At 48.2% G+C, this 71,522-nt stretch overlaps 1 protein-coding gene and 1 non-coding gene across 2 annotated transcripts; both read right to left on the bottom strand.

Annotated features, from left to right (window-relative positions):
• Window positions 1-38,681: 38,681 nt before the first annotated feature.
• On the bottom strand, window positions 38,682-38,809 carry LOC116855115. Its single transcript, XR_004380288.1, has one exon. It is a non-coding gene; the product is annotated as a small nucleolar RNA SNORA17 (small nucleolar RNA).
• An 18,439-nt stretch (window positions 38,810-57,248) lies between these two features.
• Window positions 57,249-60,687, bottom strand: FOS (Fos proto-oncogene, AP-1 transcription factor subunit). The gene is made up of 4 exons (XM_032837342.1): window positions 60,383-60,687; window positions 59,356-59,607; window positions 58,820-58,927; window positions 57,249-58,696 (listed from the first exon to the last, which is right to left on the bottom strand). Exons 1-4 carry the CDS (start codon window positions 60,521-60,523, stop codon window positions 58,055-58,057), a joined length of 1,143 nt encoding a protein of 380 aa, XP_032693233.1. The 5' UTR covers window positions 60,524-60,687; the 3' UTR covers window positions 57,249-58,054.
• Window positions 60,688-71,522: the final 10,835 nt, after the last annotated feature.

Raw genomic sequence — 71,522 nt, 5'->3', positions numbered from 1 at the left:
CAAATGTGGGCAGGCACCCTCATCATCCTCCTGAAAAGCCCTGCTTTTTATAGCTGGACCTACTCCATTCCTACCCATCTTAGGTGAAGTGGGAATAAATTCACATTAAACTTTAATACATTGAATTTAATTAATTAATTAAGTCCACCTTAAAATAAAATGTTAATTTTGTTGATCGACAAGATGCAATCTAGGCAACTATAATGGCTTATCTTGCAAACCCAGCTGTAGGGTGAGCCCTCACAGTGCATCCTGGGAAGAGAAAGAGAGAGAGATCGCAATTTGAAGAATGAAGATGTTTCCTGAGGCCCTGTTCCCGTCAGTGAAGGTGGGCTCCACAGGGGGAGAACAGGATGGGAGAGATTTCCTCTATGACCGGTTTCAGCTTTCACCGAGCTTAGCACCACTTGGCACCTTTTGTGGATTCTGGAGGACAAACACGTGCATCTTTTCACGCATCTTGGTCCCTAAAGGCAAGGTCATTAGTGTGTGATGCACAAAGCTATGTATATCCTGTCTTCGTAGGGGAGTTATCTTCTGCGGATATTTTCCTGGACATGACTCTCCTCTTTCTGTACTGACTTGAGAAGGTTCCCCCATTTAGCATCCAACCAGATCGTCACATCTATTGTAGGGAAATTGGACCTTAGATCCAAGCAAGAGAAAAACAACCCCCTGGAAACCCACTGCTGTGCATTTCAGATGGTCTTTTCTTTTTTCTTTTTGCTAAAGATTTATTTATTTGAAAGAGAGCATGCCTGTGCGTGGTAATGAGGAAAGGGACAGAGGGAGAGAATCTTTAAGCAGACTCCCCACTGAATGTGGAGCCCAACGGTGCGGGGCGGGGGGTGGTGCGCCATCTTGCAACCCTTGAAATCACTACCTGAGCTGAAACCAGGAGTCCAACACTCAACCAACTGAGCCACCCAGGAGCCCATTAGGGGGCTTTTCTTAAGGCAAGTGTGTACAAATGAGTATTTATTGTATCTACAGCTCATAAAGAAAAACTATAAAGAAGATGGTCTTTGGAAATTTACAAGTTGTGATTTTTTTCAAAGTCTTTTTTTCCCCTTAAGATTTTATTCATTTGAGAGAGAGAGCGAGCACAAGCAGGGGAGTAGGGGGAGGGGGAGAAGCAGGCTCCCTGCCAAGCGAGGAGCCCAGCGTAGGACTTGATCCCAAGACCCTGAAATTATGACCTGAGCCAAAGGCAGATGCTTAACAGACTGAGCCACCAGGCACCCTTTAAAGTCTTTTCTTTAAGAACACAGTGACCTCGATTCTTTCCTTTTCAAACGCCCCTCCATACTCAGTGCCAACTTTCTGCACTGTTAATATTTGTACCAGAAAAATCTCCTTGACACCTTCTATTCAAAGCAGGTGAGAGTCAGAATCACTCTCCATGGAAAAGAGGCCAAAAGAATGAGGACCAATCTTTTCCTTCTCCCCAGTTTGGCCTCTGGTAGGTCCTGTAGGGAAGCAAGCCCAAGAAGACTGAATCACTTCCCCAAATGACACCTGTGTTCTGCCCACTCCCAGAACGCTGTGCTGTACCCAATACTTGTACCACCTGTGAACACGTAGGCTCCTTACCATTATCTCCTGGGACCAGATGACACAGGGAGAAATGGAAGGGATACTTCAACTAAGAAAATACAGTTGGCCCTCAAACAACATGGGTATTCAGAGTGACCATTCCCTACACAGTGGAAAATCAATGTATAACTTTTGTATAAACTTTTTTTTTGTATAAACTTAATTACTGAGAGCCAACTGTTGATTGGACACCTTACTAGTAACATAAACAGCTGATCTGCACCTATTTTGTATGTTACACATATTATATACTGTATCCTTACGTTAAAGGAAGCTGGCAAAAGGAAAATGTTATTAGGAAAATCATAAGGGGGGATCCTGGGTTGCTCAGTTGTTAAGCATCTGCCTTTGGCTCAGATCATGATCCCAGGGTCCTGGGATTGAGCCCCACATCAGGCTCCTGCTCAGTGGGAAGCCTGCTTCTCCCTCTCCCACTCCCCCTGCTTGCATTCTCTCTCGCTGTGTCTCTCTCTATCAAATAAATAAAAATCTTTAAAAAAGAAAATCATAAGGAAGAGAAAACACATTTATAGTAATGTACTGTATTTATCTGAAAAAAAAAAAAACACCAAAACACACGTATGTGAGCCTGTGTTGTTCAAGGGTCAACTGTATTTAGAAGATAAACATTCTTCCTTTCCCCATTCAAACCATTTCTAGCTTCAGCTTAGTTCTTTTCCCAATTGACAGGAGAGATAACTTGAAGAGCAACAGGTTCAGTGTTGAGTGCTAACTAGGAAAAAAAAAATAGTTCAACACCCACTGTACTTTTTAAGGGTCTGGTCCCACTTGGCTTTGCTTTCCTCACTACTTGGTGGTTGCAAATCTAGTCCAAGATTGGCCGAGGATTTGCAAAATCAGTGGTTTTGATTAAGTATTTGGACTTTGATCTTTGAATGGAATTAACCTTAAAAAGAAAACAGCGCTGCGTAGATGAAAGCCATCACCAGTCTTTTGCTCCCCGAGTGCAGGGGCACTTCTATACTATGGCCAAATGACTACTAAGGAATTTGATAATTACCTTTCCAGTTAGAATGGCACATATTCACCGCTCAGATTCAAGAATTTGTTTAAAAATGCAACTATAAATAGTGCAGGTACTTCCAGAGTTTCTAACATCAGTCTTGCAAATTTCCTGTACTCATGAATAGCCTGTTGTTTGAGCCACCCAACCACAGTCAGCAAACGGACCGTGTGAGCTAGCGCCCCTTTGCCGCCTTTGTATTTAGTTAACCACCTTGTTCCCAAAATAGTTTAAGATGAGTTTTTAAAAATTCATGCACTATAATGAAAGCCAAACAATGGATAAACAAGGAAATTAAAGAAAAGAAGGAAACAAGGGAAAAAAGATGAAGATGGAGTGAGATTTTTAATTCCGCAGGTTGTGACTGTCTGTGTATTCACTCAAGATCACTTCAAATTTTAATACAAGCAATAAAAAAGGAGACAGGGTCCATTATATGATTTCGAGAATCCATAAAATAAAATCCGAGTATTTAGGAGAAAAACAACTCTTCCTAGAACAAAGACCTAAGGGAAATTTCTTCCTTATAAAGAATAGAGCATTCTTACCATAAATGCAACAAGGAGCTCCGCAATTTTGTCTCTTAAAACTTCCCTCCATGTAGGCCGATGGCTTCTTAAGAAACCTGAATTTGTTAAAAGCCTTTCCACTGGAGACCAAAAGCACTGGTTCAGATCCACAGCTGGTGTGACTTACGGGTAGATTTAAAGAACGTAAACCATCGACTGACTTTATGACCTGCAGGCCACCCCCATCAAACCTTACTTCTTTAACCCAAGCATTGGCAAACACGGTGAGTTTGTAGTTGCTTTATGCCCAACCAGCACTCGAGATGTCAGTTAAACATCATTCTATTTGCTCTAATTTGAGCCAAGCCAGGGGTAGGGACAATGTTGCTGGCGGAGAGCACGTGGAACAGATCACACCTCATCCCACCATCCCTTTTCTTCTCTTACTGGGAAGATCTGAAATGCCAGTTTCTCCCCCCTTTTCTTTCTGTGTCATTCAAAGTCTATTTGGGCCCTTCTCAGGAGAGCATCTCATAGTGTTGCCTTTAGACAAGTGCAGCTATCCCCCACTCGAAATCTTCTAAGTCCCCCTCTCTTGCCCCAGACCCTGTATCTTCCCTTTGGGATGCTCTCCAACCCCTCTATCCAGCCCCTCCCCTACCCTCTCCCCACTCCCCAAATGTATGGGGGTGATCAGATGTCCCAAAGGGCTCCAGCCTTCACGTCTACAGAGCTGTTCTGGGGTTCCGGGTGGGTTCCCATCTCAGGAAGGCATCAGAGAATGTAGATCCCTCCTACTGGCTAGCATGGTATTTCTTTCACAGGACTGCATGGGATTGGGCTGCCAGAGTGGGGCGGACATCCTGATTTGGGGTGACTCACATCAGACACCAGGAGAGTTCAGGGCTCTGGGCTACCCCTGACCCTTGGGCTTGAGCCATGCGAGTGGGTTGTGCAGTAGCTCTCTCCTGCTCCCCTTCCCCCCAGAAAAGTCAGTGCCAGGGGATCCACACACATGCGGTCTCCCCGCTCACATACATAGGCAGTTCATTTGCCTACTTTCTTCTAACTCTACCTAGTGATCTCAAGAGGGAAAATGTTTCCCTCTTTCTCTCTTCCTTTACTTTATTCCATTTGTCAGTAAAGCCCTAATCACATCTGATTAACTTAAACAGTGGGGATAACAATGCCTTAGAGAAGGAAGAGAAGGCCATAGTCTGGTAGTCAAATTAACCACACTAAGAAACCAGGACCTTCACACCCAAGGCCCTCAGAATATCTAAAATCCCATCTAGAATTCTCAAAGTCTTCATTTGCCTCCATGCCTAATAAAACTGCTCACCCCTACCACCAGCATTCATGATAATTGAAAAGGAATTCTTATTTGGTTTTATAGTTTTTCTATTTAAGCACTGATGGTGAAAAGGCAGTGTTTCAGACTTACATTAATTCCAAATGGGCAGCATTTCAACTATATATGAAGTTAAACAAGTTTCGAGGATTAACTAAACCACATAGCCATATATAATGTTGTTTTTAATGAGAAAATGTATTCCCAGTTCCCATAACCACTTTATAATTGAACTTCTGGTATAGAAAGTTGGGCACTTTCTACGCAGGATTGCCCGCATATGCAAAAAGCAAGACTTGGGAACAGTGACCACCACTGGCAATGAATAAAGCTTGAGCATCTAAAGATGGACAGATTATTCCAAAAATGGGCACTTCTAGAAGAAACGAGTTCTTCCAGAAATCCCCTCCAGATACCGATGCAACAAAAATTATTATGACAAAAAAATCCCTTTATAGGATGCACACATATGCCCAGACACATCCACACAGATGGACATGCATACCTCCTAAAGATTTCCAAGATGTGGGAGTTGAAACAGGTGTTAAAGCCCTGTTCAGTACACCAGGTTCAAGTTCTGTTGTACTGACGTTTCTATGGGGTTGTCATGTCCCTCCAGGGAAGTGATACAGGCAATGGGGAAAGTCGTATTCTTTTCTTTTTTCAGGCTCCGGGAAATATTTAAACCTCTTAGCCAAAAAATACTGCTTGTAATTTTGATCATGAAAATGTAGGCATGTATGACGTTAAATTACTATTGATGGGTTATGTATAAAATGGGGGTATAAGAGCAGTGAATTAAGCAACAGGCATTCCCAATTCCAGACCAGCTCTTTCACTGACCGTGACCAAGGTTAAGTGGGTCACACGTACCCTCTCTGAAACACAGTCTGCCTCTCTGGGAAAGGGCCAGGGGGAGGCCAGATTCAGATCAAAGGGTTCTCCATGCTGAACACCCAGGAGTTTGCCTCCGAACCAGCCCGGGGTCACTTTAGGCTGTCATCGTGTCCATGCGGGCCCCGGAGCACCATCCCAAAGCTGGGAACTTCTGACCAGTTTCTTAATCAAGAAGGGAACCCTTGCAGCTTAGGCAAAGGTCTGGACCCTCTCACCTCACCCCTTCTTCTCCAGACATCTGATGGCCTCCTGTGTACACAAACCCACAGGGTTTCATGCTGTCAGGGATGAACAGAGGGCTGCCCCTACCCTGGAACTATGAGGGAACAGCTGATGGTATCATAACAAAAGGCAGAAAACCGGGGAAGCTGGTCCCAACCGCACAGCAAATTCACGGCGTGGTGTCCACCCGGCGGCCAGAGAAGCTGAACGGGTTGATTCTTACTCTGCTCACCTGCCAGCTCTGTGCTCCTGGAGACCCAGACAGCGAGCCCCGGGGGGCGAGGGAGCAAGGCTGGGGATGGATTTTTCCTCCAGCTTTCCACCCTCTCAGAGCAGCTGGCACTGGGCAGCCTCTAAGAATGTTTGCCGGCTGCGGTGTTGGCCACACAGTCAGAAAAAGGCCCTCCTGAGGACTGGTGTTCGTGGAACCTAAATGCAGCCTCTGGGATTAAACAGGAAGAGAGGGGAGCTGTGTGAGGTGGTATGGATGGTGTTGGCGGGGTGGGGGGGTCCTCTGCATGACCAGTTACGTTTTCACAATGCTAATAAGTTATGGACGTGTGTCTGCCGCACACCAGGCCACGCCAGGCCACGCAAAGAATACAGAACTAGACCTGCCTTAGAGGCTGAAGAAAGGCCTCGGCCCAGGATTACAAAGCCCCAGAAGACTACGGTTTTGTCTGTCTTATCCACTGCTGTGGGCACAGCTTCACATCCAAGGAGTTTTCCACAAATATTTGTTGTATGTTCGTTAATTCACCAAAAAGCAAGTAGCCTTTGAGTGAGAGGAAGTTTATTTTAAAGAGTGAATGGAGAGGATCAGGCCACAGAAATGGAGACTACTACAGTCAGAATCGAGGAGGAAGGGGCGCCTGGGTGGCTCAGTGGGTTAAAGCCACTGCCTTCGGCTCAGGTCATGATCCCAGGGTCCTGGGATCGAGTCCCGCATCTCTGCTCAGCAGGGAGTCTGCTTCCTCCTCTCTCTCTCTGCCTGCTGCTCTGCCTGCTTGTGATCTCTGTCTGTCAAATAAATAAATAAAATCTTAAAAAAAAAAAAAAAGAATCGAGGAGGAAGTGGAAAGAGGACAACTTTGTGTGGCAGGTCAGCGTCGCCTTCCCAGAACCATTAACATTCATCCCGGAAATCTTGTGAGCCGCACTAGGCTGCCATTGGCCCCCCCAAAGTCCTAAACACATTCTATCATAGTGGGCTGGGGGTAAGCTATCAGCTCTCAGGGTATGACGTAAGGGAATTTCCCGTTTTCTGAAAAGGCCCAGCCTAGGAAAGGAGCCCTCATGAGCTGAGGGCTGGCCAGTTTACTCCAGTTCCCCTTGGGGTGACTTCTGGCCAGGCCAAAGCTCTCATTCCCCCTGAGCCTAAGGCAGTGGAGGGCAGCAGCAAGAATCCAGGAGAAGAAAAGGCCAAAAAACGTCCCTTTATCTGTCCCCAGCTCTCCACCCACACCCCAATGTCCTGAGATCACCCTCCCCGGGATCAATAGGGGGACAGGGACAGAAGTCTCTCCCCAACCCTCCAACCCCCCCATCCCCCGCCACCCCACTCATCCACGAATGGTTCTCTCCTCTTTGGTTTGTTGCTAATTTCTGGAAAGAAGGTTCTGGGAGCTGTGACTGTCCTGTGCCCTTCAAGACTTTCACACCAGGAGAGGCGTGAAGGTGCTGGGATCAGAGGTGCCGTTCACAGCGGCCGGGGAGGAATCCCACCAAACTCCCAGCCTTGTGAATTTCACAGCCTGTGATACCTGCTCGGTCCAGCCTTAGGGTTTCTTACACCTAGGTCCTGCTAGGAGGGTGCAGGGAGGGGTGTGAGGGGACATACCTACTTGACTATCTCCCGAAATTGGTTCTGGGGCCCAGTGTGGGCAAACCACAGGCCTTTGAGGATTCAGTGAGATAATGCACGGGCAGAACTTAGCACGGCGCTTGGGAAACAGGCATGCATTCAACAAATATTTATTAGCAGCTGCCGGGTGCCAAGTACTGCTCTAGGCACTAGGGATACAACGGATCAAAATAAAATCCTGTTCCTCTGGCACTTCTGTTCCATTAAGGGGGGCAGATAATACATAAAACAATATATAGCATGTACCATGGGAAAAAAATAAAGCAGGGTGAGGGGATGAGGGGCTTCCATGTAGGCTGGAGTATCAGGGAGGCCTCCGTGAAGGAGACCACCAAGCAATCACCAAAAGCACACCCAGAGGTAAGGGGGCTGAGTCTGGAGTGGGACCCTTTCCAGAACTGGTAGCTGTGCCATATCCCAGAGTGGGAGGAGATGGGGAGGAGAGGAGGTGGTGGGTTAACATTACCCGTCCCTCTCTGGAAAGAGGGTTCGGTAGAGTTTGAAGGAACTTTCCAGAAACTCTCCCCTCACCAGCTGCAAAGGTGTCATTGGTTGCCCCAAAGTGCTGCCCATTAAAGATTGTTTCCAGATGCCTTAAGCCAACATAGCAATCTCTTCTGTGTTGGGAGAGGAGGAGGTCCCTCCCCCAATAACCAATATCACCCAGGTGCTGTCTCAGTTTCCCCCAGGATGATCAGTCTTTAGAAGTCTCAAAGCCAAACCATTTAGATCAAGTTCTTGACCTGGCACTTACCTGACATGTGTCCTTGAATTACTTCATGGCTGTGAGCCTATGTTCTCTTCTGCAGTGTGGAGATTAGGAATGGTGCCTCCCCTGCAGAGTATCCGTGGAGATGATGAAATATGATGATCCAGGAAAGCCCTTGGCACAGAGCCTGGCACACATCATGGCCTCAAAATGTTTGCTACAGAGGCCAGGCCCTGCCCTGCCTCTAACTGTGGACTAGACCTTGATCTTTTGACCTCACTGGTGCCAAGGTGGCCACAGCTGTGAGGTGTGAGGTTTTCCAGCTCCTACACAAGAAGCTGAGATCCAAAGACCACTAATAGTATCTCCTAGTCCTAGAGGAACAGGAAAACAGATCAGGGAACCAGACAGAGACCCTTACCCTTCTGGAAAGGCACTGACCCTCAAGATTGGCTGGTTTGGCCACAAAGATTCTATTCATGCTATTTTCCAGAGGAGTTCCCCGATTTCCCCTGGAGAACCTGGAATCGTTTAAGCCTCATTTAATGGATGAAGAAACTGAGGCTTAGTGAGATCAAATGTGCCCAAACCCACACTGCTCACGCTCCGTGAAACAGCTTGCTTCGTGTTACATACATGACTGGAGGAGCTGAAACATGTAAGACATGGGGCCTCCAGGACCTGAGCAGATTCTGTGTACTCGAGGAGGTCACATTAGCAGTTGTACCCAATGTAGCTGAGTCCTGGCCCCTTTCTGCTCACAGGAACCTAACGCTACTCATCCTTTGTCCTTCTCTCGCCCCTACCTGAGACACAAAAAGCAATTCCCTGTTCCCTGTCTCTTGGCGCAAAGTTCTCCGAGGAATGCCTGGGGAATCTCCCCCAACCGGCTCAGCTGTCAGGCGAAGCGAGGTCACTCAGCTCCGTGGCTGGTTTCTCTTCTTAGCTCCTTCCTGCTTCCACTCCCACACCATGAGCTTCCTCGCAGTTCGTCTCCGTGCATGGAGAAGTAAGGCCCTTTCCGGTTCTCTTCAGCATATGAAGGATAATCTCATTAGAATCTTCTTCCAGGGGTGCCTGGGTGGCTCAGTGGGTTAAAGCTTCTGCCTTCGGCTCAGGTCATGATCTCAGGGTCCTGGGATCAAGCCCCACATCTGGCTCTCTGCTCAGCATGGAGCCTGCTTCCCCCTCTCTCTCTGCCTGCCTCTCTGCCTACTTGTGATCTCTGTCTAAAAAGATCTGTCTAGGGCGCCTGGGTGGCTCAGTGGGTTAAGCCGCTGCCTTCGGCTCAGGTCATGATCTCAGGGTCCTGGGATCGAGCCCCACATCGGGCTCTCTGCTCAGCGGGGAGCCTGCTTCCCTCTCTCTCTCTCTCTCTCTCTGCCTGCCTCTGTGTCTACTTGTGATCTCTCTCTGTCAAATAAATAAAATCTTAAAAAAAAAATAAAAAAATAAAAAATAAAAAGATCTGTCTAAAAAATAAAAAGAATCTTCTTCCACCCTTGGCTTGTGAGTCTCCACAGGCATCTCCTTCCCTTCTGACCACACCTTTACCAGCTCCCCTGCCATCTGCTGACTCTGGAAAGTCACAGCAATTCCATCCGGGACCCCATACTGCTCTCCCTTCGCAAGCTCTTCCTTGGGCCAATCTCTCCTCCCCTGATTCAGGGAGTGCTTCTGAGAGGAGAGATGCTAACCAAATCTCAGGCCTCTTCTCAACGTTCCCCTGAGCTTCCACTTGGATATATATCCCTGTCGTCACTGCAAAGCCTTCATGCTTCCAAGGGGTCCCAAAACCTCCCCGATGGACCAGCTCTCTCTCCCAACCCCCTGCGTCTGCGGGCATGTCTGTCTGCTTTCAATTCATGGGAGGAAAATCACAGCCAGGGCTCTTTCCTCACTGGTGATGCCAGCCTCCACTCTCTCCCTCCCCAGTTTCAAATGAGTTTGTGTTTTTTTGTTTGTTTGTTTGTTTTTTGTTTTTTTTTTTTAAGATTTTATTTATTTGACAGACAGAGATCACAAGTAGGCAGAGAGGCAGGCAGAGAGAGAGAGAGGAGGAAGCAGGCTCCCCGCCGAGCAGAGAGCCCGATGTGGGGCTCGATCCCAGGACCTGGAGATCATGACCCGAGCCGAAGGCAGAGACCCAACCCACTGAGCCACCCAGGCGCCCCGAGTTTGTTTTTTTTTTTTTAATGAGTTATTTCTGTACTAGGGCAACAAATGACTGCTCTGTAGCAATCCACAATCTTGGGGTTTCACACGGTATCGATATATTTCTCACTCTCGTTCTGGACCCGTGAGAAACCAAGGGTGATGAACTCCATTCCACACAGCAATCCGGGGCCCCAAGTCCTTTCACCCTAGTGGCTCCATCACGTTCTAGGTCCTCGCAGTCCCCCGCTGCCTCCTCAGCCTCCAGCGGGCAAATGAAAGACAAGAGGGAGAGTGATGGCTCATAGGAAACGCTGTAGGGGCCAAACCTCGAGGTGGTATATGGCGCTCTCATCCACATTCCATGGGTCAGAACTCACCCATGTCCCCACTTACTTGCAAAAGGGACTGGGAATGTAGTCTAGCTATGTGTCTGGGAGGAACGAAAGCGGGGTTGAGGAACACCCAGCGATAATCTGAAACTAAGGGCTCTCAGCCTACAGTGCTCAGTCTGCGGCCTAACTCCCCACTAAGTCCCATACCCTGAAGAATTTCGGCCTTCTGTCCCACCACACAGCCCAATCTTAACTGTTCCACTTGCTCCTGAGTATCTGCTTGATGACACTGACCCCTCCACAACCGCTAGCCTGCATTCATTCAACAAACAGTTATTGAGCTCCTAGTGTGTGCTAGTCACCGTGGTCTACGCAGAGACACTCACTACCTCAAGCCCAAACTACTGTGACTGGTACTGAACACATCTCCTGGGATTTCCTCCTTCTGATGTCCACTGCTCCACTTGATTTAATCTTAGTGGAAAAACAAAGTCATGCCAGTCATGGATTCAGGAAACTCTTTTATCATTGTTAATGGACTATAAAATTCAATTCGGTACAATAAACGTTTTAGCATCGGCTATGCACCAGATTCTGGGGCCACCCCAGTGAGCAAGCTGGGTCCTTTCTCTTGAGGACCTGGCTTCCCATCCCTAAGAGGCAGTAGACAAATTAGGGGCAAGGAAATGAAAGAGGCCCCATCTTTTGACCAAGGGAAGCTGACATCCATGGTTCCCGCCTACCCAGTGTCCATTCCCCTCTATTCTGGCAACAGCCGTCTGCTCTTCCATTGAGTGATCTCTCAGTGTGGGATCCTGTAAGAGCAGACTCTAGGGGAGCAGATTCCAGGGTAAGGGCTTTTCTTCAGAGGTGATCTCAGGGGACACCAGCAGGGAAGTAGGAAAAAGAGGTGGGAAAGGGAAAGAACTCAATAAAGAGTGCACTAGCATTCGAGTGACTGCTTTGGGCCACGGGAACATAATCCCACTGGGGAACTCTGAGAAACATCAGAGAAGAAGAACCTCAGAGTTTTCCCACCCAAGAGAAAAGAGGGCTGAAGTGTGTATGCGTCAACTCCCATCGGTCATTGATGGAGGACTGCTCGTAGGAACTGTTCATTCCCTGGCTCCACTGGCTGGTCTTGAATGTGTGGAGGTGGGCTCCGGTGGTCGCAGAAAGCCCTCAGGCAAAGAGAAGCAGATGTTAGCTGGAAATCAAGTCAATGTCCACTAAAAGGGGAAGGGCTGAGGGAATAAGGATGAGGTACCAACAGCAGCTGCTACAGCAACCATCCTTCCCTGGCGTCCTGGGCCCTCTCAGGTCACCTCACTGGTCACTGAGAGACCCTATATTCCCCTGGTCAGAGTTCTAGTTCAGATGGGCATAAGGAGTGGTTGCTCATGACCCAGGAGAGCCAATCAACAAGACTCAGCCCTGAGAATTCTGAGAATCCCACTAGAAATATTGAGCAAGAGATGGCTGAACCAAGATGATGTAAGCCTGGAGTTGCCAGGAATGGCCACATGGAGAATGCCTGCTGGAAAGTGAAACCAACAAGATGAACCCAGAGCTGAGTCCCGATGACAGCTGAGCACCTGAATCTAGCTGTGTCTCAAACTCATGCCTTGGGCTTTTTAAGGAGATGAAACAATAAACCACCTTTCTCTTAAGTTCACGGGTAGTGGATTTCTATCTCTGGAAATGAAAGTAGTCCTCATGAATACACAGGGCAATCAAGATTCTCCAAAGCATGATCCCAGTTCAAGTTTCTCTATCTCCCACAATTCTTCTCCCCACCTCTGTACTGCTTCTAGGCTCATAACTGACCATTTCCTCCAATGGGCTGTGTTGACATACATACACCACACTCACTCGGAGCAATGTTCCTCTCATCCCCACACCCTAGGACTGTTTGTCTAAATCCTACCCCGTTGTCCAAGGCACAGTTCCTGTCCTGCCCTCTCCAAAAAACCATCCTGACCACCCAAACCACAGCTCTCCTCTGAGCAACTTGACTGCCATTGCGGTTTTGTTTCATTTGGTGCTTTTCATCATCTGGCTACTTCCATAATGTTGACGTGAGTCTATGTTTGCCCGGCTCCCCATGAAGACCAGCAGCCATGTGTCTGACCCTTTGTGTCTTCCAGAATGCCCACAATGGACTACTATTGTAGTATGCAAAATAATGCCCTGGTGACTCAAATCTCTTTTTGGAAGGATCTTAAAAATAAATGAATGGTGATGACAGTTGGTTTTGTGAAGAATCTAGAACACAAGCTTTTCTTAATTCTCCATTTTGCCTAAGACCAACTGAGCATACTTCTACCAAGGGAGGCCCATGGGGGGCTCCATCGCTTCACCCACACCGTGGGGGACTTTCTTCACATTGTCTTTTCCTGAGTAGCCCAGGCCACAGCTCACAGACCCCTTGCAGCCAGTCTCCATCATTCCTTCCTTCTTGGAAGTCGTGGCATAATCTCTTCACGTTGTCGGGATACTCACATTGACTGTGTGTGTCTACCTGTGTGCACGCGGGTGTGCCTGTTTGTAGACATTTCCCAGCTTCCCTTGCTGCTGGGTACAGACATGTGGCTTTGAGTTTGGCACTTTGCTGTACACCCTTGAGACCTTGATTCGGAACAGGAGGGATGCAGGCACATATTTTGTGGGTCCAGCAGGTGGCAGGGAAAGCGGGTTTGCCAGGTCGGAGGCGGCAAGGACAGCAAGTCCGTACCAACCCAATCCAGCAGCATGACTCTGAGAGGTGTCTGTAGAGGCTCGGCCTGGAGCCTGCCCGCCTCCAGCTCTTGTTAGCATTCTGCCAGCTTCCCAACGTCCTCGGCTAAATCCCTTCCTGCTTAAGGGTAGCTGCAGTGAACTCTGTTGTCTGCAACTGTGCACTCGAACCAAGGCAGCCCCTCATGGCTCTCCCTACCAGCCGTGTATGATTTGAAGTTACGTGGCCTCATCTGGCTGGCAGCCAGCTTCGGTTCTTCCAGAGGTCAAAATCCCCGGAGCTTCTGGATTTATCTGCTATTTCACTCTTCGAAAGAAGGGAAGGGGGTGAGCAGCAAAACCAGATGGCCCTGGAAAGTCTGCCCAGGTTCCTGGCATTCCGGAGGTTTTTCCTAGTCTGATCGGGGATTCTCCCATTCACCCAAAAGGTGACTTCTAGCGGACTGGAAGGTTTAGCTAAAAAAATGTAAGATCACTTTGTGTCTCCTATAGAGTTTAGGAAAAAAAAAAGGGGGGGGGGACAAAACCCTGCCTCTCTCCCCCAGTGTGAGGCTGTCTCTGCCTCTATAGACCTAGTTCCTCTGGTTCAGGTTCCTCTTGTTGGCTTCTGACTCAGCTAATTTTCCCCTTCTTTGGGCCTCTTCAAGACCTTTCTCAGCTCTCTCACCCCTGCTCCTGCATGGCTGCCTAAATCATATTTTCCCCCTGGAGTGCCTGCTAACATCCTAATAAAACTCGACCATGTCTGTGAGGTTCAGGAGTCCGGGGCTGGGGTTGGGCTGGTCTTCATCCTTCCTAGATGCCTTTTCTCTCCCATCTGACCCGGAATCCTAAGGAAAACCTTTCCTCCCCCTGCTTCACACTCTCTACTCCAACTGGCTCCAGACTAGGCCAAGAATTCCCCAAATCAGCAAGATGGGCTGCTTGTCCGTTCTTTATGGCCCCTTTGAGGGGTGCTGCTTGGGGCGAGGGTAAGTGGCCATGGGGATTCCTTGATTCTTCTAGTGCAGAACCACGTGCAGACACGGGCCACCAAAGATGCTCCCCCGAAATTCTCGCCATCACCCTCCTAGACATTCATTCATTAACATGAATTCCTTGGACAAACTCTTCTGGACTGAAACCTGAGAAGAGGGCAAGCTGGGGATGGCTTGCCAGGGTCTGCCACAGACAGGCTTCTGTCGACAACTCCTGGCCAACAAGGGGAAACAAGGTCTCAGGAGGCCCCCCGCTGTCTGGTCATGTGACCTCCCTTGGCTTCATTACAAGGACACGCTGTTCCTCTTGGAGCGATGGTTCTATTGGGGAAGTGACTGTGTCATATCTGGGACAGGAAAAAAAGCTATTTCAAGTCCTGAAGTAATCACTCACTCAGGGCAGCCTTTTCAGGAACTGCCTGGACAGTAGAGAAAGACCAGTCCTGATGGAGGGTAAGCAGAAGCCAATGTTACTATGGCAAAGCCAGACCACCCGGAAGGGAGAAGAGAGGCCAAGATTGCCTTCACCACTTCTTCACTGAGGCACATTTCTGGACAGCCATGAAGTGATGATGGGAGGAGTCAGTACACGTGACCGCCAAAGCAAGATGCAGAGGCCTCTCCACCCTTGTGGGTACAGGGAGGAAAGGGAACTTCCTCACGTTTACAGTGTCTTTGGGTTTCAAAAGCACATGGAGCTACAGGATGGTACCTGAGGGCTGGGAAGGTCTCTCCTGGACTGCGTAGCATCCCCCATGGGCAAGGAGAGATTTAAGAAGCCTCACTGGTATATTTCCTTCAGAAATCCTGGGATTTAGACCCAAACCTTATCATTTCCTCACCACGAGGATAGAAGGAGGGAAACACGGGTTACCTTCAGGAAGCTCGTGGACCCATCCATAATGACCAGTCAGTGGACATGAGAAGAGGGAAAGGCTTTATTTCTGGAAAGATGATCTGTGTTTTCAGTATCATGCATTTGAGTGAACACTGTAGGTATTCAACACATATTTTTTGGATGAATGGGTTTGTGTTTATACGTGGAATTTTCATCATATCCCAAATTCTCAATTTTTCTCAAGAAGAGAGGCCACATATCTGTTTGAGTCTCAGGGTGGTAGAAAGATTCTGAATCTAAAATTTCACTTTTCAACCATCAATTAATCAGTTGTGTTAATTAAATTTCACTTCTCAATCATCAATTAATCAACCATGTTAATTTGCTTTATTTGCCTGATAAATAAAAAAGAGAAGCAATGAAAGAGAGAAGAGTGATTTACTACAAGTCTATAGAGCTCTGGGTTTACCTCCAGGAAGCTCTGGCCTCACCCAGGGCATGTCTACATTACCAGACAAAATCAAAGAAAAATAACATTTCTCTCAGGAATTCTAGGGCAGCTGCTATTTTGAGCATATCGGTTGGAGATGGTAGATATTTGGCACGCTTACTACAGTTTTGTATTTTGTGCCCATGACAGACATCACTAATCAATCATTATAATCCTACACCTAGAGTCCATCTCAACATTGCACTTCAGGCAGCCACTACCAATCAACCAGAATTCACACAGGGAAAGAAATCAACTTGTCATCCTTGCTTTGTGATACTTTTATCACATGATGGTTTGTGATAGTTTTGTATCTTAAATCTATCTGGAAATTCTCACAATACTCTTCATAATAACAGTGAGCACTAAAATTACAGAATTATAGATCTGAAAGGGACCTTAGAGATCATCTAGATTAATTCCAGATACAAGATGAGCCAGGATCATCTTAGAGTGTAAATTAGGACACTGATGTCCAGACAGGTTAAGCAACTTGCCCAAGCACAGAGCATTAGCTAATGCCATTAACAATCCCTTACATCTGTATAGGGCCTCAGAGATGAAACAGTCCTTTTACCTGAAACACCTCATGTGATCCTAATTCATTCATCCCATAAATTGTTATTGAATTCCTATGGTGTTCCATGTATGAGGCTGGAGACCAGGAAATCAGCGGTTGGTTAAAAAAAAAAAAAGAAAAAGAAAAAGAAAGAAAGAAAAAGAAAAAAAAAAGTTTGATTCTTTCTTTCCAATTAGGTAAGGGCCTTAAAATAACCTTCTGACCTGGGCAAGACAGACACCTATCTTAATTTTTTAGGTACTAGGGGGGATGGCAGTGAAGAAAGAACATGACACTGATTAAAAAAAAAAAAAAAAAGGTAGTTCTGGAATTCACTAGATCCCTCAGGTGGCAAATTTTGCATGAGATCACTACTGTGTGACATGTAGGGACCAATTCTGCATCAATCAATTCTTAATCCACTCGCTCCCCAGTTCAGAATGCATAGGTATGAAGAAATGTTCCCGGATCTACCTCTATTCAGGAAAGGGGGGTGAATTCTTCCACCCATCTAAACAAGTTCCAAGGGGCTTTTTTTCTGCAGACCTGTGACCTCTGGCCCTGTAGCCCACACAGAGTGGTGAGAGGAGCACAGACACAGGAATGCAGACTCCTGGCCTGGATCCTATGTCCCACCCCAACCCCTCCCCCACCCCAGCTTTATGGCTCTAACCAGCTGGTTAATCTGGAAAAAGTCCCGTTGCTTCTCTAGGCCTCAGTCTCCCCATCGATAAGGGAAATTGAGCCATGAGATCTCCAAGTCTCCTTCCTCCTGACATTTGATGATTCTGCCTACCCAAGGAAGAGATTTGTAGCCATACTTCACCTCCTCCTTTGACCAGACATTGTCACAACTGTCCCTGCAGCCCAGATCCACCAAGCGAACAGCAGCTCCAGGAAAGGTAGCATCATCCAGCAAAGCCCAAAGTCCCCAAGTATAATCTTGGGTCCAAATGATCATTTGAGGCAACCAGATCCTACTCGACATGTCATGGTTTCTTCTCCCTTCGCATGAAATAATGAGATGATCAAAGGTGAAGTGTCATGTGGAAATGCTCTGAAAATATTAAAATGTACCCATCAAGAAGAGGGGGAAAAGAGAGCTGACTTAAGTAACTTTGAAAAATAGTGTTTCGACAGGAATCTGAAAAGCTAAAGACAAAAAGAACTATTCAAAAACACTGTATTCTCATTAAAGATTTCTTTCATAGCAATATGGATTAGCAATTCTGGAACTATGTGGAGAGTAAGGTTGAACAAATAAGTGTACGTGTTGTACACAACGGGAGCTCGGTTTGACACTGTCAGAGAAAGGAGGGACAAGAAGGAGAGGCAGAAGGCCAGGACAAACCCAGTGGTGTTGGATTCGAGTTGGAGATACAGGTGTGAAATCATTTTATTTAAGGATGTCTAGAGGCAGGTGTAGAAATATAGATATGTGCACACACATAGGTCACTCTAAATACAGATGCTTCCAGCTGTGTCCACAGAGAGGGCAGAGAGCCAGGACACAGTAGCAAAGAGCACACCCAGCGCTCAGAACTTGGTTTCCAAAGACCATCTTCCAACAATGGAACCAGGGCTCCCTGGAGAAAGAACTGATTTTAAGGCAGGGAAAAGACAGGTGAGCCTGCAGCCCTGTAGAGTGTCAGAGAATAAGATAATGGGGAAAAAAAAAAAAAAAAGAGGGGGAGCCCATGAAAAAGACACAGGAGCCAACCTGAGAGAGACCCAATGACCAAAGCTGGAACGATTTGTGCAACAATTTGAAAAAGCACTGCATTATGATTCAAACAATGAAATAAATATCCCTGAGTCCATACTGACATATATAAAGAAATGAATAAATAAATAAATAAATTATGGAGATGAGACAAATCTTCTCTATAGAAGAATTCCCAATTATATACGTAGATTCTCCCTCCTTTGGGGAGCGGAGCTTCATTTCCCTCTCTTGCAGTAGGAGCTGGGCTTAGTGATTCACTTCCAACCAGAAGAGTCTAGAAAGGGGAAAATGGTCATTTTGCACTGGAGGAAACTGACAGAGCCACCTTACCCATGTGATCAAGGTTAACCTCACCACTTATTTAGTCATATTGATATCATGCACTTCCTGATACCGCGTGAAAAGCAAGGGCACTTCGCCCCTGTGGTATTCTTTCAGAAAATCCATAGCTCTGGTCTAACCAGCAGAAAATTCCAGGCAAGCCTAAAGTGAGGGACATCCGATAAAATACCTGAAAATGTCAAGGTCGTGAAAAAATAAGGAACAACAGAGAAACCTTCACAGATCACAGGAGACATGGTACAATACACTCTCCCGAAACAGAAAAAGGACATGAGTGCGAAAACTGGGGGAGTTGAAATAACATCTGTAGTTTGGTTAATGGTAGTACACCAATGTTAAGTTCTAGGTGAAGTGACCCAGGGGAATGCTCTCTGTAAGAAAGGATCATTACACCGGCATTTAGAGGTAGGGCTGGAATTCAAGACCGCTAGCTACAGTGGCCAGGGACCAAATATGTCACCGTGGGAAACGAATTCAAGGAGGTGACTAGAGTAAAGAGAGAGAGGCCTGGCTGAGGGCCGACGCCCATGAGGGTGGCCCGTGGAAAGCTCTCGGAGGCCTCCAGGGGCCAACTGATTTCTTAGGGACATTAACAGGCTTTCTGCAAGAAACCACTTCTGTTCCCTCACTCCGTTCTTACCTCTAGGCAAAGTCATTCTCCGGGAAGCTGTTTCTCTGAAAGGGGCCTGGTTTGTGATCAGAATCTATTGTCAGGGAGAGAGAAAGTTCCTTCTCCCACACGAATGCCAGGCAGGGGACAGTGCCAAATGGTCGGTCACAGGACCCTCATTTTCTGCAACAGTGACTGCTTTGTGTAAAGGGGGCAGGAAGCCAGGGCAACGGCTGGGGACACTGCCTGCCGCCCAGCCTTGCTGGGCCCCAAGCGTTTGGGGAATTTCAGACCGAGGCCAGGAGAAGAAAGAGAACTTCCCCCACGTGATCCCCACCATCTTCTGAGAGTCCTTGTCAGGGAAATAATGGTGAGACCCGGCGGGTTCCTGCTGGGCAGATGCCAAGGGACACCAGCGGCCTAAGAGCACCCGCGGCAGTGTTTAAAGTTAAGGGTCCTCTAGAAGGAGTTACCAGCTTTTCAGAGAGGGGTTAATGCATTAAACCGTTTAACTCAGGTAATTTGGTTTTGATGAGAGATCTTGTGAAAGCTTGTTCCCCCTGCCTTATTCAACAGAGCGGGCAAATCATAAATTAACCTCTCCTGGGTAGTTGAAGGTCATTATGACGAACATCAGTATGGCCGCGGGCTGAGACACAGAAGTACATTCAGTGTTTGGGACATTTGCTGAATGGGGGGTGATCTCAGCAATGGCCCCGAAATGGGCTTTTTGGGAAGAATCCCTGACATCAGCTTGTTCTTGCTTCCGAAGAGGGCAGTGCCGTGTTCCCCCTTCTTCACAAAGGCAAAACAGAACCTTGGCCCCAGAAGCTGTGTGACCATGGTTCAGTGGCTCAGAATCTTCATCTATAAAATCAGGAGCAACGTCGTGAAATCGGATTGTGCACGTTTGGAACATGCATGAGATGCATTAGAACAATGCTAAGGACGGTGCCCACCCAACACATAAGAAGAGCCCTCCCCGTTCTTTATCACTGTTCGCCGCTGAAGACGAGTCCTCAGATCTGGTTTACTCGGTCTATGTTCTTTTGCATTGTGCTCGCCGACATCCTGGAGCTGATGGGAAACCACACCCCTGAGATGGTCCCTGGGTTCATGTGGCCACCAGCCATTGCGCCAATTCTAATCAATGCGGCTCACCTCCAGCCCCTGCCTTGTCTAGTAAGAAAGGGTAGAAAGAGATTTCCCTGGGCCAGGGCCCTCACTGCACCACAGGCCTCTTGCACTCCATCCCAGAAGGAAGCACCCTCCCCGTGTGCGCTCAGGGCAGCCGCAACAGGCAGTCTGGCCATTAAGTAACAGGGCCTCTCTGGTAGGGGAACAGTGTTGCTGGTCTCCTCCGGGTGCTTCCACCCCAGATTGGAGGAGGAGCTCTTGGCTGAGAGGGAACTAGGAAGCTCCCCGTCTCCCCCGGGAGCGGGAACTGGGCCCAGGACTTCATCAGGATCTGGGGACTCTGTAAGGGGAGTGGGGGAGGTTTGGAGTCGCTGGGAGCAGTCGGGGTACCTGCTGCCCAGCCCCCATCGCCCATTCTGTCAAAGCCCTCGAGGAAGGCACTCTCGGCCCCGAAGATGGCCTTTCCACCGGTGATGTCACCCTCAGCGTTTCCAGCTGGGAGGAAGTCGGGCAGGACCGCACCCGCCACAGCCCCGCCCTGAGCCCTGGGCCAGCCCCTGCTTCGACCCCGGGGGCTCCACACTCTCCCCAAGATTCAATGATTTCCCGAAACCCCAAGACCCGCCACTTCCCCACAGTCATCCCCCTGCTGCTCCCGCCCCCTAGCCGGGGTTCAGGCGACCACAGCCAGGGAGGCGGCTCTCCACCGGCTGTGGGGCGCTGGGGAGCGGTTTCTAACCAGACCCTGGGTGCAGACCCAAGACTGGGGACACTGGTGCCCCGCAGTCCCCCTCCCACGCGAGGACCAGCACCTTTGTTTCTGCGGCCGGCCTTCTCCCTTGCTTTGGCGGATGCCGTCCCGCAGACGCCGCTGGCTCGGCACCTGCTCGGCTCTGCCACCTCGGGGCTGAACGCTGCCGGCCCTCCCTGTGGAACCACTCAGTCTCGGCCCCAACCCTCCTTCCTTATCAACACACACAAACCTGCATACCCGTCCCTACCCTCCCTCCACCGACAGTGACTCACTGAAGGGGGGGAGCAAAAGGCCAGGCAGGTTTGGAGGAGCCAAATGCCCCTGATGGACACCTGGCATGCTGTGGGTATTTTGATTATTTTTTACTCTCCTCTTTCTCTTTTTTCTTTTTTTTTCCCCCCCCCGGGTATTAGCCTCATTCCCCTCACATCCTGCTCTCTCTGGTCCCTGCCGCATCCCTTCTACTGCCACTTTCTCTCCTTTGAGTGGTTGCCTCCTGCTGGCCAGGGACACCCGGGAGGGCTGAGAGGGCTCCTTTGCTGCCCCCTCCCAACTTCTCCTGGCCTCAATTCCCTCGAGTTCCTTCTCCACCTGGCTCATCCAGTGTGATCCTGTTAAGGAATTCTGGAACACCCAGAATCGCTACCTGAAATGCACTTCTGCGTCGTCCTAGGATTTTCTGGCAAACACTGCCCCCAATGTTTCCAAAATGCCACCTTACAAATGAACGTTCGGTGTGGTCATGAGAAGGTGGTTACATTTTTAAGTCCTCATCTATGAGAAATTTGTTCTTTGAAGTATTCACAAAGGAAATGCAGCAGTGGGAGAGGAGAGGGCTGGCGAGAACATGGACTAGAGGGAAGGACCTCCAGCCAAAGTTTCCTGGGAGTCACTGATGGGCACATGGGGGGTTATTACACCCCACTGTCAACTTTCTCCATAACAGAAAGTTCAAAAGTAGTTCTCTGGCGATCAAAAGTGAAAGAAATGAGTAAATAAACAAAGATTGGCCCAATGTAAATAATTATTGAGGCTGGGTGATGAATACATGTGGGTTTGTTGCATTATTTTCTCTGGTTATTTATATATCTCTATAGATATGTATATATATATGTGAATGAAAACATCAATGGTTTAAAAAAAGCTCAAAAAAATTTTTAAAGATTTTATTTATTTATTTGACAGATCACAAGTAGGCAGAGAAGCAGGCAGAGAGATTGGGGAGGGAGCAGGCTCCCCGCTGAGCAGAGAGCGGGGCTCGATTCCCAGGACCCTGAGATCATGACCTGAGGTGAAGGCAGAGGCTTTAACCCACTGAGCCACCCAACCGCCCCAAAAAGCTCAAAATTTTTAAAAGATGTTGTGTTAGGGGGCCCAGGTGGCTCTGTCGGTTAAGCGTCTGCCTTTGACTCAGGCTGTGATTCTGGTGTCCTTGGATCAAGCCCTGCACTGGGCTCCCCACTCAGCGGGAAGCCTGCTTCTTCCTCTCCCTCTGCCTGCAGGCTTCATCTGCTTGTGCTCTCTCTCTCTCTCTTTCTCTGTCAAATAAATAAATAAAATCTTCTTAAATAAATGATGTCACCTTATCATGGACTCTTCAACTGTGTAAATCCGCTCTCCTGCACGGAGCATGCACTGCCTACATGTTGGCGATGACCATTTCCTCAAAGGCCCCAAGTACAACTGCTGCCTCCTCTCTCAGACCAGCACACTGAAAGGCTCTAGAAAATGCTCCAAGGACTTTCTTGACTGGGCAGTGCTGCTTTTCTATCTCCATGCCTTTGCACATGCCATTCCCTCCGCGAGAACCACCCCTCCCTGACCCACCCGCCCCTCACTCAGCCCTGGCCCCTCTTCCACCAGACTTGCTCTGATGTTCCCAGGCTTTGTGCCCCGACTGAACCATGTACATGCCTCTGTGTCATACATCCACCTTGAATTCCAATATTTGTTTATAGGCCTGGCCGCCACCATATATTAGACTCTCAGCTGCTCAAGAGCAGAGATGATTTTTTATTCAACATCGCATCGTCATGACTTCAAGTACCATCTATATATTCATGACTCCCAAATTAATCTCACCAGCCCAACTCTCCTAAGCACCAGAGCCATAGCTGTAGATCCCAACGCCCCCTGACCTTTTCCCCTTAGATGCTCTAGACCCCTAAAATTCAGTGAATCCTAAACTGAATAAGTTGTCTTTGCCCCAAACGTACCCCTCTTGCTCTTCTTGGCAGGTGAACAGATCCACTCTCCATCCAGTTGCTAACCCCACACTTCTGAGCTTAGCCCTGCACCCCGCCTCTCCTTCACCCCCACTGTGGATTCCACACCCCACAGAGTTGTTGAATGTACCCACCTCCGCCTTCCTCACAGATCCTTCCTTACTTGAGGGCATCACTCTCGCCGGTCAATGCAAAAATCTTCCTAAATGTCCTCTACTCATGCTCCCTCCATCCAATCTCCACAGGAAGCCTGATCTAAGATAATCTTTCCAAAATGCCAATATAATTCTATAATGCCCTATTAAAAGTCTTCTGTCCTCCCTGAAGGACAAATTCCTCATCATGCAACAGGGCTTGCAAGACCCTTAGTGACTGGTCTCAGCTTATCTCTCTACAATTTCCCTCCCCACCCCTGCCACCTGCCCCCATCCCCAATACGCACGCACGCACGCATGCACTGCACGCACGCACGCACGCACGCACACACACACACAGTTGGTCCCACCCCTCAAAACAATGGGCAGTTGCCCGAGGGGCTTTCTCTGTGTGGCCCAGGCAGCCTCCTTCAGCAAATACTCCCCATGCTCTCCTAAGCTTCCAGCTCTGCAGCAAGTCCATGCAGCCACGTGACTGGTTCTGGCCAATGGGTTGAGAGCGGAAGTGATGCGCTCACTCCCAAGCGCTCTCCAATCTGACTTTGCTTGAGTGAGAAATAAGCCTTCCTTGTGTCAAGTGACTTGGAGTTGGTCGTCCTGCAGTATCATCTCCCATAGCCTCTCCAGTTCTTTCCACATGCTCTGCCCTCTTGCCCATAAGGATTTTCCATACTGGCTCTCTAGCACTCACTTCCACACCTAGCCAACTTCTATTTTTCTATCAGGCTTAGCTTAACTGTCCCTTCCTCCTGGACTTCCAAGTCTCGGTATAGGACTCTAAGGACTCTAAGAACTCGCTTCCCACCCTAGGAAATGGCACTTTGAACCGTATGTTATAACTGGACATTCATTTGCCTCTTGTTCCCCACCCCGCACCCCGCAGAGGTCAGCGAAACTAGGGCCCACGCTGTCTTGGCCACAGCTCTCCCCCCAGCACCTGACACAAGACCTGCGCGCAGGATATTGAGCCAATAGTCACCCAGGAGGAAACTTCGTATGCATAGAACCTAGTCCATAGTTCAATAAATATTTGCGAAATGAATGAATCAGTGACTTTGCAACTCCTATAATCAAACAAACAAGCAACAAGAAGGGGTTCTAAAAAGCAGCCCGGTACTCATAAAAAGCCATGAATGACGCAGCTGAGTTCCCAGAAGTCTATAGATCGACAAGTTAGCCCAGCCCCCCTCAGGGCTGCCCTCCACTAAAAGTCAACTACTGTGTTTTAATGTGTCTTTAGCCCCTCTTCTAGTAGTAAACTGTTGGAAATAACTGAGGGACTGGGAGGCTGAGAAGTTCCCCTTTTTAGTGACTTATACTCAGCTGGGGAGACTAAACACCAATGTTGAGAACCCACAGCCAGGTCCTTCCTCGGCTCCTCCCTCACTTCCTTGGGGTCTAACCTTCCCTCCCCCTTACCTACTGGGACCACAGAAGGACTTGCTCCAGGCTTTAACACAGAAGCTATGTAAATAAGGGAAGCATCTTGAGCTCTGGTGCCATTTAAGGCCGCAGCTGTCCCGCAAAGCCACAGGCACTGAGTCAGGTGGCTGGGAGGGCCAAGAAGGGGGGGCAGAGGGGCCCCTCTCCTTAGCTGTCAGACGCCTGCGGTGGTGCTTGGGCCCTTCAGCTCCTCCATTTGTCATTCTCAGCAGAGCCAAGAGCTCAGGTCTCTGGGGACCCGGACCAGCTGCTGCCATTTTCCCTAAGGGTTTCGGCTCAGTGTGGGTGAAACCTTGAGAAATCAGGAGGGAAAGAGCCATCAATCAGATGCAATTCAAGGCAGCACAGATTTATTGGGTAGGCACATCCCTGAGTCCCTGGAAAGAATACTAAAGAAGTCTACGTCCCAGATGCTGCCCTCAAGGGTCTGAGCCCCATGGAAAAAACAAAAACAAAAACAAAAACAAAGTGAAACATGTGAGGGAAAGAAAACGAGAGGACAGTACAAGGCGGGGTATAATCAAGGGAGACATTACGCTGTCTGGTTACGCTGTACGAGGATCAAAAAGGCAGAAGAGTCATGTGACCAGGAGAAAGAAAGGAGGACCTCGCTGTGCTATCGGATGCTGTATGACTGCTCTACAACAAGCAGCACATACATTAGCGCTTGGTCTTTACAAACCTCATGAGATCGACTCCGAAAGGCTCAATAACTTGTCCAAGGTGACAGAGCTGGAGAATGGCAGAAGCAGGCCTCTAACTCATGTCTAATCTCAGAGCCTGTCCAGATGCCCTCATATATATGGCCTCGTAAAGGGTATTGCTTATTATGACCAAGACCTTGAGCTAACACCTTCACACATACTGTCTTTCATCACCACACTACCCTGGGGAAGGGAGGTATTACAACTCCCAATTGACCCTTGACAAAACTGAGGTTCAGAAAAATTAACGTGGGGGCGTCTGGGTGGCTCAGTATGTTAAGCGTCTGCCTTTGGCTCCAGTCATGTTCCCAGGGTTCCCAGGGTCTTGGGATCGAGCCCTGCATCGGGCTCTTTGCTCAGCGGGGAGCCTGCATCTCCCTCTTCCTCTGCCTGCCTCTCTGCCTACTTGTGATCCCTCTCTCTCTCCCTCTGTGTCGAATGAATAAATAAAATATTTAATAATAATAATAATAATAAATAAATAAAATTTAAAATAAAAATTTTTTTAAAGTGGAAGAAAAGTTAATGTGCCACAGGGAAGGGGGAGAATTGGGAGACTCCCTAATTGCCATACTATTCAAGCTAATTCAGACTCAGATACCTTGTGCATTTTCATTTTCCCCTGCTACTGATTTTTATTTGAGCCACAAAGATTTTAGAGACACAAATGCCGGGCACATTTAGATACTGTAGGTTACCTGTTTTTCAAAGACCAGTCGATAAGCAGTCTTTTTACAGCTCAGCAGTCCTCCCTCGGAAGTACGCACAGCCTCATGGGGACTCTCTACTGACGAAGGTCGTATCCCCCCACCAGTTCCACATTAATATCGCCATGAAGTATCACAGGTGAGCTTTTTAACAGCAAGCTTTGTGTTCTGTGCTTTTCCAGTTTCTTCACGTTTTCCAAGTGCCATCAGCTTTTGTTAATCATTTCAAACACCCCTCTATCCCCGGGCACGGTGCTAACCCTTCTTTCCACATGAATTTCATTTTATAGATGAGGAGACTGAGGGTCAGGGTGGCTGTTACTTGCTCCAGATCATACAATTTAGTCAGTTGCAGAGCCAGATTTCCTGCCTCCAGGACCAGAACCTGTTTTTACACCATTGTCAGTGAAAACTCTTCACCTGAGTAGGCAGTAAGGCATCTCTTAAATCACTTTTTGAAAAACTTTTAAACCTGTAAATGGGCACTTTGTTCACACAAAAATACAGAAACACATATTTGTCCATCTCACTGACAACCTTTGTAACTGTTGACAAGTAACATAATCTCTCCGGGCCTGAAGCTTCTCATCTTTAAAACATGAGGAAGACAGCTTCTGCAGTATAGGACCATGCTGAGGACCAAATGAGACAGTGTATATAAAACACCAAACATCAGGCCTGGCATATGGTAGGCATTCGATAAATGATATTTATTAGCAGTGACAATATGTATTTATTGCTACTGTTTTCCAAGCTTTATGCTGTGTATTAAAAAATAGTATTTATTGTAAGAATCTGACATCGTATGTGGAAAATACATGTATCTATGTAATATATACATATACACACATACACACACACACACACACACATATGAATGATTGGAGTATACAGAAAATAGTCTAGAGTGACATAAACCAAAATATTAACAATGATCATAGGAGGCTTTCATTTCCTTCTGCATCTTTATATATTTCCCCAATTTTTCTATAAAAACCATGGATGGATTACTTTTGTAACCAAAATAAAGGAAATCTTGGGCAATCCATTTAAAATGCGTTTCATTTTGGAATGAGAGGAACACTTTATTTCAAAGAAGCAATAAAAGTTTAAAACCTTTTAAAAGGTGCACTAGCTTAGTAGCCCCCAGGGAGGGAAGAAGTGGCTTTTCCTACAAGGCTGAGCAAACCCAGCTGACTTCACAGGCGCTTGCTGTGACACCTGGTTCTAGAACACGGACCTTGGGATTGGAAAGGGAGGACTTTTCCGTGGCAACCACCCATCTGGCGGCGCGAATCTCACTTTGGTTGTTCTGAGACCAAGCCCCGATAGGATTCAGAGAGCTCCTGCCTCTCATCACGCCTTCACGGTGACATACACATCCTTCCAGAGTGGAGACCCCGTACTGTGCAGGTGCAGCAGCAGGAGGCCGGCTGCAGCTCTCCGCACCTGGGAAGGCAGATCCAGCTGCAAAGCAAGGACCCACCTGGGCCGGCTAGACAGCAGCATCCACAGACAGAAGGGGTGGCATCTGGGGAGGGGATCGGAGAGAAGAGGAAGTGGCAGAGCCAGACTTGGGGGAGGGGCGAGTGCTTCTGCTTCCCAAGGAATTTCCCATCCAGTCCTCACCATGGACGCAGAGGGTTGTTGGGAAGTCCATCTTGCAGAGGAGGGGGTCTCGGGAAGTTAAGATCCTCGCTCAAGTCCCAGGGCTAGTGTGAGGAGAGCAGCTACCCTGCATGTGTGCGCTTGATTTCAGACAATCCCAAAGCAGATGTTGCAGGAGGGGTGAGGACCTTGGCAAATTGGAGAGCTGAGCGAAAACGGGCCCGCTTTTCAGTTCTGGGGGCTGCGCCATGCCTGAGTGCAGGCCCACGGTGGCCGGGTCTTCTGTTTTGTGAAATGTCTCTGATGATGGAATCATCTTCAAAGTAAAATCAAAGGAAGGCAACTGTGGCTCAGCCAGAACCCCCACCCCACCCCCAGGCTGAGTGAGACCAACCAACCTGAGCCTTCGGCCTCAGGGGTCGCCTGGGTCAGAGTAGGACTGCCCAGCCTGTCCAGCGGTGTCTCTTGGGCACGCTGCCGGAAGTGTCATGGATTTCAGGCTCCCCTGGGGATGAACTGACACTTCCCATTGGGCTGGGGAGGTAACCCCAGAGAAATAAGAAAAGATATACAGGTTTTCAGAGGACAGGTCCAAGAAGAACATGGCCTAGGTCCAAATTAGACAGGAAAGCCGAGTGCTGGACTGGTATGGAGTTCTCTCTGACCACAGACCCTTTATTCTTGTAGGCTGAGTCTGACCCCAGACACTGCTCTGGGGAGACTGTCCATCACTTATACCAGGCTAGACCCTGGGGATAAAGTCAGGAACAGAAGAAGAAATCCTGCTCGGTAGAGTTTACAGTGGAGAGAGAAGAGGCAGAAAATAACCAAGTGCATACACCCTCAGGGCGGGAAGGCCCAGGAAGAAAGGCTAAGCTGGTGAAGGAACACAGGGCACCTGGGCCGAAGGCCACACTGGTCACAGAGGCCTCTCTGACAAGGTGAGATATGGATAGAGACCCGACTTGACGGGCGAGCCCTGGGGATTTCTGGGGAAGAGCAGTTCAGGAAAGGTAGATGCAAAGGCCATGAGGCACGAGGACACAAGACGCAGGAAAAGCCACGAATCAGTGTGCCCGGAGCAGAAAGGAGGGTCGGGGGAGATGAGGTCAGAAGAGGTGAGTAGGGAGGAGAGGGCTCCGTTATATAGGACCATGCTGGCCGTTTCAGGACAGGTTCTAGGGATGAGACAGTAATGAGATCTGCCCTCGGGCTTCAAGGGGCTTACAGCTCGACCCTGGGACCACTATATCCCACTCCCATCCCCTTGTAAGTACTTGTCATCTTGAATTCTCCTCGTGCCCGCATCAGTCTCAGAGCCATCTGGCTGCAGGTGGGACATTCCAGGGATTCGATTCTGTGGTCAGTCCAGGTGTGGGCACCCAGCAGGTGGCCCAGACCTTGTGGAGCCCCACATCAGAGTCGGGCTCATGCCCCTTGCTGAGCAGGCCTTGATCCCCTGCTCTTGAGCCCGGATAGCCTTCCCCAGCCCCCAGAGGCTGTGGTGGGATAGGACCAGGCAAAGCTCCTCTGAAGAGACCACTAACACCGGCCCCTTGGCTAACAATGACCTCTAATGGGCCCCAGAGGCCCCAGAGCGGGGACAGCAAGGATTTTCCCCCAGCTGCAGAATGTCCTTTTCTGGGTCTCTTGAAATTCACCCTATGGTGACACAGCCAGCTCTGGGCAGTGACTAACCCGGATTTGAGGTGAGTCTTTCCATGATGGGGCAATGAGGCTTTGGAAAAAGCCCCCTGCTGCAGGGGTTTTCCTTCTCCTGTGTGCAGTTGGCTCATCCCGAAGTCACAGAAGTTTTACCTTCCTCTTCTCCATTTTCTGAAGCCCATACACACCCTGTTCCTGTGGGAAAAAGAGAAGGGCTGCTCCTACGAGCTCCAGAATCCAGCTTTCATCGAGCTCCTCTGCCGCCCCCGAGCCCCTGCACGCCCCTTGCCTCCCAGGGGCTAGAGCCGCATAGCCTGTCACCACCGCACGTGCCCATCTCCCAGGAGCCCGGAATGCCAAGGGTGGAGGACAGACAAACTGACAGTCGCCATGCAATGGGGCATGTATCCTGATAGAGATCAGCCCAGGGCCCTGGTCGGGAGAGGGGTGGCTGGAGACTGGGACAGATGAGGAAAGGCTGCCCAGAGCTGGTGGCAGAGGGTCTAGAATTAGACACTGAGTTGATGAGAAGCAGGGACAGGACCGATGGAGCAGACAGACAGAAGAGCCTGTGCAAAGACTTGAGTAAAGAAGGCACGTTCAGGCTCCTGCGAGTGGATGTTGGTACGGCGGACTATGTTCTCGTTTATACTTCCACACCCTGACGAAGTCAGGCAGGGCGATGGGACTTTCTTGGACACTGAAATGGGTGCAGAAGGGATACCCATTCACTTACAGACAGAAACGCACCGTCCGAGAGCCAGTGTCCTCTTTCTCTACCCCTGCCATCATGGAAACACATGTCCAACCCAAAGCTTCTTCCAGCCCCAACCCCTGAGTGGCTATAACGAACAGAGCCCCCTGCTGGTCTGAATGGCCATGTCACGTGAGCGAGCCATGGTGTTACCGTGGCATAACCTCGCCTGTTCCTCACTGGTACTATTGCTCTGGCTCCGGGGGGTCACACTGCGGGTGTGTCAGGAGATGAGCCTGCACACGTATGCAGCCAGCTAGATCCCCTATTACTCTTTCTCCTGCTCTCAGACAGCAGCATAGACTGGACGTGAGTGGATTAGAATCGTAGCTTTGTCATTTACTAGTTCTGAGAGTTTGGGAAGTGTAGTTAAATCCTTTGAGCCTGTTTATCCATCTATAAATTGAGAATAATGAAAATAATATTACCTACTTCCCAGAGCAGCTGCGTTTCCTGAGTAAATCAGCGCTGGATCTTCCCTCTCCCCCGTTAGGACCCTTTCACAGCACAAGGTCCCCGGCAGGGCAGGGCGGACTCATTCAGAATGCAAATTCCGCTCCCCCACCCCAGACCAGCTGAGTCTGAATCTCTTCCTGTGAGGCCCAGAAATCTGGGCTTTCAGTAAGCGCTCCATGGAGTGGTTTTGCACATTAGAGTTTAGGAACCCCTGCCCTTAAAGTCTGGATAGACAGTCAAAACCCTGCCTGGGGGCTCCTGGGTGGCTCAGTGGGTTAAGCCTCTGCCTTCAGCTCAGGTCATGATCCCAGGGTCCTGGGATCGAGCCCCGCATTGGGCTCTCAGCTCAGCAGGGAGCCTGCTTTCCTTCCTCTCTCTCTGCCTGCCTCTCTGCCTACTTGTGATTTCTGTCTGTCTAATAAATAAATAAAAGTCTTTAAAAAAAAAAAAAAAAACCTCTGCCTGGAGGAGGGATCATTGGTTGGAGGCTGGCTTGGTCTGAAGCCAAGAATCTTTAGCCTACTGCGGAGCAGGTGCTCACAGAGCCTCGGACAAAAGCCAGAGGCTTATAAAAGCTCTGTATTACTTCGAGGTCCGGTAACCCTACTCGAGCCCTCTCGGTGTGTACAGATCCAGCACTAATCAGCCCTCTGCAGCCAGCCTCGGTTGGTGCTGAGCTTTCCATGAGGAGGAATTCTCCAAGGGAGAAGCTTCAGCAATTCCCCTCTCCTGATCCCTGCCCACCCCAGCCTGGCCTGGGAAGGCCTACCTCCTAAGGATGTGGTACCAGTCCCTCTTCCTTCAGGATGAGGCTGATTCTTAAGAGAATCAGGTAAGATTGAGATCAGGAAGAGGGCTTCAAAACTAGACCCTGGATAAGTAGGCTTCTGAGTGCATAGAGCTGCCCAAAGGCTGCTGAGGAGAGAGATGCTTGGAGTTCCCTGTAAGTAGTGCCCAGACCTGGCCCAGCTGCCCTCCTTGTCAGCAGCTTGCTTCCAACACACGCCATCGTCATATGGCTCCCTTCCTCAACTTCGCTCCAAATCACACATATCCTCAAGAACACACCTGGGGCTGCCCGCCCACGGAATCAGGGGTTCACTTCTTGCTCTGGTTTCAGACCCTTCCAAGTCATATGGCCCCATGTCTTTCCAGTCCTTTCTCCCATGACTTTCCCAACCTACTAAGTTCTCTCTTCCCTCCCCTGCCACTGTAACCCACCTGGGAGAGGGGTTCAGACCGACCACCTGTAACAGATGCTGCTGGCGCCCACTCAGCCCTCCTTTCCCAGGCTGGCACGTCCTTTCCCTGACACCAGGTACAAAAGCCTGGCCCTCCTGCCTCAAGGAAGGTCAGACCTGCATACTGTCCATGGGCCCAGCCTGAGGTTATGCCTCAGATGAACCTCATCTTTGTCTGAGCTCTTCCCTTCTCCCATCCTGTTTTTCTCACTTCCCTCACAGACTTTGTCTCCAGGCAGAATCCTCTCATAAACCACTTGCACAAGAATTTATGTCTTGGGTTTTGCTTCCAGGAGGCCTGGGCTACGACTCCCATGTGATTTGCGAAGTTACCTGGAGGCAATGGTAGCTTCTGGCTCTACCTGCTGGCAGCCTCTACCAGAGGCCACAGAACAGAAGGGCTCACAGGCCAAATGAAGATGCTTGAATCGTGGCCTTTATTTCGTCAAGTTAGAACACTCACTGGAAAGAAGCGAGGCAAAGAGACAGGACAGGTGAACACACGTGGGATTGGGGCCAGCAGGTAGAAGGATCCTGCTTCCTGAATTCCGGGTCACACCACATTCTCCGTCTTGTTCTCTCCCCACTGGTGTGGCTGCAGAGGTCAGCGATGAGGGCAAGCCGAGGGGAACGGCTGGAGGGAGCGCTTGAAGGAAATGTACAAACCGCCTCTACTGGGAAGACTGGGGCCCAGTACACATGTTCACACTGAAGCCCCCCAAGAATCTGCTGAGCAGCTTGGGTTTTATCTGTGTTTCTTGAGGCATCACCTCGGAGTGGCCAACTTAGAAGCGATGTCGCTTCTGTCTAGAGAAGACATGATCCACGCCTTATAAATATTTAAGGTTTACTTGGTCTTCTCACTCCTTGTCTATAAGTAATGTTCTCATCTGATCTATATTCAACCCATATATGTTCTATTTATTCTGTGTCTTAAAAATCTCGTGAGCTACTTGCTTCTATACTTACTGTCTCTCATTTTCCAGAGCAAAATTGAATATTCATAAATAACACGACAAACCAGACAGCTCCCTTTTCCTGAGTTGCCATCTCCTACCCCGTGGTCCCCAGAGCTTTGTGTCACCCGAATATAAAACCACATCCTTCAGTAACAGGACTAGAACTCGACTCAGGTTTTGGGCACTGGTCTGTCTGGTTCTAAATCCGTTGTGCCGGGTAATGTGTTGTTTGGCAACATGGCTTATCTCCTCTCTCTCTCACACACACACACACAGACACACACACACACACACACACATACTGCGCTTGCCTGTGGTGGACCCTTGAATGATGCTGTGGGGTTTAGCTGAATCCATTAGCAATCAGTTTGCTTTCCATGTCACCATCAGTTTGGCTGAAAAAGCCAGAAGACAGAAACAAGCTCCCCACTCCAGCAAAGCTATGAGCAGGGTGAGTGCACAATCCTGGTTTTCATTTGGCAGAGTCAGCCTGTGAATACCAGTGTCCCATTGCACTCCAGATTCAAGAAAGCAAACTCCCAGCACCATGAGACTATAAAACCAGGAGCCTCCGTCCCTTTCCAACTGGTCCACCCATCACAGCCCTAAAAGCTGAGATTTTATATGTGAAAAGTGCTTGCCAGATTCCCAGAATAGCCATGGCAGGAAATTGAATAACAAGGTAAAAGTGTAACCCTGTACTACACCCTTAATATTGGAGGGGAGAGAGTGGTACAGTCCATTAAGAAATAAAAAATCTTACTGTTGGCCAGTCAAGCTCATACACAGAGCTCTTCTTAAGGTTTGAGTCACCCCTTCCAATCCAGAACTGAGGACGAGGATGTGAGAAGGGCTCCCCCACTGCACTGAACAACACTTCAGCCCCACAAAAAGTTTGGGCTCTTCATTCTAGCCATTCTGTGCTGCCCTGCAGGGTCGCCCTTTCCAAGTTAGTCCCTTTACACACTTTCTCTTCTTTTCTCTATCACTTAGGATGCTTTTGGGTGAGAATGAGGGGGAGGGTAACAGCTAACATTTATTGAGTCATGGATTGGGTTCCTGAGAAGAAACTCAGAGACCAGCAGGCACAAATGTGCTGTTTGGATCAACATCTGCAGGAAGGGAGGGAAAAGAAGCAGAATTGGGCAGAGGGAGAAGCTGAGCTGAGACGGAAGCCCAACAAAGACTTCCACCACCCCCAGGGAGAGTTCCAGAACCAGTGTGACCATTCAGAAAGGTCCTGAGTTGAGTTGATCAGTCATGGGATGTAGAGTATTCCCAGAAAGAGGCCCTGCCCTTGGGACAACATGGTCATCTTCCCCTGGGGCAGTACTTGTAAAGCACTCCCCGTCGCTGGGGGAAATAAGTCCTCCATTTTCAAAGTGTGGGCTGGGTGGCCCATCAGATGCCCTGCACCCAGCACATACCTCATGCCCAGTCTTGCCCCACACTCTTCACGTTCTCTCCTTTAATCCTCACAACAATCCTATGAGGTAGGCACTAGAATGATATCCTTTTTGTGTGCAGAAACTGATGCACAGAGAGGTTTAGTAACTTGCCTAGTGTCACACAGCCACAGAATGGTGGAGTCAGGATTTAAACCCAGGCAGACTGACTCTGATGATCATCTGCCCACCACTCCTCCCATGCTAAGAAAAGAAAAGCCAACAAAAACTGGACAAGATTTTTTTTTTTTTTGCCCCAAACATGTAGAACAATGTCTAGCATATAATAGGCACTCAAAATATTTTGAATGAATGAATTGGTTCACAAAGGGAAAAATCCAATGATGTGTGTTTCAAGAGCAACTGGGAGTCTGGCTTCACTTCTCTGCTCTCTGTTCCCTTCCATGTGTTGCCTTCATCCTCAGGATGGCTTCCATAAAGGTCACGAGATGGACCTAGGGCTACCCGTATCTGTGTCTACACCAGGAGGGGAGAGAAATTCACTTCCATATCCATCAGAAGACTCAAGGGTCACACTTCATACTTCCCATTCTGAACTGATCACAGAGGTAAAAGGACTGAGATGATGCCGATTGTTAGAACAGTCAGGAACACCCTTGACATCCCACCCAAATTCAGAAGGCAAATATAAGTGCTGGTAGGAGGTGGGGAGAAGAGGAATGGCTTTGAGAAGATAATCCGTGAACAACCACTCACCCTTCATCTCACGGACCCCCAAGCCCTCAAACTCTTTGCTCTCCTCCCTAGGGTATAGCTTCACCTTCCCCTCATCCCATGCCTAAATGTCCCTTATCTACCACCATTCCACAGCTGAGGGTTTGGGTACATGGACTACCCTCAGATTCTGTGGGAGAAGGGGAACAAGAAGAAAACAGTCCACTGAGAGTGGGGTCTAGACTTGGGATCTTTAAGACAATTCTTTGCACAATTAGATTAACCACTTTGTAGAGCCTCAGATAAGCCCCTGTGGCCACACTATGTAAAATATGCCATTCTCTCTCCTCTTTCCATACCCTATTTTCTTCATAGCCCTTATCTCTGTCTAGACCTCTATTGTGTTTGTATTTATTCAGTTGTGTGATGTCTTTTTTCTCCACTGGAATAGATGCTCCACAAAAGAAACTACTTTATTTCATTCATCCCTGAGTTTTTGTCACCTAAAACAGGTGCTCAGTAGACATAGGACAGATGGATGGATGGATGGATGGATGGATAACCACTATCTTTGTGTTGCTATAGTAACAACCTCAGTCTCCTCCTCCACCTTGAGTGGCATTACAAAAGACCTTTTTCTGTTATCCTCAACTTCGAAGTGACAGTCACCAGGAAGGCAGTTAAAGAAAGACGAGACGGAAAGCCATCCTATCTCAAATAAATCACAGTCTGTGCTCGTACGCCAGAGAACGTCTGATCCATATACACTGATCATCTCTAGGTAGTCCACAGTTTTAGAGGAAACAAATCAATGAAACCATTTGCCTGTACAGATTTCACAGGTGTGAAACGTAAGATTTTGATAACAATCCTTTCAAATCTTAATAATCATTAAATTGATAGAAATCACACACTCACTACAAGGCCAGCAATGGCTGGCTCACCACGGCTAATGTTTAACTGGAGGGTGCTGACTATCTCAGCCAACATGTGTTCACATGGTCCACAGGCTCTTTACCCACAGATAAGGAGGATAATTCTATCATCTTCCACCTGGTGATCGGGGGGGGTGGGCACCAGTTAGGGGTGCCTGGGGGGCTCAGCGGGTTAAGCATCTGCCTTTGGCTCAGGTCATGATCTCAGGGTCCTCGGATGGAGCCCCGCATCAGGCTCTCTGCTCAGCAAGGAGCCTGCTTCTCCCTCTCCTCCCTACACGTGCTAGCTCTTGCTATCTCTGTCTCTGTCTCTCTCTCTCTCTCTCAAATAAATAAAATCTTAAAGAACAAAGAAAAAAAGGAAAAAAAAAAAAACGAAAAAGACCACAGAATTTGAAGCTGATCTCCCAGGATTCCAATCCCAGCTCTACCTTTTACTACTGGGTGGTCTAGAGCAAGTTGATTGATCCTACTTTGCCTCCAATTCCTTATTCATAAACTGAGGATACTGATAGTAGTTACTGCACAGGACTGCTGCAAGGATGGATGAGTTATTGCATGGGAAGCACTGAGAGGACTACTTGGCTCAGAATGAGCACCAATCAAGTGTTAGCTGTTGGGATGTCTGGTCTTCAGTATTGAAGAAATCAGTCATCAGGCAAGTCTCCTTCACTTCCACAACCCATCCATATACACGTAATATACATATAACACACATAACGCATCCATAATGCATACAACATACAACAGAGAGAATAAAACATACAAGACACACAACACACACACACACATAACACAGCCAAACACTTTCATACTCTGTACTTGGTGGTTTCATCCAACTTTAGAGCCAGACCCCTGCTAAAATACACTCAGGGTACTCGTCGCTCTTCCCCACTATATGTCGATGGGATGTCATGCAATGTCATGATAAAGCAATTTACCAACTGCTCATTCAAATTGCTCCCAGAGCAAAATAGTCATTGCCAATTGTGTTTCAGAAGCTTCTCAGCAATAGTGTCTTCTCCAGTGTAGTGTGGTGTCCTGGTGCACAGCTCTGGAGTCAGACATGAGTTCAAATCCTGACGTTACTACTTACCAACTGTGTGACTGGGGAGAGCTGTTACAGTGCTCTGGCTGTAACATTATTCTCATTTTATAGATGAGGAAACAAAGAACCAGAAAGAACAAACTGCTAAACATGACCCTCATGGGGTTATCCACAAAGATTTACTTTGTATGGTCATCATAAGAAATGAAAAGATAGGATACGCGTCTAGACAAGTGCTTGGCACATGCTGATAGACGCTACTACAAAGTGTTGGGCAAGTGGTGGTGGTGGTGGTAATGAATTTCTTTGAGTATTTCTTCAAGTCAGGAAAAAAAAAAAAAAGGCTGCTTTGGCTACATTGTTAACCGTTAATGAAACTGATGCTGACTTGAGTTCCACTAGCACATTTGGGTTCCAGATCCCATAAATTTGACCCAGCGTCATGTTGTAACTGTACCATTTCCCTTAGAGAAATCTGAGAGGTGATGTTTTGACGCTGTTTCATTTTGTTTCATTTCCTCCTGATGGGTGGGCTTAACTTGTTTCTCAATTTAGGCAAAGCAAAAGGGAGAAGTATTTTAAATCCCTGTGATAGCCCATGTCGGTCCTACCTTCTGGTCCCGGAGAAGGAGCCCCAAGTTCTCGTCTCCTCTTCTACAGTATTTGGGCTTTCTCCAGTTCCTGCAATTGCTAAATATCATCCTTTTCTTTGTTTCATACCCCACCCCTTTCAACTTGCCCCCAGTATTTGGGCGCCTTAACAAGGAGTTTTGAAATAATATCTTAACCATATTTCACGTTCTTTTTTCTTTTAAAGATTTTATTTATTTATATGACAGAGAGATCACAAGTAGGCAGAGAGGCAGGCAGAGAGAGAGGGGGAAGCAGGCTCCCTGCTGAGCAGAGAGCCCGATGCGGGACTCGATCCCAGGACCCTGAGACCATGACCTGAGCCGAAGGCAGAGGCTTAACCCACTGAGCCACCCAGGTGCCCCCATATTTCACGTTCTTGTGGTACCTTTCTGTTCACTTGGTGCTTGCATATCCATTCCCCATTACTGGCCGAAGGAAGACGTCAGTTCTCCCTGTGATGGCACAGCTCGGGCTCACAGAGGTGAACCAGCAAGCCCTGGGCGTCAGCCATCAAACAAATGCCACCGTCTCCTGCTACAACAAGAAGGCAGCCTTTAATTGAGACACGTTAAATTGTGGTAAAATCTGGGACACCTGGGTGGCTCAGTCAACTAAGCGTTTGCCTTTGGCTCAGGTCATGATCCCAGGGTCCTGGGATCCAGACCCGCATTGGGCTCCCTGCTCGACGGGGAGTCTGCTTCTCCCTCTCCCTCTGCTTCTCCCCATATTTGTGCTCACTCCTGCTTTCTCTCTGTCAAGTAAATAAATAAAAATCTTTAAAAATAATAATAAAAATAAATTGTGGTAAAATCTATGTAACACAGATTTTACTATTTTAATCACTGTCAAGTGTACAGCTGAGTGGGGTTAAGCACATCCATATCCTCTCACCACCATCCGTCTCCAGAACCCTTTCATCTTCCCAAACTGAAGCTCTGGACCCATTAGACATTAACTCCCTCCTTCCCTTCCCCAGCCCCTGGGAACCATCTTTCCACTTTCTGTCCCGACAAATGTGACTGCACTGGGGACCTCACACAGGAGGACTCGCACTGTGTTTATCCATTGACGAGGCAGGCTCTTTGGAAGCGAGATTTCTGGAGGCTGCACCACAATTCTTTCCTCCACTGCATTTATTTTGCTAATATGTCACATTAGCCAGAAAGAATGCCTATTTGGGGGTGGGGGTGGGGGGTCAAGTGTCAGACTATTAATTATCCAGATGTTCACAGGCCTGAACACTGAGCCTAGAGGAGCCTCTCTTTCTGCCACCTAATGACACAACTGGCACACAGCCGCCGCATCAGAGATGCCTCTGAGGGCAGGAAGGTGTCTGTTCTGTATCCTGAAGTAACCTACCCTCGTGGACACCAGCACTTCGCAGGCCCTGCCCTGCAAAGCAGATGTTTTCTAACGTTTTGTTTTACGCTGAACGCTGTTTGTTCCTCTTCTCCTCCAAGTAATTACTTGACTTGTGGACATCAGCAAAGAAGAAAAGAGAGAAGAGGAGGGGAGGGGAGGGAAGGGGAAGGGAGGGGAGGAAGTGAGGGGAGAGAAGAAAGGAGAAGAGGGAAGGGAAAGGAAGGAAAGGGAAGACAGGGGAAGGGAAGGGAAGGAAAAGGGAAAAAAAGCTTCTAGAGAGGGACCTAGGGCATTTTTACAGTCCACCCCTGACAGTCCCAAAGACTCCCTCTCATCCACTGGCCTGTGTGTTGTTGTTGTTGTTGTTTTGTTTGTTTAAAAGAACTCTGTGATCTACTTCAATTCATGTTTTGCCAAGAAAGCTAACACAGCTGCAAATCCTTTCTGCCGGGAATGCCTTCCAGTCTTTCCAGAGGCCTCTCTGCTGGTTCGGTGGCCACTTCCCTCCCTCCCAGGCTGGCCAGCCTCTCCCAGCCCACTGCCGCCACCCCACACCCGCCCCCCACCCCGGGCGCCCACGGGGCTCCTGTGAGAAGGCACTACTCCCTGGGAGCGCCTTCTCCGTGGTTTCTATTACTTGAAGAAGCACAGGCCCCCTCGGGCACCCCAGCCCCCCTGCTTCGATTCCCCCCTCAGAAAACTGGCTCTTCGGCCCCGCTGGTAAACGGGCTGGCTGTCACCATGACAACGGCCTGGCCCAGAGCCTGGATGACGCCAGGCCTGACTCCCCTCCCAGCCTCACCCAAATCTGTTTGTTCAAGTTCCAGCTGCTTTGGTTGGGCTTGGTTTTGCTTGTCCGTTTGAGGCAGCGCCGCTGCTGATTGGCTGCGGGGGCTGGGCTTAGACTCCCCGGGATACCGACAGGGATGTCAGCTCCCTGCCCAGGCAGGAATTTCCTGGCGCCCTGGGGTATTTCCCCATCACAGTACTGAGAGCTAGAAGTGTCTTTCGGGCAAGGCAGAGCCGGTGGGAAGCCAAGGCATCAGATAATCCATGAGTGCTCTGATCCCTCTGACACTCCTACTAACACGCCTTGGGTCTCTGACGCCACCCTCGTGACTGAAGGCCCGCTTGTTTGATAAAACAGAAGCATCGATACACCACGTTGACAGAACAGCAGAGCTGGACATTAACATCAAAAGTAAATAATACCAGGGCGCCTGGGGGGCTCAGTCCGTTGAGCGGCTGCCTTCTGCTCAGGTCATGATCCCAGGGTCCTGGGACCCAGCCGCAGGGGCTCCCTGCTGGGCAGGGAGTCAGCTTCTCCTTCTCCCTCTGCCTGCTGCTCCCCCTGCTTGCTATCTCTCCTGATCTCTCTCTCTCTCTCTCTCTCAAATAAATAAGTAAAATCTTTTAAAGTAATGAATTAATTTTAAAAACCAGGAAGAAGAAGGAACATGTGCATTTTGGAGGAACAGTTTAGGGGAATGTGGCAATAGACGTCCAAGCGAATTTTCACCTCAACATTTGGGATGGTTTTGCTTCTATTATTTGGATAACTGTAGAAGCAGGAATCTGGAACATCGTTTGTGACCAATCTGAAAACAGACTGACTTGCCTTTTGTCATTTCATCAGGTTTTTCTCTCCCAAAGAGCTCATTTTGGTAATTGGCTTGGCCTCCGGAGCTCTTGAGTTTACCTGATTCTCTGATTCATGATCTACAAGGGACTTCTTGTATGTTACCCTTTGAAGCTGAGTCAGGAGCCTTAGCCTCTCTTCTGTAAAATGGGATAAATTATGCCAACCAGCCTGGGTGTAGAGTAGTTAGCTTAGTCTTGGCGTTTAGCGAGCTACTACGATCATCGACTCCTACCAATGCCTGTTTTCTGAGGATCCTGAGACTCTTTATGAAAATTACATCATTGATTGAACAAATATTTAACAAATATTTACTAAGCCTTGATTGGCCAGGCACTGTGTTGGCCACTAGCGATGAAGTGATAGAAACAGACACAGTTCCAGCCCCTTGGTAGCTTCTGGACCAGGGAGGGTGACAGACACAAAAATAACCACACGAAATGGAAAATTGCACCCGTGTCCTTTGAGTAAAGCTGTTTTCAACCCTCCAGACCAGCCCATCTCCCACCTGAAAACACAGAAGACATCAGTCTTTGCCATACTGAGCAGAAGAATCTCCTGGCCAATGCCTGTCTTAATTCCTAACTAACAAAAATCATGAGATATAATAAACTGGTTGCTGTTTTAAGCTCTGCTCTCCCAAAAAATAATTATATCTGTATTAGGTGCCTAAAACATTAAGAGAACATGAAATAGAGGAACTAAACTACATTTTACCCACTTTTTCTAGTTAGAATACAAGAGTTAGTATAAGAATTTAGAATTATTTGATCACCTAAATCTCAGAGTTTAGAGCAAAGTCCAGAGACGCAAATTCTCAATTCGAAATCCTGTAGAAAGAGCCCGGCGGTTCCCTATACCAAATCTTGTTCCCGCTGAACAGCGCCCTCTTCTGGCAAGGGACGCTTTCTCCAGCCAGCTGCTTGCTCCTTGCTTTTTAAGATTTTATTTGTTTATTTGACAGACAGAGATCATAGTAGGCAGAGAGGCAGGCAGAGAGAGAGTGGGGAAGCAGGGTCCTTGCTGAGCAGAGAGCCCGATGTGGGGCTCCATCCCAGAACCCTGGGATCATGACCTGAGCTAAAGGCAGAGGCTCTAACCCACTGAGCCACCCAGGCGCCCCGCTCCTTGCTGCTTTAGAAGGATTTGTAGACTAGGAGGTCCACTCCTTCATCAAAAGAGTTCGAATCCCAGATCTGCCAACTACTAGGCTGTTCTGAAACTTAATGTTTCAAGCACTTGGCACAGAGTAAACACTTGGTATTTTGTATAAATCCTTTAACGTGTCCAGACTGGGCACCGGTGTTAAAGCAGTCTGGCCCTCCAGACCTCTCTTACAGCCTTGGGCGCGTGGGTTGAGAGACAGAACCCGGGCACCGTGCAGAGAACAGGGCTGATACAAATGGCCTGGTGCCTAAAGGCCCATGATATTTTCACAAATCCACGGAAATGGTTTGGTTGCTTCTGAGAAATCAGAAGAAAAAAATTAACTTTTGCATCGAAAAATTACAATACGTTCTATGTGTTAACATATTTGTCTTCATACCAGTACAATCATAAAATATAATCTTCAATTAATTTTTATAAAGGAGCGAGTCCCACAGGCCAACCGCCTAGGCTCCTGAAAGTTATTATGCAGCCCTGATGAAGAAAGTCATCTGCTGCTTTTTTCTTAAAAAAAAAAAAAAAGGAAAAGGAAACAGTGGTAAAAAAAGGAAAGCGCTCCCTAGCTGAGTGTCGGGGTCCCTCTGGGCCCTAACATCCTTCAGGTTCAGGGCATTCCTTTTGCCTCAACATGCAGGATCCTTTACAGAGTGCTTTCTTTTTTTTCCTTTCTAGGATTTATTTATTTATTTGAGAGAGAGAGAGAGCATGAGCGGGAGGGGCAGAGGTAGAGAGAGTCTCCGTTGTCTCCCCATTGAGCTCGGAGCCCCACTTGGGGCTTGATCTCAAGACTGAGATCAGGACGTGAGCGGAAACCAAGGGTCGCTCACGCCACCCAGGTGCCTCCAGAGAGCATTCTTAGGAGTACATTTCCTACTGCTTTCAGAATCTGTGTGCCATCTGCTTTTAGCAGATGATCTTGTCCCCCCAAAATTTTGTGCAACTTACAAAATCCCTGCGGGGCTCTCCTTATGTACTTGGTCAAGGACTGCAATGCCCGCCAGTGGCCGACAGAGGGCGAAGCGACTCAACCTTAAGCGTGAGCATCGCAGGGGCGCCTGGAATAGAAAGCCTCGCTCTTCACCCGCAGGGGCCTGACCTGGGAGCTTACCAGAGATGCAGAATCTTGGACCCAACCCTAGGGAGGATCCTAGACCCCCGTGATCACAATTCACATGGTAAGAAGATCCCCAGATGACTGATATACAACATCAGGTTTAAGAAGCACTGATTTCAAGTTTCTAGTCTGAGAAAGGGAAGCCCACTTGCTCAAGGGAAACGAGGGGGGAAGAGGAACTGGCTTAAGGCATCCCTCCCAGCCCCCGAATCTCCTGTTCCTTCATCCAGTCAGCCAGCGTCAATCATGATGAGACCGAAACCACAGGAGGGATATAAAAGCGTTTTACAGGTCATAAAGCAACTGGTTTCTTCTTCCGTTTTAATAAATACTTACTGAATACTTACTATGTCCTGGGCATCAGGGACACAATCGTGAGCAAAAAACAGACCCTGTTCCTACCTTCGTGGAGCTTTCAGCCTAGTGGGGACACCTTTTTTAGAGCCAGTCCTGGCAACCGTCTTAACTACATTAGCTGCTATGGTTCCAGTTTATAGTTGAGGAAATTGAAGGGCCGAAAAGGTAAATAATTTTTACAATTACACAGCTCAAGACTGGGTGAGCCAATATGACCTTCCCCTTTGTGATGGGGCCGGCGCAGTCTACCGTGGGAGGCTCAATGGCATTTCAAAAGCCTTGAGAAAGAGCACCCCCTCGGCCTACCCCCAAAAGAAATAATCTTGGTTGCGCACAAAAAATGAGCTGCGAAGATATTTGCAGCCTTGTCTGTAACAGCAAAAAATGTAGAAACCGCCCGGAGGTTCTATTTCAACAATGCAGAATTGGTTAAATTGTTGGATGTTTATAACCAGAATTCTGTGTTACTGGCGATTAAATCCGATCACGCAGAAAAATATGTTCATGATCTCTGGTGTAGAAAAAGCAGATTACACCACGTTATTACAGCATGGTCCTATTTTCATAAAAACCACGCATAAAAACTAAAGACTATAAAACTAAAGTGAACAGGAAAGGTAGAATCAAAAGTAATGGCAGTCATTATCTCTGTGATGAGACTACAGGTGATTTTTTTTTTTATTTTCTTTATTTTGATTGTCTGAATTGTCAAAAGGTTTCACACCAGGAGCATCTCTTTCTTTTGGAAAGAGAGGAACAGCAACAACAACAAAAAATCAGAGGGTGTTTGAAACTTCCCATTTATTATCTATTAAAAAAAAAAACAAATTGCTCTGCTGGGAACATTTAAAAAACATCTCTTCTTCTTACAAAAGCAATAGGTACTTGCTGAAAACAAAAAATCAGAATGCAGAAACAAGCAAAAGAAGAAAAACACATCCCCTCTTCCCCCACAGACAACCAATACTGGCACCTTCGTGACTCTTCATAGGTCCTGTTTGTTTGTTTTTTTTTACAGATAATTTCTTCCTTTGAGTTCTGTTCTAGATGCTAGCCCAACCTGGCACGAGAAATAGGAGTGTGGAATGGGGCTTACAGATTCCTATGTGATCCCCAAACAGCCCCTAAGGTGCATCTGTCCAGGTTTCAGACTGTGTCTGGGATCCCAGAACAGTGACTCTCTTAGAATAGACCCCACCATCGTGGAGCACACAGTCCCTTGTGGGTCACAGGGCACAAGCGCCGACCAGCGTGAGGACCATAAGAGTGATTCCCAGTGTGCTTGGGATTGCAACACCCCATCATGGTTGGGATTTTGCAACCTTTCCTCCCCCCACCCTCCCACCCCCAACTTTGAAAAGAACTCAGAGGAATACAAACAGCATTTGCATATCCCATTTAGTACTTTTCCACACCTGCAGCTGAAGAGAAGTAAGGTTAATTTGGCTTCAGGACTACCATCACCCTCCTTCCCACGGCCCTTGGAGAATTGCCGGCAATCAGTCCGGGTGTCCTGGGACAGGTTTGGGAATGGCAGCGTCGAGGAGCTGTGCGGGCAGGTTCTGCCGCGAGGGAGGGCCGCACCGGTCCTGGAAGTCCAGGTCACCGGGCAGGATGTCTCTGGGCCATTCCCACACACGCACGCTCCAAGACGACAGGTTTCCGAGGCCCACCCTGCCCACGCCCTGTCTTACTACCGTCCTCTCTCCTGGGAAGGAGAGCAGAAGGGCCTATAGCTGGCACCTAGCCCCACCGCGTCCACACCCTCAGCACAGGCCTCAGGGAAAAAATGTTCCTAGAGCTGATGTGCAAGTCAAACCGTTCTGGGTTTCTTCAGCGCCTGTGATATCCAGTCATGGCCCAGACCCAGGGCCTCTCCTGCCCGCTGCAAACCCCAGGATCTGGGGCTGAGCTGGCCTCCTTCCTGTTCTATATGCTCACTCTTTCTCGAAACGTCATAGATTTTGGAGACCCTCTTCTCCTCCATGTATGGCTCCTCTGGTCCACAATAACCACCACTTCTGTTTATAAAGCTCCTCTATGCCACGTACTGTCCAAGCGTGCAGCACACACACCAGTCTTTTGACGTGGACACAATCATCCTCATTTCACAGATGAGAACACCGAGGCTCCAAGAAGTAACACAATTTTCCCAAAGTCACACAACTGCTAACAGAGACAAGAGGCAACTCAGGCCTGCCTGACCCCAAAGTTCATGTGCTGTCCTGGAAGGCTGGTGCGAAGGGAACCAACTTAGAGATTGTATCCCATCCCATTTTCAAGACATCTGAGCTCGAAAATTCATTTACAAACCCTCATATAGCACTTACGTGCCTGGCACTTGGCAAATAGCAACTCAATTTATCCTCCCCATATTGCTAGAAGATGGGTACTTATTTATATAGATGAGAAATTGACACCCAGAGAAGGGAGTAAGCTTGCCTAAGGCCACACAGCAGGTTAGACCCGGGGCTGATCTACACCTGGTTCTAGAGCCTGGGCTGCCTCTCTGAGCCCAGGAGCAGAGGCCTCTCCCTCCAAATTCTTTGTCCTTCGGCCTTTCCACATGGCCACCCTCCTCCCTCTGAGTCTCTCCCTGAGAGTCCGCTTCGAACTTCCTCATCCCTCTCTGGGTGGTGGTAGTGTTCTCTTGTGAAATTGGTTTTGTGGAACTACTCATTGTGCAAGGCGACATTTGGTTAGGTCACTATCTAGAGTCCCCCAAAGATCTGACAGTTCTGGAAGGTCTGTCGAAGCAAAGGCTTAGAGTTTGTGTTTGCAGAGATTAATTAATTAACGTATCAATTAATCAGCAAGAGCTTACTGAGAGCAGTTTCTGTCCCCAGCCCTGTGCTGTGCAACATGGAGTCTACGAACACGAAGACACAAAACCTGGTTCCCACCCTCAACACTGAAGACATATGTAAGTGTGCACTCTGTATGTTGGGTCTGTGCACCGCTGTATTTAGAAGACATATAGGCGAGGAGTCAGGAAAGTTGTTATAAAGGAGGCGGAACTTTAAACGGGTTGGAAAAGGGGTAGGGTTTGGATAGCACGAAGGAACAGCAGAGTCCAGGCAAGAGAAACAATACAAATCTTTTCTGCATCCAAACTGACCAGATCCTCAGAATTAAGCCAGAAAGGGATTATTTTTCCTGTGCCAAATTTTTTGCTCTTTCTATCAGAGGGAACAAAGAGGGCTTCCTTCCTCTCCTGCAGCACCACGGTGGAGCTTGAGTTGGAGAAGGGCGCTGTGCCTCCCATGTCCACCAGGGGGCAGAGCTGCTGCTTCTACCGCTCTAGCTCCGAGTACAATCAGAGGGGAAGGATCCCAGACTCCTCTAACCAGCCGGTGGGGATCCCTGAGGCCGGCGGTGGGCACCAGTCTTCTCAGTCAGAGCTGCCTTCGCACTCGGTCTAGAAGTTAGGGAAGAAATAGAATGTGGGATGTAAGAGGAAGTGGTTGGGACGGAAAGGGAAGAGAGACAGAGACATTCAAGAGGCATTCCCCTACAGAATCTAACCGCTCTGTGCCATGAAAAGACCTTCCAGTGCGCAAAAAGGGGTTCCCACGGGTTCGGCCTCCGTGCCTTCTGCTCTTGTCTTGGCTGCGAAAAGCTTCATGCAGGGCTTGGGTAACTACGAAGAACGACCAGCTGCTGATCCAAGACTGGTTTCAAGACAGCCGACTGGGGTTCTCCGGACAAGAGAAGGCGTTCCAACCCCTGTAAGGAGGCATATTTGTGGCTTTGGCAGTTTACACCTCCTGGCCATCACTGCAGGTCCTGGATCAGGCTGTGAGCTGTGCAGAGGAGCAGGTGTCCCACTGGCGTCCTTTGGAAGGCCTGAGCCAGTGTTTAGCTCTACTGCACACCCCACCACCTGAGCCAAGCAGCAGGGTCCCCAAGCCACAAGAGCACGGGGTTAGATATGAGGTGGAAAGGACTCTAGTTTGAAGCCAGAAATCCTCGTCTTCATCTGTCTCCAACTAGCTGTGCACGTTTGGATGGATGAACCTACTTCTCTGAGCCTTAGTTTCCCCATTTGTGAAACGGAAAGGCTGGAGTAGGGGGAAATGTCCGGTGTGCGTTCTAGCTCTGATGTTCTGGAAAACACGCAGTCCTCTGGCCAGAGAAACTGGGGAATCGGCGGGAGGAGGGGCGCGCGACTGAGCCCCCTGAAGAGTCAGCCCCGCGCCCGCAGTCTGTCCCCCGCAGGGGCCTCTGCGGCACTGCCCGCCTCACCCCCGCCCTCGGGGCCTGGCGGTGTACACCCACGGCTCCCGCCGAGGCTTCTGGAATCTCGCTGGGTTCCTCCCAGGAATGCTTATTGCCCTTTACATCTGCAAATCGCTTTACCTCAGCAACCCTGCTGCGCGGTTATTAATCATCGCAATATTCTTCCTTCCGCCTGTAAGAGGAATTGCGGGGATCCGGATTTATGAAGGTGAAATCCGAAGGTAATTTGCCTGGGATCCATTCAGTCATCACTTAACTGAGTTAATGAAGTGCCTCAGCCCAGCGAGGCTCCAAGAGCCACACAATTCCGGCTACTCTCAGGATCGGAATTGTAGGGGTCCTCAGCGAGCTTCACGGACACTCCATGACGCCATGGGGATAGGGGACAGTTCTGAGGTGACGGACGACCCCCCTCACAGACCTGAGACTGCTGCAAACAGCGCGATCACGCCACCCACCCCCCCAAGTTCTTTCTAGCCGCCCGGCCGGGTAAAGGGAAGTGACCTTCCCAAGGTCACTTGTCCCCCAAGGGGCAACACTGATCCCAGAGCCTCCGGCTTCAAAGCTTTCCACCGCGCCATGGGCGAGAATTTGAAGTTCGAGCCTATAAGAGATAAAGTGGGGTTCGGCTGGGGACGGCTGTTTCCCTGATTTCCGGCACCGAGTGACAAAATCGTGAACCGAGCTCACCCAGCCGGGACGGATGAGACAGCCGCAAATCTTGCCTGCAGCCCCAAAGAGTCAAGGAATGTTTAGAGACCTCAGAGCTCATCCGATCACCCACGCCCTCTCTAGGGGTCCTAACGCCCCCGTCCCTCGCCGCACCTCGGATCTGCGGGAAGGGGCGGGGGCGGGGGGCGCGTGACACACAGCTCTCGCCAGCACCCCGCGGGGGCGTGGCCGGGAACAGGGGGCGGGACGAGGCGGGAGTCCGGCTCGCTGCCTCCTCCCCACCCGCGGCGCGCGGGCTACGCCAAACATGGGCAGAGCGGAAGCGGCGGGCAGACGTCACGGCGCCGGGTGGGCGCTGCGCTGCGGGGCCTGTGACGGGAGGCGCTGACGGCGCCTACGTGTCACCATGGAAACCAAACAGTAAATAGAGGGCTCGCAAGCTCTTGACCCTGCGACCTGGCCTGGCGCAAGCGGCCGGAAGCTGGAAAGGGCCAGGAGAAACCTGGGCCTGGCAGATGATGGCAAAGGAGGGGACGCCGAGAGAGCAGCCCCTCGGGAAGCCAGCTCTCCCTCCGCCCAGGATCCAGCAGGGCCAGGTCTGGAATGGAAAGCAGCCCTCCTGTCCTTTTTGAAGGGCTTCCATCAGTCTGCAGGGTTGTTGAGGATGTTGCTTTCGCTTTGTCTTTTCTCCCCAGCGGCTAAGAATTCAGGGATTGGAGCCACAGGACCGGCTCCAAATTCCAGCTCTGCCGCCCTAGTTGGATGATCTGGAGATCACCGTCCTTCTGTGCCCCCAGAGTATTTTATCGATATGATTAATAGCTGGTCTTACCTGCTAGGATCGTTTGAACGAGTTCATACAGATCCGGGTGAGCGTGAGTGAGTGTGTTTGGAAGAGTCCAGCACATGGTGAGCCAAGCTGGGGCTGGCTATTTTTATTCCTAAGCAGCAAAACAGTAGCTCACCAGGTATTAGGCAACTACCAAAATATAATGTAATGTTTTGTTTTCTTGATTCGTTCTTCAGTGTTACAATAAATAATCGTAAGGGAATTTTCCACTCTAAAGTTAATATTAAATTCAGTTAAGTATTTCCTGTATTAGCTGCGATGTGTATTTACCAAATGAAAACATCGCACGTCTCAGTTTGCATCGTTTCCTTCACAGCATTAAATTTTAAACACACAAACTCCACACGGTCATACATAATAACAGAACTGAAGTACCTCGAGTTCAGTTTCTCAGCCTTTACAGTCACTGTTGTCCTCATTTATTTCGAATCTATTTAAACACAGTTCTGTTACTACCAGAGGGCTGGAGACGTGCACTGCACCCAAAACAATTTCAAAGGACTCTGAATCATTACAGACTTCCTCTTAAATGAAGGCATATAGCTAAGTCCATGTGTTGGGGACCAACCGTTAGTACAACTTGGAGTTTACTTCCATGTAGATTACAATGCATTAAAGGATAAGTAATTTTTAAAATGAAGCTTACGTGTGCACTGTGAAAAATCAACAGCAATCCGGGCCACTGTTTAGACCTTAAAACGGAAGACTTTTCCAGGAAGGAGTATTGATCTAAAATTGACAGTTCACGGCATTAATAAAAAAGCAGACAGGAATGCCTGGGTGGCTCAGTTGGTTAAGTCGCTGCCTTTGGCTCAGGTCATGATCCCAGCATCCTGGGATCGAGTCCCGCATCAGGCTCCTTGCTTGGCAGGGAACCTGCTTCTCTCGCTGCCTCTGCCTGCCTCTCTGCCTGCTTGTGTGTACTCACTTTCTCTCTCTGGCAAATAAGTAAAATCTTAAAAAAAAAAAAAAAAAGGCAGACCAACTTTAGTTGGATTTATTATTACATGAATTCTGAGCAGGTAATGTGACCCTTTGTGGATGACGGACCCTGGGGGGGACCCCCAATAATTCCTACCTCCTGGTGTCCACGCCTTTGTGTAAATCCCTCCCCTTGAATGCAGATGGGACCTAAGATTTGCCTCTAAGCAATAGAATATGGCAAAGGTGTTGGGATGTTACTCCCATGATCTATAATATGCAATATTTACATATCTACCTATATCTCCTGCTTTATAAGGGAGATCTATAGAGATAGATATCCATCTTACCAGCACACAGGAGCAGGTTCTCCTCGCAGGCTTGACGAAGTGAGCAGCCATGTTGAGGAAGCCGCCGCCTCGACATGGCCAACAGCCCGCAGAAAGCCTGAGGAAATAAAGCCTGGGACAACAAGAATGAGCTCAGAAGCCGACTCTTCTCCACTCAAGCATCTGGCTGAAAACTCAGTTCGGCTGACACCTGGAGTGTGGTTTTGTGAGACCTTGAACATAGGACAGAGCTAAAGCAATGAGTCCACAGAAACTGAGAAAAGACATGCATGTTATTTCAGGCTGCTAACTTGGTGATAATTTGTCAGCAGTGTCACAGTACATCCACTTCTCAGGCCTTCCAGACTAAATGATGGGGTGTGGGCCCCTCCAGCGCATCTCCACAGGAGTCCTCTGACATCAGAGTTTTGAAGCTAGAAAGGGAGGTCTGAGATTTTTGAAACCCACTCGAGATGTGGTAGTCTCAAAGGGGTTTGAGTCTCACCATAGGTCATGTAAGTACATTTTTAGGTGCAGATTTTAACATTCCAACAAAGTGGTTGAACACTTCAGACTTTATGGTCACAAAGAGCTGATTTCAAATCTCAGATCTGCTGCATACAAGTGTGTGACCTTGGTCAGTGTAATCTTTTCTAGATCATTTTCCTCACCTGTAAAATGAGGATCCTCATACTACCTGCCCCATAGGGTTGTCGTGAGGACAAAACAGGAGCCCCCATTGAACAAAATCATTACGGTGTACCCAGGATGTACCAGTTACGAGAAGTAAAATGATGAGCGAAGCAGATATAGTCCCTGATTGGGCATTGCCTGGGAAATGCCCAGCACAGCCTGCTACACAGCAAGCATGCGTGAAATGTTAGCCATTATCAATATTATACCCTAGGGCTCCAGGTTCTATCCCAGCCACATGCCTCCAGACAAACTCTATAAACGCACACATAGAACCTCTAGCGTGTGATTCCAACTGCCCGCATCCCCCCGGGATGTCCAACTCCACATGTACAACATAGACCTTACCTTCTCGTTCCCCCAGATCAGCTCTTCTTGCTGTCTTCAGTCATACAGCTTCCTTGTGTGTCAGCCCAGTGAACCTGAGAGTGACTTGGATCCTCTCCCTCCCTCACTTCCCACATCCACTCAATCACTAAGCCCCAACACTCCTACCCCTTAATTACCTCTTATTCCCTCTCCATTCCCACCACCCTTGCCTCCGTTCAGCCTACACACAACTGAAGCAAGTAAATACCAGGCTCTTCGTGATCTGGCCACAGTTACCTCTTCTTGACCTATCTCCTGCCCCTTCCACTTTGATGCTGCAATATTAATGTAAATGAAATCGAGTGTACTTATACGATGCTCTATAATTTACATCCCCCTTCCTCTCTCCCTCCCCCCTCCACCCACATTTTATAGTCCAACAAAAGCAAGTGTGTTGTTTTATGAGTCTGTGCCTTTACAGTGCTAGCCCTCTGTCTCCGGGAATCTTTTCCACCTGACACACACTCACCTAGCAAACTCCATCCATCTTCAAAGCCCAGCTTGGAGGTCACTGGCTCAGAGACTCCCCCAGAGAGAGGTCATCACTCCCTCTTCTGTGCAACCATTGCACCTGCTGTTTTCACTGTCACAATGTATTATGATGTATGTGTTTACATGTCTTTCTCCCTTCCTAGACCATGAACTCCGTGAGTACAGGGCTGCGTCTTGATCACATCTGAAACCAGCACCTGATAAATAATAGACACCCAGAATCTTTTTATTGAATTAAATGAAGCCCATGCTTGCTCGAGAGGGTAAATATTTTCTCCCCTGACCCCCATCTCCCTTAATTACAGAGATAATAAATAATAGCTAACATATCTACACTGTAACAAGCACCCAATACATAACTATTTTTAATGTTTGCAGCAACCCCAAGAGGTAGATACAATTATTCTCCTTTTACTGATGGGAAGACTAAGGTGCAGAGAGGTGAAGTAACTTGCCCAAGGTCAGGGAGCTGGGATTCAAAGCTGAGTCTGTGCTCTGAACCACTCTACTATATTGAATCTGATTTCTCAAATCTAGATGAATTTATCATAGTTTTGATAATTATAGCTGTGATGAGAGTCTCATAATTGATCAAAAAGCCTGAAAACCAATCCACTGTTTCTGTAATCCGACCACACATTGTTCCCCGAAGTAAACATGACAGCAACTGGGGCCTGGGCCATCCGTGGGGATGTTGAAGGGGCTGCCCTTTAACAAGTCCTCCTTCCCAGGGGGCCGGCTCCTCATGGAACTATCCATCAGACCCCTCTGGGTTCTTACCTTCCTCAACTGATTGAACCAAACCTAAACGCCTTGTCAGGGTGAGGAATGTAGAAAGGGCTTATTAATAAAGAAGAGCTGATGGCCATTAGGCCAGGCAGCCTCCCTGGGACAATGATCAAGAGCCCTTTCTGCCCTCGGGCAAAGGAAAAGCAACAAGGAGTTTAGTCCTTGAGTGAGTGTGTGAAGCCACTGAAATGAATTGCTTTGAACTAAAGCAGTTCATGCTTCTGTCGCTTTCTCTGACATGCAAAGAAAGTGGAAATCTATCCAGCCAGCTCCCTTTGGGGACTTTGAACTCATTTGTCAGAATTCAATACACTTTATTCCCAACTGCTTTCCCTCAGGTCTGGACATATTCTTGGTAAACGATGATTATGATAATGACATTGATATCAACAATGACTGTAATAACAGCTAACCCTTATTCTTCTATGCTAATACATACTAAATTGCAGGCTTTATGCTTTAGCTTACCAATTGCTAGGCACCAATGAACTCAAGTGGATATGTGTGATGGTCTAAAATTTCGTATGAACAAGAGTACAAGAGTGAAAAACATAGGTTTGTTTGTTTCTTTGAAGATGATTACACCTATAGTCACCTGTACATCCATTCTTTATTTGATGTTGAAACAAATTTCTCAATTTGTAATTAGTCTGGAAGTGTCCCTGACCTGCTATATGCTTGTATTTTGGGTGCCTCTTAAAATTTCTTCCCACGCTAGCTATGTTCTCACCTTAATATTGTAGAACCCTGGAGAGGAATTTTTTTAAATGAAGGGCATGATCTTCTACCCAGAAAGAAGTCCGTGAAATACACAACTTTTCTTTATTTTTAAATTTTATTTATCTCCCTTTAGATATATATTTTTTTAATTTTCAACTGCCTTCACTTATTTATCCATTTTCATCCATTTAACGAGCATCTAAGTGCCTAATAGATACTGGGGATATAGAAGTCATCAAGACAGAATAGGGTCCCGTGCATTCAGAACTTACAATGCAGTGGTGAAGGGCAGAAATTTGTTAAAAAGGGAAAGAAAAAAAAAACCCACATAAATTATATGTTGCAGACAGTGACATGTGCTATGGGAAACAAAGCAGGATAGTGAAACACAGTCATGGGGAGGAAATGGGCACAATACTTCGGATAGAATGGTATGGGAAGGCCTCCTGGAGGAGGTGTCCTTGGAACTGAGTCCTGAATGGCAGGAAGGAGCCAGCCTCAGAAAAGAGGCTTAGGCAGAGGGACAGGAAGTGCAAAGGTCCTGCAGCAGGAACAAGCACGCTTTGCATCAAGAATGGAAGGAAGGCGGTGAGCAGGGTGCCTGTAGGGGAAAAGGACTAGAAGGCGATGGGGAGAAGTCAGGAGTCCACTCTTTAATGTTAATAGCAAAACAGCACCCCTTAGAGCCATCTGATGTTCAGCATTCAAATGGTGCTCTCATCTCATTTATTTTCTGATTATCAGATTATTCTGTGCTTAAACGAAATCTCATACACAGTTTAAAGATTGATTTTTTTTGTTTGTTTTAGATTTTTTTGGTTTGAAAAACATTGAAACTTAGGGGCTCTTCTTAGAACAATCACCTGAGAACTTTTACTTCACCTCAGTCTCGCCTTTGTCCTTTAATTAAAGATAGCAATTGATTTACTTTTATTCACACATGGAAAGTTGTTGCTGATACAAGATTACTGTTATTAGAACAAATTGCTGAATGCTACCCTTTAATTTTAATAATTGCACAGGATGCAGGGGTGTGTAAAGATGATATAGAATCTATAATCCACTATTATATAGATAAGTATTTTTTTAAATACCTTATATAGATAAGTATTTTTTAAATAGATAAGTGTTTTTTTTCTTCTTCCCTTTTTCTACCTAAAATCAATTTGGAGCTGGAAATACTATGGCAGGGTATTTACTTTGAAATTGAATGGGCAGAGGTAATCCAGAGGAGGCAGTAGATGAATTTCAGGAGCCAAGAACAGAGTGGGGCATGTGTTTGAAGCCAGACATAGAAGAGATGAAATCCCCATTGCTTAATATCATAAAACAGTCTGGATATAGGAGTTTTTTGTTTTTTGGTTTTTTTTTTAGTCCAATGTGGGACTCAAACTCACAACCCTGTCATCAAGAGTCACATGCTCTACCAACTTAACTGGCCGGGTGCCCTTGAAATAGGAGAATTTGGAGAATATGTGTGGAATTTATTTCTGCTCATGGAAATAGCACAGGATGTATTCTTTCATCCACCAGGCAAATATTTATTAACCCTATACTATGCACCAGACACGGCGACAGGTCTAGGGATCCATTGATGAGCTAAAGTAGACATGTTCCCCCCCATAAAGATATGACCCCTCCCATCCTTTTTCCCAACCCTTTCTATTATATGTGTATCTTTTATATCTTTGGGGATGGGTTGTTTTGTTAAGACCAGCGTGAGGTCATATCTCATGGGTAGAAACCAGTCTTTTCCCAAAGGAAGTTGACATTTCTAGAATCCATTATCCATGGGAGTTTTTGAATCCTGACTCAGGAATTGGGAAGATCCTTTTGGCTGAAAGAGAGGGAATTCCTTTCTTCTCTTGATCCGAAGAGAATAGTCCACAGGGAGCTTGGTGGGATGTCAACCCTGTGGAGCACACTCTGGCCTTTGAGAAGCCTGTTAAAAGGATTCCCCGTAAGCAGATACCTCTCCCTTGACCTGCAATGTGGTCTTGTGGGTGGGGCAGCCTGTCTCCACTGGGTTATGGTGAACTAGAGGAAGGGTCTGGGCATAGGCTAGGGCTGTCAAAGGGAAAGCAGTGTTCTTTCTCTGGCCATCATGGGGTTGACAGGTCCATGAGTCAGGTCCTGGGAGCAGTTCAGTGTCTAGGGCTGAGGTCCAGCCACACTTCTGCACCTGGGAAATCTCCTTCCGTGGGTTGTTATTTCTGTGCATGTAAGGGGAGCCAGCTGGCTTCCTTACAGGGTATCTCACCTTGTTATTTCAGATCTGGGTGTTAGTTGCAGTAATTCTGTAATTAGTCTAGGCCATATTTAAAAGCTACAGAGGGGCGCCTGGGTCACTCAGTCGGTTGAGCATCTGACTCTTGTTTTTGGCTCAGGTCACGATCTCAGGGTTGTGAAATCGAGCACCCCAACTCCCCACCCCAGCTCATGGAAGCTACGTAAGCTTCTCTCCCTCTTGAGCTCCTGGGTGGCTCAGTGGGTTAAGACTCTGTCTTCAGCTCAGGTCATGATCTCAGGGTCCTGGGATCTGCAAGTTCTGCATCAGGTTCTTTGCTCAGTGGAGAGCCTGCCTCCCCCGCCCTCTCTCTGCCTATTTGTGATTTCTCTCTGTGTGTGTCAAATAAATAAAATCTTAAAAAAAAAATCTCTCCCTCTCCCTCTGCCCCTCCCCCACTCACTCTTTAATATAATAGTGATAATAAAGACTACAGAAAATTTACCGTCTGAACAGCAAACAGAGTCTAAAGTCACTTCCATTATTGCAAGACAGGCACAAGTAATATGCAAGTGGTAGATGATCTATCAGTGCTCTTAAGAGCCTAAAGTAAGTTGGTTTCAAATGTCAATTATCATGTGAGGCACGGGGAGGTCATAGGTGAGAACATCAACCTCAATGGAACTGTCATTTTCAATTAAGACTTTCAACTTGACTGCGTGTGACACCCCATAACCACCCAGTGATTTTTATTATCACCGAAGCATTGGGAGGCTAGCACTGAAGCTCCCTTCCACCAGGCAGGTGTGAATCCGGCTTCCAAGCATGGGGCCAGCATGGAGCCTGAGAGAAGCGGGGAGAAGGGCTCCTCTCTTTGTGGTTCATGCATGCTGCGTGTAAGGGCCTCATTACCAGAGGTGCCCAGACAAAGGTCATGTTCTTCTTTAAGAGGATAAAGGTTCTAAGTTACAGCCTATTCAGAGTCATGTTGACTTCTCCATAATGAGCTATTATGTAACTTTTTATTTACCCAATGATCAACCACTGTTTGTACCGTTCCAGATCTCTTTCAAATTCTCAGAGCCAGTTTTCTCTTCCCCCAGTGTAAGCTAAATGGCAGGCATATGATGTTCAAGAAATATCAGAAATTTTAAGGCATTTATTACTAAGGGATAGGGCAATAGCCCCCCTTTCCTTATGAGAATAAAAATAGTCCAACTAAATTTATGTAGGAGTTAAGACCTCAGAAGTTTTCTTTTTTAACCAACTATTAAGAGACAGCTTGACCTTAGAGATAGGGTAAGGAATGAGGAAGTTAAGACTGGAATCTCACTAGTGGAACACTGAGAAAGTCATTCATTCTAACCATTCTTCAATTTGCTCACCTTTAAGGTGGGAGTAACCCTCACATAATTCTGTGGGAATAAGAAGTTAAAGTGGTTTGTATGAAGCTTAACTCTGTTTGCTAAAGGGATCCCGTTAAGATCAAGACATTTCCACTTAATATAAGCACAACTAGATCTAAATATTCCCCTCCTTTGACTTACAAAACAGAGAAAGAAGCAGGCAGACATGTTCCCACAAAAACTATTGAACAGCCAATTCCTCCCTCCCCAGAATCTGCCGGAGAATCTTAGCACCACCAAGTGAACACACGTTGTTTGTAAGATATGCCAACATCAGCTCTAGAGTTTCCTTCTCTATTCTGATAAGAGATCAAACAAAGGGGCGTGTCCTCCTCCAGGAGCCACCCTTCTGGACAAACTGGTCTCCCGATACATTTCAGAATCTCACGAAACTTCCAGAATGAAAAGCATAAGCTTGGTCGCATTCAACTTAAATGCTTTTATTGACAATGTCTTTGAACAATAAGCAAACAATGCTTAATTTTTTTCATTCAAATTCACTTTCCACATGTCAAAAGACCTCAAGGTAGAAAAAAATAAAATAAAAATATAAATATCTGAGAATCCATCTTAATAAATAAATTAAAAACACAATAAAACGTTTTCATGGAAAACTGTTAATGTCAGAACATTCAGACCACCTCAACAATGCATGATCAGTAACGTTACAATGAACATTGATGTTGAAGAAAAACTACAGTACATGGATATAACTATTTATTTCTAACTACCAGAAAATAAAGTCGTATCTTTTCTTAGTTTAATATTGGTCATTGCTAATCAGAACACACTATTGCCGGGAACACAGTAGTTATTGTTAAAATCAGCTGCACTAGATACAATTCGAAAATATCCAGCACCAAGTTAATTCCAATAATGAACCCAATAGATTAGTTAATGCTATGAGAAGACTAAAGAGAAAGAGATAAGAGACACAGACCCAGGCCTGGCTCAACATGCTACTAACTACCAGCTCTCAGATGTGTCACTGGGAACAATACACACTCCATGCGTTTTGCTACATCTCCGGAAGAGGTAAGGACTTGAGTCCGCACGTGGATGCTTTCAAGTCCTTGAGGCCCACAGCCTGGTGTGTTTCACGCACAGATAAGGTCCTCCCTAGGTCTACCGGAACCCTCGAGGGAAGACGGGTTTCTCCTCTCTGTAATGCACCAGCTCGGGCAGTGGCGCTTGACGGCGCCCGCTGCCTCCCCTCCCTGCCTGCTCACAGGGCCAGCAGTGTAGGTGAGCTGAGCGAGTCAGAGGAGGGTTCGTTGCTGCTGCTGCCCTTGCGGTGAGCAGCCGCACAGCTGGGGAAGGAGTCAGCCTCGGGGTAGGTGAAGACGAAGGAAGACGTGTAGGTAGTGCAGCTGGGAGTACAGGTGACCACCGGGGTGCACAGGGGCTCCAGCTCTGTGGCCATGGGCCCCATCCCCAGGGAGCCACCATGCAGGGGCTCCCAGTCTGCTGCATAGAAGGAACCAGACAGGTCCATGTCTGGCACGGAGCGGGCGGTCTCAGAGCCACTGGGCCTGGATGATGCTGGGAACAGGAAGTCATCAAAGGGCTCAGCCTTGAGCTCCACGCTGCTGATGCTCTTGACTGGCTCAACGGAGGGCTTGGGCTCGGGATCATTGAGGAGGGGCAGGGTGAAGGCCTCCTCTGACTCGGGGGTGGCAGCTTCGGGCAGGCCCCCGCTCAGATCGAGGGAAGCCACAGACATCTCTTCGGGGAAGCCCAGGTCATCGGGGATCTTGCAGGCAGGTCGGTGAGCTGCCAGGATGAACTCTAGCTTCTCCTTCTCCTTCAGCAGGTTGGCAATCTCGGTCTGCAAAGCAGACTTCTCATCTTCCAGTTGGTCTGTTTCCTGTATCCAGAGGGATAAAGCAAAGTGTAAGACACGGGCTTACTCAATGACCCTGCTCCCCATACCCAGTCTCCAACTTTGTCCCTAAGTTTGAAAAAGGAGTGAGCCACAGGATCCACGTACCGCTTGGAGTGTGTCCGTCAGCTCCCTCCTTCGGTTCCGGCACTTGGCTGCGGCCATCTTATTCCTTTCCCTTCGGATTCTCCTTTTCTCTTCTTCTTCTGGGGACAACTAGAAAAATAATTTTCGGAAAGACCAACAGTCAGTAACAAGGTCTGCCATCAGCTCTGTTCATTCACCCCCGTGAAACCGGCCCCTGCTGCTTGCCAGCTTCCCCGCACCTCTGCTAGGAAGCCATTTCTAACCTGCCGTTGCGGGCTGGGTGTGACTTGCATTTACAATAAGATCCTCGGCAAGAGAACAAAGAGGAGCACGGGCTAAAAGCATGAGATAGGAACGTCTCAGGGAACAAACTCTTAGTGCATTTCTTCGGGTAGGACTATCAGAGTCTGGCCTGGGATGGAAATGGCTTGGAGCCAGGGTTGCCCACTGAGGACATATAGTGAGTTCTGTGTAGTGGCTTCACGCTGTCTCCTGTCCTCCCCATCTCCACCAATGCCAACCCATGCACCCTACTGAGGTGCTGAACAACTCCTCACCTGTTCCACCTTGCCCCTCCGGCCGATGCTCTGAGCTCTGCCTCCGGTCATGGTCTTCACGACTCCAGCCCTGGAGTAAGCCCCAGCAGAGGGGGTCGGGACTCCATAGGGATGGGGGGCTCTGGTCTGGGATGGGGCCACGGAGGAGACCAGGGTGGGCTGCACCAGCCACTGCAGGTCCGGGCTGGTGGAGATGGCAGTCACCGTCGGGATAAAGTTGGCACTGGAGACGGCCAGATCCGTGCAGAAGTCCTAGAACGAAACAGAAGGGGAAAGCTGACGTGAGTGAGCAGGTTCCGGACACAGGTGGGGCGAGCCGAGTTGCCAGTGCCGCATGCCGCAGGGAGAGAGAGGGAGAAGCAGCATGCCCGGGACGGCTCGGGACTTTGTATATGCCCCTCTTCCTGGATGGAAGGTCTCCACGTTCCCTCTCAAGAAATCCGCAACGCGCTGCCTTTCTCCTCCACCCTGCTGCTGCGTCCCCGTTATCCCTCCGGCATCACTCGCTTGAAAGGGGGTTTGTTATAAATATCCCTGACGTCTGCGCTGACGCAGGCGCCGCTCCGGAGTCTCCTGAATGAACTCGCTTTTTATCAATGAAACTGCCTTACACACCCGCCGGCTTCACCCTCCTCCCCCGCCCCTCCTCCCTGCTCCAGGCTGCTAGGGGAGGGGGGATTGCCGCTTTCTGTCGCCTCCCGGAGAAGCCTGTCTCTATCTAGTTCGCGAGTCTTTGCTCGGGACACGTTTTGCCCCAGCGAATTGTCAGAGACCAGGCAGAGAGCGCGGTCCGAGGGCAGCTCAGGAGCAGCCCGCCGCGGCAGAAGGCAACCAGCTCTTACTACGACAAGCGTGCGTGCGCTCCGAACAAGTCCGGGGCTCGCGACACAGGGCTGCTCCGGCCGGGGCAGCCTCCCACCCCGGTCGAAGGGGTCCGCGACTCGTCTTCCCGAGCGTCCCGCCCGGGTGTCTCCTCCCCGGGGACCCCCGGACCCCGGGCCCCGCGGCGGCGCGAAGCCAGGCTCACCTGCGCATTGACGGGCGAGCCCATGCTGGAGAAGGAGTCGGCCGGTGAGTGGTAGTAGGAGAGGTTGTCCCCGGCCGGGGAGGCGCTACTGCAGCGGGAGGAGGACGCCTCGTAATCGGCGTTGAAGCCAGAGAACATCATGGTCGCGGTGAGTCCGGGCCGGGGCGAGGGGCTGAGGGCAGAGACAGGTAGGAGCCGCCGGGCAGAGCTGGGTAGGAGCGCGGTCACTGCTCGTTCGCTGCGCCGCCGCCGCCGGCTCTGTCTCGGCTTCGCTGCTGCTCGCTGCAGATGCGGTTGGAGTACGAGGCGCTGCAGCCACTGCCTTTATAACAGCATTCTATGAATGAGCCCCCACACACGTCATGGGCGCTACCATCGCGGAGCTAGGGGGGTGGCGAGTGGACCTGGGCACCTCTGCGGCCTCCTTGCCGCCCCCGCCGCCCTCGCCGCTCCCCGCCTTCCGCCTTGGCCTGACTCCTTATCCCCTGACTGTTTAACAATCTGGGTCTTGGGCGTCTCGGGGACCCCCTATGATGAGGGACTCCGGGAATGGCTCCCCCCACGACCGCAGGGAACGGCCGTGGAAACCTGCTGACGCAGATGTCCTAATATGGACATCCTGTGTAAGGGGGGACGGATTGACGGGAACTGCTTGCCGGCTGCAGCCAACACCGAGGGTGCAGCGAGGGGGGAGGCGGGGGCCGCGGCCGGGGGAGGGGAGGCGGGAAAGGCGAAGAAGGCGAGCGAACATTCGCACCTGGTTCAATGCGGACCCTTGTTCCCCGGGGCGGGTTGGGGGATGGGATGCGAGCGCCTTTTTACCGGTATATGGAACCCCGGAAACGTGCTGGGGCTCAGGTATGGGAGAAACAGGTACAGAGCCCTGGGGTTTAAGCCTCGGCCCCGGAAGGAATGCCTTCCCCCGACCCCCGTCCTTTCCCAATTCTAGCCCTAATTAAGTGCAAACTGTGGAAGCAGACCATCTAGCCCCCAGCCTGGAGCCATACGAGGACTGTTACCGCATTTGGAAGTAGAAAAGTCGGGAGATCCAAAATAAGAGAATACGATAACCTACTTTATCTACGATGTTGGGTATTTTAATTTTAATTGTTTCGTTTTGGGTGGGTTTTTTTTTCTTCCGTTTTTTAAGGGAAAAAAAGTGCGTTGTTTTTTTTTTTTTCTCGGCCATACTTAGGCATATTAGTGTTACTGTCAAATCTCTGAGACACCAGCCGGTAAACCTTGTGCAGAACCTCCATGCAAGGATGTCTGATGGGTTCGTTTGCCTAGTTCTGAGCTGGGGCTTGGGGAGTGGGATGGGGTTGCAGAGGGCGGGGTGCTATGTGGACAAGGTGGTCAGTTGTGGGTACTGGGTGAAGAGAGCCTTTGGGGGAGCGTAAGTCCGAGCTGGGGAGTTAGATGATGTTCGGTTCCCTCAGGAAGCTGGGCCTACTGGCAGCCCACAGCGGGTGATTTTCCAGAGCGGACTTGGAGGGGGGAGGACGGGGGCGCTGGAAGGATCCTGGCCAGCAGCTCCCAGGCAGGAGACCTCGGCTGCTGGGACCTCAGGCGCGGCTCTGTGGCCTGGAAAACGGGGTTGGGCGGCTAGGTGCTCGGGAGTGCGTCGTGTCCCCCCAAGATACCCCCAGCCTCCTGCTCCCCTGCAAAGGACACTGGGGTCATATTGACCCCTCCTGGGTCGCAGCGCGCCGGCCTCTTTGGGGACGCAAAGTGGCAGATGCCAGCAGAGTCCCTGTATCCCTTCCCCCACCCTTTCGGGCCAGGGGCTCAAGGTGGGCCCCTGGAAAGGGGCGAGGCCAGATTAGGGCAGGGGGCGGATCCCTCGGGGCGCGCCGGGAGCTGAACCGCGGACCTGCCTCCCGCCGCCGCACCCCGGAGCCAGGCGATCCTGCTATAGATAGTAACAGGGAAGCGGCTGTTTACAGCAACACTGCGCCGCCCGGGCTGTCTCCAGGCGACGCCGCGCGGCCGGGCGCGCTGTCCGCCCGGCCAGGCCGCCCTCCCTCCTCGCTCCCCCGGGGCCTCGGCCTCCCCGGCCCGTCTGCGGCCACTCCCGCCGCCTGACATCATCCTCCCGGTCCGGGGGCTGCGTGAGGCTCGCGCTCGGCGGTGCGCTAACCTCCATTCTTAGAGATGAGAACCCGGCGGGAGCTGGGAGGGCAGGGAGGCGGGGATTCGTGGAACTGGGCCACTTGCTATTTTTGCATTCCCTGTCACAGGCAGAGGTGAAAACAGAATTTCATCATTGTATGTCACTAGTTTATGTTGGTGGGAATTCAGGCGCTCCCCCCCCCGCCCCATTTTAAAAAGGAAGAGAGAAGGAAAAACACATAATACATAAACACAGACTTCTCGAAGATGCCCTGAATCCAAAGCCATTTTTCGGCCTTCAGTTCTCCTAATTCTCTCATCTGTCAGGCTGCTTTACTGCCCTTGATTATTTAAAAAAAAAAAAAGTTATGAGAGCTGAGGGCAAATCCATTTCTCTTCTTATTAGCTCAGACAAAGTAGGTCAAGCTTTGAATTCCTGGGTCTGTCCTTGCCTTCCACTCACAACTGGATCACAGGCCACTTAAGAGAAAACCTGGAATGATTTCATTGACTTCCCCTTCAGAGTGTGAATCAGCTCAGCCCAGCACCTAAAGGGTGTGTCAAGATTTTATATCCAGGATTTATTCCATATATCACTTTATCCTGTCTTTGCCAACAAAAGGAAAGGGGTCTTTGGATGAACCCAGCTCCTCTCCAATAGCTTAACTCTTTCCTTTCTGGCACCATTAATACCGGAGCGTTGCAGACTTAATAAATCCATCCTCTGGAAATGACAGAATCATGAATGCATAATTCTTTCATTTATTTGTCAGAGAACTATTGAAAGTCTCCTGTGGCCATGCATTCCTGTGAGTGCTGGGGGCTAGCACTTACTGTAATGAACAGAGTGGACCGTCCCTACCCTCTGAGAGATTGCGGTCTTGGGGAGAAGACTGACAAATTCAGTAGAGAATTGCAGAGCAGCACTAAGTGCCTGGACAGAGGTAGGAACTGGGTGAAATGGAACACAGGGGGAGGGTTCAGAGAGCAGTCTCAGAGGAAGTAACTACAGTACAGAGATGGGACCTGGATCCACTGTCCTCTGGGAAATGACACGATCAAGACTGAAATGCCAGAGATCTGGATCTGTGATCATTCTAATGTACTCTCACCTCTCAATCCACCTCAGGGCTGCAAAACCACATTTTTCATATGGAGCTCACATGGCGTCGCCTTAAAATAGAGGGAAATCAGAACCGACAAGTGAAATTATCTTTGCCATTTGCCAAGGTCAGGGTGACTTTGAGACAGATGTGTGTGTGCCTCTGTGAGCAAACATAGTGCTGCCTTCCAGCAGGGCAGGGATTCTGTGCTCTGGACAAGTCTGAACGTATAAAACCCAAACTTACGCAGTTCGTGATTATCTGTGTGCTGAGTTCCTCCTATTTGGGGATCCAAGAGTGAAAAGGAGGGTAGAATCCTGTATCTGATTTTAACCCAAACTGAAAACAAATCTATCTCTCCTCAACAGTTGTTCCTTATCAGATGGAGACTTTTCCTATTTTGCACTTTTCTGGCATTTGAATTAAGAGACCTGACCCACATCAAGCGTTTGTTCAGTAACTCTGGAAGTCAGTGCACATTGTTTCGCCTGGTGTTATTGCAACATTAAGTGAAAGGCTGCTGTCTGTGCTGCCTACGTAAATGCTGCCGCACACAACCCGTCCCCAGCATGCAGAAGTAGTTATTTATTTGGGGAAGTGTGGTCTAGCGGTGAAGGGTTGTGGTCAGAGCACGGGACCAGAAGTCAGGAAGATGTGCATAGCAAAATCAGCTCCTTCAGGAACTTGGGGAAGTCGCTTCTTAGCCTCGTTTAATATCTACATACTTGGGGCCTTTGTCTTTTTCACGTATCGATGTTCACTTAGCACCTAGCACAGTGCCTGGTCCACAGTGGGTGTTCAGTAGGTAGCTCTTGAATGGACGAATGAATGAAGGAAGGAATGAATACCTTCACCCAAGCAAGGCAAACATTGTCCCTTATGGGTCCTTAGCAATCAATGGATGGGGTTCTTTAAATCTTTGGAAAAACTGAACAGGCTGAGTCTTTTATTCTTGGGTATGAATAGGCAGAAATTGGGAAAAAGAAAATAACAAGATGTGAGGGCTATTTTCAGCTGGTGCAGGCTCTGTGTCTAAAGAACACCCCAGCAGTTCGTGATGAAAGATCAAACTTGCCCTTGTCATCGAGCCCCATGATAAAGACAGCCAGTGCCCATACATAAATGCCACATTGTCTACAATGACAATGACCATGTTACCACCACCCTCTAATTTATTCACTCTAAACGTCTGGACCCAAGAAGGAGAAGCATTCCACCATTCCTGCAGGACTCACACACACACATGACACCCAAAGGAGGGCTTTAGGGGTCAAGATTACTCAGCCTATGGCTCAGACAGTGAGCAAGAACACTGCTCCTATTTTAAAAAAGTGGAGGCACAGGATTATCACCACCATCACTACATACACACACACCACTGCCACCACTAATTAGTACTAGGGATTTAGCCTCTTTGGAAAAAAAACTTTTCCTTCTGAACAACTCTTGGCTCTTTGACAGGAGATGATGATTCAAAGGGATCCCCGTCCTTCTGCTAATGTGAGCATTTACTCAAAGCTCCGTGTGGCCCCTAGGATATACTCCATCTGGAGCTAAGGAAATTGAGGAATAGTTATGGTGCCGAAGAATAACACCTTTTTCAGTCCAAGCTGGCAGCATTTTTCACCACAGCCAGCATCATCGGACTGTCATTGTCAGGCATGCTGAGACTTTCCTACATGGGCAGACAAGCAAGTCCTCTCCAGGCTCTCAGCTCCTTGGATGTCCTGAGCTGAACGTCTGCAGCTCTGATGGGACTCAGATGCTGGAATTCTAAACGAACCCCATCTAGGTCACTAAACCTATAGGACAACACACCCTAAGCAAAACCTGCAACTGCGGACTCCCATCCAATGGGGAAAATCTCCAAGTCAGCATGGGGAGGGCCCCAGATCGCCAGAATGGGCTGCCACATGACGTGCTCCAAGGCGTTAAGACATTTCAAGCATAGTTTACGCCACTTTATCCACCACCTTGCTCAACAAGAAAGATCTTTAAAAGAGACAGTAATAAATTGTGATGCAAAAAAAAAAAAAAAATCCTCCATCTAAACCAGGAAAATCCTGACTAGTATGTAGGAATTCAGAGTTATGCTGCCTTCTGATCTACAGATTAGAGTCTCATTCTCAGATGGGAACATTTTTGGTCTTAGTTTAGAATTTGATTGTGTGCTACAAGAAAACTTCCAGATGCAACTCCAAGCTGAGGTCTGATTTTCCCCACTGATATTTTACCTGGGGTGTCAGTGAATTAGAGATCACTGGTAAAATCCCAAAAATGACTCTACTGAAGACTTCCGCCTTCAGACTCTGGCCCACCCAAGACTGAGAGGTAACCAATTAAGACAGGGATAGATCTCATGCTGGAAGTCTACTCCCCATCTTATGAATTAAATCATAACCCCGAACCCTAAATCATAAATCCCTCCAAACCTGTTTAGTGGCCAAGTTACAGAATTATACTAAGAAAAAAATCTGTACTCTTTACTGAAGTCTACCAGGTATATGATCCAGCCTCTGTCTAGCTCTCCAACCTCATCTTGAACCATTTTCCCTCCTTTACTCGACTCCAGCCACACTGGCCTTCTTTCTGTTCCTCAAATGTGCTAAGCTGGGACTGTAGCTGGGACTTTCTACCCATTGTTCCCTCAACCCCCACCCCCCACCCGGATCTGGACATGTTGACTCTTCCTTAATGTCTGCACAAGTATCAATTCTCCAGGAAGCCCATCCTGCTCCCATCCAATGTGGCATCCCTCAGTCACTTTCTGTCATGTTACCTGGTCTTATTTTCTATCTAGGACTTATAACCATATTACCCTATTTGTTCATTTACATACCCTTTCATTGCCTTCCCTACTAGGCCATAATCTCCACAAAAGCAGGAACCTTATCTGGTTTTTTTCAGTAGGAAACTATCCTCTGTGGCTAGCTTCTTGACAGTAGAAGGCACTCAATAAGTTTGTGGAAAGAATGGGCATTAAACAGAAACTCACCCTTTATTGTCCTTGTGGTTGAAAAGGCAGTATGAATTCTTTTTTTGGATAAAGGGGCCTGATGGGTGACTTCTTACCTATATCTTCCACAAGTGAGCAGAACCAAAATCCTGTCAGCACTTTCTTTATCAGACATAATAATTTAGATGCTTACAAAACCCATGGGCACACCCATTCTGGGAACTGTATAGACCCATCACATTTGCTGTCTAAATGCTTCTACTACTACCTGTCCTATGAGAGGGTACGGGTGCTACAGTTTTAAATCCACAATCACCCCAACCAGGACAACGAGAAATTCTGTCTAGGGCAGGTTATCTCCAAATTCCTTCTTTTTCACAAAATCAAGTTAACACTACAAGCAACTTTTTAGAAAATATTTGGGCACTTAAAAAAAGAAAAGAAAATATTTGGGCATTAAAGTTAAAAACCTAATTTTTGTTGTTGTTGTTATTTATAAGCACTGCAAATCAGGCCATAATAAAATGTTTATGGCCCCAATACTAAAATGATTATGGTACCCTCCCAAGCGGCTCAAAATAAAGACAATATTAAATTGCAAAAATAAAGTTTTATTTAAAAAATAAAACTTACCAGTATGCTGGAATAAGGCCTGGACATGAATTCATGAGGGAGGAAAAAAATCACGGGTTCCCCCAGGAACGGTGCCTTGCACAGGAACAAGCCCTCAATAAATGAGGTTAGAACGACAGCTACAATTTTCCCAGTGTTTTCTGGAATGCCCCTTACCCCCATCCCTGCCCCAGTCCTGGCCTCAGCATGTGCTTACTTGGCTTCTTGGGTAATCCAGCCATGACTGGGCATGTGGCTAGGGCCAGGTCAGTATTTGTTGAGTATTAGACTTGCACTGGACAGGCCTGGAGTATCGCATACTGCAGCATCACCTGAGGCCTGAACGTGGGGCCTGACTACATCAGCCCTCTCTTAGGCGGGAGCTGATCTTCAAGGTTACATCAGAGGGTCACGTGTTCCTGCCCAGTTCAGATCGCTCAGCTCGGTGGCTGGGATCAGCGCCCGCAGGATTCTTCATTTGCATCGTTTGGCAGAATCATTCTCCCTCCAGATTAATCAGGTGGTTTGGAATAAACTCTGGGTAAACTGTGCACAGGATATGGGTGAAGAAGAATCTTCGCTTTCCCTGTGAATGGGACACTTCACGGTAGGCGGGGCTTTGGGTCCCTCGGCTCCTATAACTCCTATAACTTTGCCTACCCAAGTCAGGTTTTGTGAACCAGGGCTTCATCCAGCTGGTGTCTGTCTGAGCTTGGAACTTGGAAAAGAGTGAAGCAAGGGGTTGTGAAATAGGCGGGGGAGATGGAGAAAACCTGGTGTTCTTCAAATAGCGCTCCGCTCTCTGGCCTGCCTGCCAGATTAGCAGGCTTACCGAACAGCAGCTCTAAGCCACAGTGAATATTTCGACACTCCTTACCCATCTGTGGCTCGTGTGGTAAAATGACCAGAGAAGTACTTAAAAATAATAATAATAATAATAGTACAGAACTCCGAAGCATTTCAACTGAAGTGATTTTAGATGGTATGTTTAGATAAGAGCAGCCCTGTGGTGTTTCTATCATACATCTGGTTTGAGATTAATTTAGTTGTAGTCTTATCAGATAGCTCTCTTCTGCTTTCTACTTTTCCACTGGTTTCAGAATCCCCTCCAGGGAAGAAAGGGGTTTCACATGCCTCAAATTATTATTACCTTGCATAAGAGCCAGAAAAAACAACTACCTGCGGGTACTAGGTAAGACCTCTATAAAGTTCATTTTTTTCATAATCAGATAGCACAGGGATGATTATCCTATCCTTTATTCGTTGCTCAGTACCTTTGCCGAGCATCTACTATGTGCTCGTCCCTAGAATCCTGGTACACGGACGAGCTTCCTGTTAAAGTGAAGCTCACAGTCCAGTAATGCAATAGACAAGGAAACAAACAAAAATAATAGATCCACGTGAGTCCTGGGCAGGTCATGAAAATGGAGGGATGTGTTGTGAGCGTTCGGATTAGGTGGAAGGAGGTGGCTTTCGTCATGAGAAGTACATGACAAGAAGGAACCAGGCATGGAAGGACAAAGAACAGAGCATTCTGGGCAGAGGAGATGCTTTCCAATGTAAAGTTAAGTACCGGGAAACATAACTGTTGATTTTCCCAAATCTCTGGACCCAGCAACCCTCTGTCCTTGCCATGTGCACCTCAAGCTCTAGTGTCTGAGTTGCCACTAAACCATCTCTCCCTCCCCCAGACAATAGCACCAAAATTTGGATCAGTGCTACCAAACTGGGAAATGCCTCAGCTCTTCCCACTTTACTTTCCTCCCTAGCCGTCACTATGCTTCAGACAGGGAACAGATACGTCTATTTCATTTTTGTACAGTAGCGACCCATATGGAGACTTCTTATAAACGGCTCCACTCTAAAACTAGTGGTTGGTAAGATCTCTCTCAACAGCTTAGAGTCTTCATTGAAAGCCCTGGAAAATAGTGACGTCAATAGCCCAAAACCAGACCCTGAGATCTTCCAGGACCCTTTTTCAGAGGAATTTGAAAACAGACACATTCCATTTTGCCCTGTGTTAGAGAGCTATTGATAATAAACAGAATTCGGCTTAGAATGTGTGCTGTAAAACAGCAGAACCCTGAACCAGCCCCCCCCGTTCTCACCCAGGGCAACACTCTGCTGGATTCTGCTGATATTCACACGGGGTTTAAGCAAGAACATCTGGGAAGTTTATGGGGCACTAACATCTCAAAGCGTTAGTTCCTTGAATTCTTTGTTATTCTGACTACACGAAGACCAATCCCCAAGCCATTATCAGAATCCACCCACCTTCAGTTCCCGTAAATATTATGTCTACCCAGAACTATGTGAACTATTTCGTTGCTGGAATATGAACCGGGCTGTGAGACTTGCTAATGGGAATGAAATAAGAGGAGCATCAAAACCTGAAGGAGAGAAAATTCAGTAGCAAAGGGAAACGTGGACTACAGGATTATGTATGTTTTGGGGAAAGAAGACAGACAGCTCAATTCTCAGGGCTGGATTATTCAGCCCTCACTGGATTATTTACATCCAGCCCTGAATGTATGATGACACATTCCTGGGGGAAGGAGGGTGACTTTCATTGTAACACGTTAAAAGAAGCTGAGTTCAGCTCTCAGAGGTCATTCTTGTTGTAGTTGGCACTCATTGTTCCCGCCAATGGAGAGCTAGGGAAACGGAGGCAGCAACTGTCAGTGATTTCCTGGGAAAGAGCCAATGAGGCAGCTGTGGCTATGCGGTCTGGAGCTGAGACTGAATTCAGTCTGTGGGTACAGCTCTGATGCCGGGGCCATCTCCCATCTTTGGCAGTCCTGGCCCCTAGCACGTTTGTGAAAAGGTCCTATAACGTGGAAAGCACCAATTACGTGTGCGTTACTAGCATTAAACGGATGTTCTCTGCCCGCATCTCCCACACTCTCCTCAGTTAAACCTATTCTCTCCAGACTTCAAACCTGATATCATGGGGTCCTCCTGTGAGACTTCCCTGAGCACTCAGGCTTTGCATTTATAGCACTTACCACCGTTTCTAATAATAAATGCTCAATTAGAAAGCAGTTGGGCTAATATCTAAAAGAGAAGATCCACAAAGGTTGGGAATCTTTGTTGCGTTCACTGATGAACCCCCAAACACCTACAGAAGGACGAAGATAAGGAACTGTTAACTCTTGATTGAGTTTGTTTGATGTCTGTCTCTCCACTCCAGGAAGGGAGAAAGTTTGCCTATTTCACTCATGATCGACTCGCTAGCCCCCAATAGACTATCTGGCCAGGTGGTAGCTGCTCAAAAAAATTCTCCTTGAGTGAATGGAAATAATAATAGCTAAAATTTTTTGGTGATTGCTCAGGGATTTTGCCGAGTGTTTTACAGTTATTGCTATGTTACTTAATATTCACCCAAATTCAACAATATAAGTATATTATTATACCATTTTGGCTGAGTAGTTTCAATACCCTCTTAAAAATAATGATCTTATAATTCATTAATCCACAATGGATAATTGGGCTATTTTCGCCCCAGTATAGTAGGTAAGTAGTATCCTGGCGACCTGAATAAGTGAATTTATTTTCCTAGGTATCTAGCAGGGAGTGATTGATGAGAGAGAAACTCAGTATCCTGGGCCTTAATTATTCTTAAATTGCTTAGAATTAAATTATAGCCTCAACTTCTATTTACATAGGGTTTGGGAGGGAATATATATCATATATATATATATATATATATACACACACTTTTATATATATATATATATAAATACATAATACTATATATATAACGCTACAATGCTGGTTGCATTGGGTTTATGTACAACCACAAAATATGTACAGTGTAGATGTTTCCAGTTCTAACCAACTAATCTAACCTGCCGAGCAGAGTGTTTCCACTTCTGCCAGAGGAAACAGCAAACAGGAAAAAACTATGGGCCAAACCTTACCCAAGATGCTGGTTCAACTGGTCCTGCCAGTGTCTCCTGCACCTGCCTGGGACACCAGTTGGAAGGCGGGCTTGTTGCCTCCTCTGGGAACCATGCCGATCTCCACCATTCAGCCCCATCTGATCTGGCTGAACCAGGCATAGGGCAGTCAACATCCCACCTCCTCAGGTAATCCTGGAAATGGTGGGGCTCGGTCCAAGCAAGGATTAGACCAACCAGAAACAAACTGACCCACCCCAGAGTGGACGCAATTCCAAGGGAAGTACTCAAAGTATCGTATTCCCACCATTGTGTTATATTCTTACCCATCCTGGTGAGATTATGTTACTCTCCTTTGCCAAAGAAACTGGTGATCCAAAGGGCCACAGTGCAAGGAGTGGTCAGTTTGATGAGGAAAATGCCTGAATTAGGTCTTATTTCTTGATTCTTCTGTCTGC

This window comes from Lontra canadensis, unplaced genomic scaffold, assembly GCF_010015895.1.
Source record: "Lontra canadensis isolate GAN:19392208 unplaced genomic scaffold, GSC_riverotter_1.0 scaffold98, whole genome shotgun sequence".
Taxonomy (NCBI): domain Eukaryota; kingdom Metazoa; phylum Chordata; class Mammalia; order Carnivora; family Mustelidae; genus Lontra; species Lontra canadensis.
Note: the sequence above shows the minus strand (reverse complement) of the source record. Positions and strands in the feature narration are given on the sequence as shown.

Excerpts from the sequence above, each read along its gene's own strand:
- FOS (XM_032837342.1), bottom strand. The coding sequence starts at position 60,523 with ATGATGTTCTCTGGCTTCAACGCCGATTACGAGGCGTCCTCCTCCCGC. Across the intron at positions 58,928-59,355 it reads GGAGGGGCAAGGTGGAACAG|TTGTCCCCAGAAGAAGAAGA; the intron begins GTGAGGAGTTGT and ends TTATTTTTCTAG. Across the intron at positions 58,697-58,819 it reads TGACGGACACACTCCAAGCG|GAAACAGACCAACTGGAAGA; the intron begins GTACGTGGATCC and ends CTCTGGATACAG.